The sequence below is a fragment of the Triticum aestivum genome, chromosome 2B, assembly GCF_018294505.1.
Source record: "Triticum aestivum cultivar Chinese Spring chromosome 2B, IWGSC CS RefSeq v2.1, whole genome shotgun sequence".
Classification (NCBI taxonomy): Eukaryota; Viridiplantae; Streptophyta; class Magnoliopsida; order Poales; family Poaceae; genus Triticum; species Triticum aestivum.
This window is the reverse complement of record NC_057798.1, coordinates 691753804-691825892: the sequence shown is the minus strand read 5'-3', so window position 1 is coordinate 691825892 and position 72089 is coordinate 691753804. Positions and strand designations below refer to the sequence as shown.

The 72089-nt window shown below is 42.2% G+C and overlaps 4 protein-coding genes, 1 non-coding gene and 2 pseudogenes across 5 annotated transcripts; 5 read left to right on the top strand and 2 right to left on the bottom strand.

The window, feature by feature from the left end:
• The first annotated feature begins 13898 nt into the window (after positions 1-13898).
• Positions 13899-15660, top strand: LOC123042111 (uncharacterized). The gene is made up of 4 exons (XM_044464633.1): positions 13899-14173; positions 14370-14437; positions 14529-15098; positions 15186-15660. Exons 1-4 carry the CDS (start codon positions 13939-13941, stop codon positions 15465-15467), a joined length of 1155 nt encoding a protein of 384 aa, XP_044320568.1. The 5' UTR covers positions 13899-13938; the 3' UTR covers positions 15468-15660.
• A 1294-nt stretch (positions 15661-16954) lies between these two features.
• Positions 16955-24542, bottom strand: LOC123046760 (putative disease resistance protein RGA4; annotated as a pseudogene).
• A 7371-nt stretch (positions 24543-31913) lies between these two features.
• Positions 31914-31986, top strand: TRNAT-UGU (transfer RNA threonine (anticodon UGU)). The gene has a single exon. It is a non-coding gene; the product is annotated as a tRNA-Thr (tRNA).
• Positions 31987-33665: 1679 nt separating this feature from the next.
• Positions 33666-36038, top strand: LOC123046759 (photosystem I assembly protein Ycf3). The gene is made up of 3 exons (XM_044470189.1): positions 33666-34051; positions 34806-35033; positions 35761-36038. Exons 1-3 carry the CDS (start codon positions 33928-33930, stop codon positions 35919-35921), a joined length of 513 nt encoding a protein of 170 aa, XP_044326124.1. The 5' UTR covers positions 33666-33927; the 3' UTR covers positions 35922-36038.
• A 2508-nt stretch (positions 36039-38546) lies between these two features.
• Positions 38547-40836, top strand: LOC123046756 (photosystem I P700 chlorophyll a apoprotein A2-like). The gene has a single exon (XM_044470187.1). The coding sequence runs from the start codon at positions 38891-38893 to the stop codon at positions 40703-40705; it is 1815 nt and encodes a 604-aa protein (XP_044326122.1). The 5' UTR covers positions 38547-38890; the 3' UTR covers positions 40706-40836.
• A 153-nt stretch (positions 40837-40989) lies between these two features.
• On the top strand, positions 40990-42752 carry LOC123046758 (photosystem I P700 chlorophyll a apoprotein A2-like; annotated as a pseudogene).
• A 231-nt stretch (positions 42753-42983) lies between these two features.
• Positions 42984-44714, bottom strand: LOC123046757 (ATP synthase subunit alpha, chloroplastic-like). Its single transcript, XM_044470188.1, has one exon. The coding sequence runs from the start codon at positions 44612-44614 to the stop codon at positions 43100-43102; it is 1515 nt and encodes a 504-aa protein (XP_044326123.1). The 5' UTR covers positions 44615-44714; the 3' UTR covers positions 42984-43099.
• Between the last annotated feature and the right edge of the window lie 27375 nt (positions 44715-72089).

The following is a 72089-nucleotide window of genomic DNA, read 5'->3' as shown; positions in this document are numbered from 1 at the left end:
AACTTTTTTTTCAACTCAATGAACTTTTATTCAGATTTGTGATTTCTTTCAAATTCGGTGAACTTTTTTCAAAATCAATGAACTATTTTTCAGATTCGTTGAACTTTTTGCAGATTCGATGAACTTTTTTTAAATCATTGAACTTTTTTTGAAATCAATGAACTATTTTTCAGATTTGGTGAACTTTTTTCAGATTTGATGAACCTTTTTTAAAATCAATGAACTTTTTTCAGATTCAATGAACATTTTTCAAGTTTGATGAACTTTTAAAAAAATTCATGGACTTTTGTTCAAAATCCATGAGCAGTTTTGAATTTGCAAACGTTTTCTTTTTTTGTGATTTCTTTATTTTTATAATAATCAACGTGAGGAAAGTTGTGTATATGTTAATGTTTGTACTAAACATGATTATTTCCTGATCATAAGCAACAAATTGAGCTTGGTCTAGTGGTAGGCTCGAAGCTGTCAACTTAGGCGAGCAGAGATCGATTCCCTCTTTTGTCGAATTAACGTCAAAGTTTTCGATCGACTCCAATCAAACCGATCGTGTATGCTCGCCTGACCGATCCATCAATCGATCGCCGCACGTCTCGCCTCCTTCTGCCATTTAAATACATTGAAACTATGCAACTTTCAAGCCCTCCTAGACCATCAGCTCCCATAGCCATCGGATCATCATTTTCATGTGTTTCCGGCCGTCAGATTAGCGATCAATCCCACTTCTGTTCGCACTAATCACTAGGAACGAGCGCTAACAGTGTTGGGCCGCTACTCCGATGACAATTTCGGCCGTCTGGTGTAAATTTGGGCTGAATGGGCTTCCTGTTGTACCACTTTCCATCTGGTTAAACCGCTAAAAAAAAACTGTGTCGCTCCTCCTTTCTTCTAAAGAAACTGCGTCGCTCCTCCTCCTCGTGACTCGTGAGCAAACCCTAGCGTGGCGGCGCCTCTCCCACGACCTTACCTCTAGCAGGAGATCTACCCATGGCTTGCCAGCTCCCCTTGCAGTCTCTAGGCGAGCTGCCATCAGAGGCAGCCGTGCTTTTGCCCTCTCTCTTACGCAGAGTCTCGCGTCCTGATCCGTTCGTCTCAATCAATCACGTTCACTTTTTCTCCCCTTCTTGTAACCCAGGTAGCAGTAGGTGTTGTTGTTCGTTGTGGGTGTGTGGCGATCAGTCACGCTGGTGGATTGTTTGTAAGCATCTTGTCAAATCCGCTTCACAAGTCCAGCCGAACTTTTTCTTATTCAGATCAGTTGTCTTTCATAGTGTTGCATACGTGGGATGATCCAATGATGAATCCATCTCGCTGGCCTCTCACTCGTCCTTTGGGGTCCCGTCACCTCCTTCGGCTTCTCCTCCCTTCCGTCTTTGAGTGCTCACGTTCACATCTGTTTACTAGAGGGCAAATCATAATTCAACTGTTTCACTTATTAGACTTGAACCTTAGTTTATTATTTCTGCAATCATAATTAGTCACTCGGATTGGATTTTGTCCTGGGCGTGATTGGAGTCTGCAGTCAAAATTAGTCACTTGGATTGATATTTTTTTTTATCCTGGCTGCGTGCGATTGGAGTTGTAGATGGTTTGCTTACAGTGCCTCTGTAGTTGAAATTTTTTGTCCGAACATGGGTAGGATAAAAAAATATTAGCAAAATTTTACCCAACTTTGTTGTACATTTACTTGAACAGTAAAACTGGGATGTCCTATTAGTGATCCATCTTTTCACATGGTTTAGATTTTATGTATTTTATTCCTAACCAATGATGCGAGCGGAATGGAGAATATGTACAGATAGTATTTCAATATTAGTTTGTTTAGGGTTCTAATGATATCCGACTTTCTTGGTTTGCAGATGCAAAAATTGCATATGGTTCAAATTAGCAGTCTTGCATCCTTCTGCCATCTCCACGGTGTTGTTCACCAGGTGAAACAAGAGGTTGCTAAGATACCACAGAGTTAGCTGTCATGTTAGTATTTTTTACTATGCTTGGGCTAACTTACAAGGTTGAAGAAACTCATACTCTAGAAAGATTGCTCATGGTAGGCACCAATGTGGAAGTGCCCATTGGGTGTTGCTGGGAGAGTAATGTCACATTTGGTAGACAAATGAAAGCTTCATAGAAAGAGGTCTGCCATGTCTTGTTCAAATTTGGTAAAAAATAATATCTCTGTCTGTGTTCTTATTTTCTTGTGTTTTTATCATGTACTCCCTCTGTCCCATAATGTAAGAAGTTTTGATATTATAGCATAAGTAAATTGAGTAATGTTAGGCCAGGAAGTATTAATGAGCTAAATTGACCATGTTGATTGTTGGCCAGTGCTATAATATAAGTACTGCCAGTCTATCTGATATTATAGAATTATAGGAAAGCATAACACATCACTATTTTCTGTAAGATCTTTCCCATGATTTTTAATCGCCTGCAATATGGCTGCTATCGTGGCTGCAAAACAACCCCGCTATTTGCCTCCCTATATATCACGGGAGATAACCCTCTACCAGAAACATGTGTAAATCCCGTCATCTTGGGAAGTCATTTACACTAGGTTTCTGATACCTTTGTTAAATTTAATTACTAATTACCTTCACGATTGTCCTTCCTACAGACTGCACCACCCCGCGCGCGCGCGCACACACACCCAGACACGCGCGCGCACGCACAGACACGCGCACACACACACACACACATACACACACACACAATGAGACCGTATCTGCTTCTTAACCGCAACTCGCCGATGATACTGTCCCGTATTACGATCGCTTTTATAGATTTATGTCGACGTTCTATTTATCCTTCTTTCAATCAACAATCCACGGCCTCCAAGAACCTAGTTCTGATACCACTTGTTAGAATAAACCCGAGACACTCCGTCGATCATCCGAGGACCAAGCAATCACACGAGAACGACACCGAGATTTGTTAACGAGGTTCACCGATATGGCTACGTACATCCTCGGGGCCTGACTATGGGCGCTCCTCTCCATGACAACGCTACAATACCGCACCCAGTCACCTTGGACGCCGGCACATATGCCGCCGGCTTCCCCTGTGTTCCGGTGCTATTATGTTGGCATATGTTACATCGTGTGTCTATTCCCACTATATATGAGAGGCCTAGGATACAAGTGTCCTACTAGGACATGACTCTATATCCTATCTAAACACAATACAACTCAGAGTCCAACTGTAACCTACCTTGTACACAATATTCGACACAACTCTAACAACGCGAACTCGCATAGCCTCATCTACATCACAAATAAGCTGCAATAACCAATCATCATGTCTGGTTTTCTAATTGGTTGTAGGTGGTAAGAATTGCATCCGCGTGCAGAGTTATTGAAATATTTGCCACCTAATCTAAGTTATATTCACACAGTTCAGTTGGGTTAATTACAAACTGGGAATAAGTTCTTAGTTATATAGCTCAGCTAAAAAATGCAAAGCCCCCATAAGATTGAAGTACTATATGGTCATGTTCGGCATTTTCAGGCATGTCACTACCTCTACGGCTATGGAGCTATTCAAAAGAACATATACATGAGGAAAATATAGCAACGTGTATTTGGCCTGCCATTTGTTTTTGTTGGCCTAATTTACCAATCAAATTATATTTCCTTACTAATCTTCTTTTTGTAGTTCTTTCCGGCATACTATGATGAATTGAGCGAAAGAATTAGGACAGACTGTATGGCGCATCTATTCATCCCATGGACATTCATCGCCTACTACTCATGAGCCTAATCAGAAGGCAAGCAAGTTTGTATCATATAAGTTCCACGCTCGAGATAACTTTTATCTCTACTTCTATAAAAGACTCATTTGATGATGATGGTGTGTCTGTTATCTGTCATTTCTGACCATTAAATCTGCACAGTGGCGTACCTAGGGGTGTGCCGGGTGTGCCATGGCACACCCAAATTTAGTTTTTTTACCATTTAATAATAATTAGGTGATTTTCAAGGCCCATCTAAACCAGTTGTAAGAGACCTCAATTTTTTTAAAGTGTGCACACCCTTCATTTTATTTCTGGTCCGCCACTGGATCTACATCTAACGACTGTGAGGTAAGTTATGGCCCTTTTGCAACAATAGCCCACTTCTCGGCTCCAATTTGCAGAAAACCCCTTAATATCTTGAAACCAACCACATCCCTCCCTTACATCATCAAAACGGCCCCAGGAATATATTTTCAGTGAAACATAATATACTTTTTGTGATATATGTTTATCAAAACTAGAGTGTTTTCTTTCGAGTTTGTTAACAAGTATTATTTTACTTTGGATCCGTTGCAACGCACAGGCACATTGCTACTAATAATCTAAATCTTACCCGTGATATCCTTGACACAATGTTGGTTTTAGATGCACACCTTTATCAAGCTAGATTTGTTGCATGTGCATTGCATGCTGATGTAAATTATGCTTCACTAATTTTGTGTTTGTCCATTATTTTCAAAGTCTGCCCTGATGTACATGGTTAGCAATCAGGGAAACTAGATATAGCTGATGTTTGATTATAGTTACTTAATGGTGTGTTAACCCTTTTGCAAACTTTTACATACTCATCTAAATTTGTGAGATTTGAGCCAGTAGATACAACACATCGTGATCTTTTAACCTTGCATTCCGTGTCATCCCCCATGGTCCAGCAGTCCGTGCCGTTGTCCTCGTGCCTCGATGTGTGGTGCTGAAGAGAAGAACGATGGCCTCTGCCACCGCCATGATAGACGGCGCACGCAGGTGGCTGCAGGGGAGATGCGACAGAGGGGGCTTGTGCAGGGGGGCGGCGATGCGCGGCCGGGCAACAGAAGCTACAAATCGTCTCCTCCTGCGGAGTATGGCCTGCTCGGCGCAGTGTTTGGTCTGCAGCCTCTACCAGACTCTCTCTCCTCCCCGTGACTTCTCCTTTTACCAATACCTGATACTTGCATAACTTAATTCGTTTGTTACACAATTTCATTCGCTTTGTGGCAGCAGAGGAAAGGGGGAGAAACTGCGTCCATTGTACCATGATTGACCTTTGACTAACATTTGTTTCATTGGTGAATTCGATGTGTGTTCTGAAGTAAGAAGATGACCGCTATCCTATTTCTTATGTAGATTCTAGACGATACACTTGTACGGTTGTGCTAATAGACGAGTCTTAGACCATGTATATTCTCTAATTTTCCCCTTAGCTTGACCCATCTATTTAACCAGACAATGTAGCGGCTAACTCTAAGAGGAAAAGTTAATCAAAATTGCTCACAAGCTTGTGGTGGTTCATCTATCTTGCAAGAGGAACTGAGGAAAATCTTATTCAACACAACGGGAGGGGGACCAGCCGTGGTAGTTTTGGGTACTGCCCGCAGATTTGGTACATAGAACATCAACCATCGTCACTAACGGTGGTAGTACTAAATGTGTCCGATCTTCTTTGACAGATCTATGTACTGCTGATTTGGTACATATAGCATCTATCCTGCTAATTTTGATGGTTTGTTGAATTATCTTCTTGTAATATACATGCATCAGCTTACTCAAGATGAACTTCCTGAAGAGGTCCGCCTATTGCTTGATGACGCTGTTGCCGGAAACACGGCCAAGGTAGCTGTGCTCCTCATGATGGAGCAGCGCCTGGACATGTAGGTATTATTTGGTGAATTCCCCTGCAGTACTAGTCATTCATTGACTCCAACTTCACAAATTTAAATGCGCGAGGTGCTGCTCCCCCACAAACAACTCCGACCTCTACCTGAGGCAAAGCTCAGCCGAGAGCCGAGACAGAGCAAAGGGTGTGACATGGAGCGTGAGAACTATAGTATGTTTCAGCATGATGAGATAATCCATTTTGTTGATCAGTAGAATGGGCAGGTGTTTAGCTAGTACAGTATATCCTCACCTACGAATCCATGTACTCCTAGAAAAACAACAAAACACATGACAGCTGAGTGATAAGTTGTAACCCTTCAGGAGTCAATCAATCAATCAGATAACGAAATGTGGACTGTACACGGTCGTTTTCAGGTCAGCGGATGAGATAAAATCATGTCGCACCGACAGTATAACACGGCGTGATTCGGCTTACCATCTTGAGCTCTTCACCTGGTGCTGGGGCGGCGGCCGCCCGCTTGGAGCCCCATGGCGCCGGGGCAGACGGGCCCAGCGGGAGGCTGAACCTCGGCCTCCAGGAGGAGCACAAGCTGAGGAGAAACCCGATGGCCAGGCCCGGGAGGAAGTTGGTCGGGCGGAGGCCCGCCGTGAGCCACGGCTCCTCGTCCTGCGAAGGGGGGCAGAAGAGAGGGTTAGGGTTCAGGAGCGGAGTCGGGGGGCTGGTAACAGTATCAGTGGGGGCGGAAGCCGGAGGCTGGTGGGTGTTGGAACCTCCACTCTCTAGCCCTAGCTCGCCTCTCCCTCTCACTCTGCTCGCTCGCTGCTGCCGTGGCTAGCTCACCGGAGAGAAGAAGAAGAAGTTTAGAGAGACGGTGGACACACAGGTTTTCCGGCGCACGAACGCCCCCTTTTTGTTCCTCGAGCACGAACTCGACCGTGTCGATTTGTTACAGCGCCATCAGGTGGCTTTATCCTCGAGCCGGCGCATCGGGCACGCACCCATGCCTCCACTCGCCCCTGATCTTCCCCGCGCTCTCCGCGCACCGACCGCGCCCATGTTGCGCCCGACGCCCACGTCATGCGGCCAGCGCCAACGGCTCGCGCCTGACCAGGCCACCTACGACTCGCCAGCAGACCCACACACACACACACACTGGTGCACGGACACGCCCGTGCACCCAACGCACGCACACACGCACGCCCTAGTCCTCGGACCCGACACGCCCAGCAAGTCCAGCGCGCGCTCATACCCGCGCTCGACGTGCCCGGCTTCGTCGTCGTGGCTTATTCACCCATCATTCACGCCCTAAGCCGCGGCTCGGAGCAGCCCGGCGTCTTCGACGCCGTTGTCCACCAGCAGCGCACGCCCGGTGACTGGCTCCTTCCGCGGCAGGGGGCATTCCCGCTTGAAGTGCCCTCTGACGCCGCACGTGTAGCACTTGCCGCGACGGTTGTCCCCGCCGCCTGATGCTGTGCTTGTCGCACCGTCGTCGTCGTCCTCTTCGCGTGTGCCGTCCCGACGCCGCTCGCGGGCACGCCACTGTGCCGCGGTGTACAGCAGCTGCCCATCCGCGCCCTGGCCGCCTGCATGCCCTCGCCGCCGCAGCCGCTCGTCAAACGCCTTCAGGCGCCCGAGCGCGTCCTCGAAGAACAGCTCCGACAAGTCGTAGAACTGCTCCATCCCGGCGACCGCCGCGTACAGACGATCCGGGACGCAGTCCAGGAGCTTCTTCACCATCGCCACGTTGTCGAGCGTCGCTCCCAGCCCGACGTAGCGCACGCCATGCCGGTGATCTTCCCGGCGAACGCGTCCAGCGACTCGTCGCTCGCCATGCGCAGGAGCTCCCACTCCCTGCGCAACGTGCCCAGCCGCGCCGCCCGCACGCGATCAGCTCCGACGAACCGGGCCTTCAGGCTGCTCCATATCTCCGCCGCGGTCTTCTTTGCGGCCACCTGCAGCAGCAAATCGTCGGCGAGCGCCCGGAGCAGGTAAGCCCGCGCCGGCTTATCTTTCTTGGCGATCACTGCCGACGCAGCGTCCTCCGGCAGCACCACCGCCTCCCACATCCCGGCGGCATCCAGGTCGGCCTCCACCTTGATGGCCCATGTGATGTAGTTCTCCCCCGTGAGCACCGGCGCTGCATGCGCCACCGTGCTGCCCGATCCGCCGGCATACGGCACGATGGACATCACCGGCGAGCTCCCTCCTTCACGTGGCTCTGATGCCAAATGTTGGAACCTCCACTCGCTAGCCCTAGCTCGCCTCTCCCTCTCACTCTGCTCGCTCACTTCTGCCGTGGCTAGCTCACCGGAGAGAAGAAGAAGAAGTTCAGAGAGACAATGGACACAGAGATTTTTCGGCGCACGAACGCCCCCTTTTTGTTCCTCGAGCACGAACTCGATCGTGTCCATCTGTTACAGCGCCATCAGGTGGCTTTATACCCCAAGCCGGCGCACCGGGAACACACCCATGCCTCCACTCGCCCCTGATCTTCCCCGCGCTCTCCGCGCACTGACAGCGCCCACGCTGCGCCCGACGCCCGCGTCACGCGGCCAGCGCCAACAGCTCACGCCTGACCAGGCCACCTACGGCTCGCCAGCAGGCCCACACACACACACCCTGGTGCACGGACACGCCCGTGCACCCAACGCACGCACACAGGCACGCCCTAGTCCTCGGACCTGACGCGCCCAACAAGTCCAGCGCGCGCCCATACCCGCGCTGGACGTGCCCGGCTTCGTCGCCGTGGCTTATTCACCCATCAGTGGGTGTGTGGTGCTCACCTTCCTCTTGCCGCCGTTGTTGGGGTTTCGCCGCGGCGGAGCAGCCATGGATTGGAAGCAGAAGGGAGAGGCAGTGCTTTTTCTTTTCTTTTTTGAGAATCAGGAGAGGCAGTGCTGTGTTGATAGCGTCGTCGTGTACATGGGCCAGCAGTGCTGCTATTGTGTAATAGGCCGGCCCATCCCACGCGACGTGGGTGAGCGCCCGGTCCGCCATGCAGGAGGCGAGATATAAACGTGCCTAGATATGGAATTTCCTTTTTTTTCGAGACAAGATATGGTATTTCGTAATGGACGCTCGCTGCATCGAGTTGTCGAGGCTTCGCACAGAGGCGCGCGACTAGCGATCAAGATGGGCTGACCAAGTTAGGAGATAGCTCAGGCGCTACAGCATCCGGTTTTGGGAACCTTATGGAGGGTTTCTGAACGGTTTTGGGAACCTTCTAGAAGGTTCTCGAACCGGGTTTTCACTGGTTTTTTCTGTTTGCTTTTCCTTGTTGTTTTTTCTTTTTCTTACTTTGTTTTTCTGTTTCTTTATTTCATCTTTCAATTTCTTTTTCTTCTCTTTTTATTTTCTTTTTGTTAACGTTTCAAATTATGTCTGGGAGTTTCAAAAAATCTTCGCATTTCAAAATTTGTTCACCAAATTCAAAAAATGTTCATGTTTTCAAATTTTGTTGCGAGTTTCCGTAAATGTTTCCATTTAAACAAATGTTCGCAAATTGCAAAATATGGTCATGTTTCAATTTTTGTTCGGCAGTTTCAAAAAATGTACGCAAGTTTTAAAAACTGTTCATGTGTTCAAGTTTTGTTCGGGAGTTTCAAAAAATGTTCCAAGTTTTAAAAAATACTCGATTATCCAAAATTTGTTTTCAAATTTGAAAAATGTTTGGGTTTTCAAAAAACTTTCACGTTTTATATTTTTGGGAGATTTTACAAAAATGTTCCCATTTCCAAAAAAAATGTTTTTTTTCGAATAGTTGAGTTTATACAAATTTTATTCACAATTTCTAAAAGTGTTCGCTGTTTCATATAACCTTCATGTTTTTTTTTTCTCAAAAATAGTGTTTCTCGTACAAAATTTTCAAAACAAGAACATATTTTTTTGTAACATCTGAACAAAATGGAAAAAACAGGAACAATTTTTTAACTTCAGAACATTTTTTGAAATTTCGAACAAATATTGAAATTGAGCGGACAAAATGTTTGCATATTTGAAAAAAAATCATAGATTCAAAAAAAATCCTGTTTCAAAATGTGTTCTTATTTTTTAAAAAATATTCGCTTTCAAAATATGTTCATAGCTTCAAAATATGTTCCACTTTTCAATTTTTGTTCACAAATTCCATTAGTGATCATAATGTTCGCTTTTTCTAAATTTTGTTCAGAGTTTCGGTTTTTTGTTCACAGATGCAAAAAAGTTTTCCTTTTGTCGAAAATGTTTTTGTTTTTGTTCATTTTTCGAACATTTGTTCATAAATTCGAAAAAATCCTCTTTTTAAATTTATTCACAAATTCAAAAAATGTTCATGTTTGTCAAAAAAATGTAATTGAAAATATGTTCCCACTTTTTAAAATTTGTTCACAAATTCACACGTTCTTTCCATTTTGAAATTTGGTTACAGATCCAAAAATTGGGAAACTTTTTCAATACTTGTTCGTGTATTTTGTAAATTGTTCAGAATTTCTTTTATAAGTATTCATATTTTTATTTAAATGTTCGTAAAAATAGAATTTTTTTTATCTGTCGGTATTCTTAGTGCTAAAAGACCTCGCATTGCATATTTAATCGTAGTGCTGATCAGCTCTGGTGGTTAGGTACCGTCTCTGTTAGCGTTGAGTCGTGAGTTCGAGTCCTGGGTGAGGGCTGCTCTTTTTGCGTTGTATTTTTCCACCACAGGCTGCTCCTGCGTGGGCCGGCCCAGACGAAGCCTAACCTATGCGAAGCCCCGCCAATCTGCCGCAATGCGGCAGATAGGAGGTCCCCCTAGATATCCCCCGTCTCTCACCCCTAAAAAAAGATATCCCCCATCGCAGGCTCGCAGCCAGAAAATTCCCCCATCTTTCTTTCATGCTCGTTGGCGGCGAAGGTCATGTCGCCATAAAGCCAGAGACATGGATGAACACGTCGCGCAGAGCTCCCCGCCGGCCGAGGCTATCTCCCCCATCCCGCTCGCTGGTTTGTGCTTCCCTGCCATCAGTGCCGATCCAAAAGACGAGGAGAAGATGGAGGCACACACAAATTAATAACCTGATCTTTCACACTAGCACATGGTATACCGTTGGACAAGAATGTAGGGCTGCTCTTTTTGCGTTGTATTTTTCCACCACAGGCTGCTCCTGCGTGGGCCGGCCCAGACGAAGCCTAACCTATGCGAAGCCCCGCCAATCTGCCGCAATGCGGCAGATAGGAGGTCCCCCTAGATATCCCCCGTCTCTCACCCCTAAAAAAAGATATCCCCCATCGCAGGCTCGCAGCCAGAAAATTCCCCCATCTTTCTTTCATGCTTGTTGGCGGCGAAGGTCATGTCGCCATAAAGCCAGAGACATGGATGAACACGTCGCGCAGAGCTCCCCGCCGGCCGAGGCTATCTCCCCCATCCCGCTCGCTGGTTTGTGCTTCCCTGCCATCAGTGCCGATCCAAAAGACGAGGAGAAGATGGAGGCACACACAAATTAATAACCTGATCTTTCACACTAGCACATGGTATACCGTTGGACAAGAATGTAGTAGCTGTAGTGTAACGGGGCATATGGAACTTCTGAAGTAATCGACGTAACCAAGTCACCGCTGCAGTCACAAGAGCTATAGCTTGCAACTCAATTTATGCACTGGGATGGAAAGGAGTGAGTAAATAAGTCGCACTGGTGTAATATCTTTCGCTGTACTACATATGGAAAATGATGGATTCTTATACTTTTTTAACCCACATCAAATGGTCACCGACTGTTCATGCATATCAAGTAAAACATATAATTTAAATACACAAAATATTTAGAACATATTTATTTACATAATGCGTATGCTATTAAGAAAGCTCGACTGTGAAATATAAAGACGACTTAAATAAATTTGCACATAAACGAGAAGACATATGACAAAATGTAAAAAAAAAAAACCTAGAAGGTCAAAAATAATAAGCTTGGTCGGTTAATACTAAAGAAAATATATTAAAAAACTAAAATTTCATCCCAGTGGGAATCACCAAATCATCCACAAAATGTCCACAACAGCATATCTGGACATTTTGTTGCCATCCAACGGGAGTCATCAAATGCCCATGACTTGTCTGGACGTCTGAAATCCCACAAACCTGAACCAAACTAAGGGGCAATTTAGCGACGTCCGAACACACCACGGACACACCAACTCAGCCACCTTTTTTTCCTCCTTTCTCTCTGTTCTCTTCATTGGACAAGAGACGAACATTTCATGAATATAATTGGATGGCTGCTTTCCGCAAACACGTTTGAGGACGTCCTTCGACGACTCCCATTGAAATCCTCACTAGTAGCAACGAATCTTCTATATCTAAATAGCTAGCCCCCACTAACATATTTCTTTCAACATGCAAGTATGTCACCTCATCATTGAACATGCATAGTAAAAGGCCCACGTCAACATGCAACTATGGATATTAAAAATCCACTTCAACATGCAAACATGCATGTAGAACCCATTCTATTATGATATTTATATTTAATCCTTATATACTTCAAAAAATGGTTATTCCAAATATTGATTTCATGTAACCAAAACCTTAATAAAATATTACTCCCTTCGTCCGAAAATACTTGTCATCAAAATGGATAAAAGGGGATGCATCTAGACGTATTTAGTTTTAGATACATCTTTTTTTATCCATTTTGATGACAAGTATTTTCGGACGGAGGGAGTACAAAATATTCCCACAGCAATGCGCGGGGCATCATCTAGTACTCCCTAATGCAAGCCCCCCAAAATGACAAAGTGTAGGATTTATTGACTCAAAATGAAGTATTAGAAGATACATAACACAATGAGCAGACCCTTCAACCTTTGCATAATTAAGATGCACACACATGAAAGCATGCCATCACTAACAAAGTCATATAAAACCAAAACTATATGTAGGCAAGGAAAAAAAGCTCCAAAGCAATCAGATTCGTGATCGGCAAAACTCTAGCAATGACAATATCCACACCAACCATCTCATGACACCACATGAACAACAAGGTTCTTTAACAACAACATCTTCAGGAAGGGAGCGACACTCAATCGTCGTTTTCATCGGATCCAACCACCAAGGCCAGAATCTAGGTTTTCAGCCTGAAGAATCAATTCGAGCATATTTGACGGATGTCTTCAATAAGGTAACAACATAGAAAAAAAACAACAACGCCATTGCCAGGTGTAAATAGCTCGGGCCAGACCTGAGCTTTCACCTCAGAGCTCGAGACTAGGTGTTCGAGTAGCACCCCATGAAAGTCACTCAAGTGTTGTCTCCAACACTTTCAGGCGATCCTAACAGCTACAGGCGATGTGACCACCGCCGCTGCACAACCATCTCACCACTGAAGGCAACCCCCTAATCTAGAAAGATGAACACTCTCGAAGATCTTTCGGCGACTATCGCCGTTGTGAAGTCGTAGGAGGTCGCTGCAGCACAGTCAACGGTCACCCCCACTGGTCGACCGGATCTTGATCACCACCATCTAAGGCGTGGACTGTATTGCTGTCGACCGCCTTCCGACAGAGAGCCAAACACACGTGGTCAACACTTCCCAGCCACCGCGGTCCACCTCCCAGCAGAGAGCCTGACGCACGCCGGCCCTCCGGCACCAAATCTGACCGGATTTGGTCGGAGACCGGCCCGCACACAAAGGTCCCAGCTCAACACCACCTAGCTCTCCATGGTGCCCCATCGGCGCCGCCGCAACCCCCCATCAGTCCCAAGCCACCGTCGGGAGCAGGCACCGCCTCAACCACCCATCAGCCCCATGCCACCAGCGGGAGCAGGCGTGGCACCGCCTCAACCACCCATCAGCCCCATGCCACCAGCGGGAGCAGGCGCGGCACCGCGCTGCTTTGGCCTAGATAGGGGTCGCGCCCCCGCACGCCTGGGGTCCCTGCGCACTTAGCCGCCATGAGAGAGCGATGTGAGCCCCCGCCACCGCTATCGGCCGCTTGGGCTTAACAGGTGGCATCCTCCGGCTGCGAGGGAGGGGAGGAAGAGAGGAGCGGTGAGTCCGGCGGCTAGAGTTGGTTGCTCCTCCTGAGTCGGCCGCGCGGGGAGGGACGCGGGGGTTGTTCTCGCGTGACGACAAAAAGACGGTCTAAGTGGTGAGATGAGCGCTGGGTTGCCAACCTAAAAAAATAAAACAACAAAATAGGAATTGGAAAGAGAGATGTGGTGTTCTGCTGCTATGGCCAGGGAAATCACAGATGTTGCTTCGTAGCTCAGTACAAGTGTCATCGTACTCTCAATAAATTAAATGGTTTGTGTACTTGGTGCATCTGAATACAACCAACCACCCAAGTGTGAGCGTACAAGTGAGGAGCTTCAGCGGGTCACATGACATCCCCTTCCCTTCCTTCCTTCCCCTCCTCCCTTCTCACTCCCCTGTCTCTCACTCACCCACTCGCGCCCGCGCACACAGAACGAGCCAAGGAAGCAAGGAGGAATTGCCATTTCGGGAAAGGAGAGGAGAATCAGATCGGGCAGATGGCCGCCGGCGACGTCGCCAGCCTCGGCACTCGCCTAGCCGTCTCCTTCCCCGCCGCATCCACCACCGTCGCCGACCTCAAGCGTGCGTATTTTCTTGCTTCTCTACCTTCTTGCTTGTCTACCGCCGGCTGGCTGGCTTTGCGATGGTTCAATCCTCCTGCCTCTAGAACAAATCTTGGCTATTCCTCTCGGTTGCAAATCAAATCAGATCAATTCTTTTCGGCCTGAGCTGACAAAACCCCAATCTTGGGTTAATTTCCTTTTTTGGTTTGTACCAGGCAGAGTGAGTCATGAGCACGCCGCATGTTTCCCCAACTTTGGCCAGATCGCCGTCCAATCCGTCAAGGTACTGTCCAATCCATCACGGAAATTGGCTGATCCATCGATTTTAATTAACATGGCCGCTGTCCCATGTTGAATGCTGCTGCCTTGAGCAGGTTGACCAGGGAGGCGCGTGGTTCCACCTCGCCGACTCCATGGCCGTCCGGGATGCATTCCAGTTCCACGGGGCCAACGAAACCTGGCACCTCCAAGTAGACGCTCTGCCTCACCCTCAGCATCTCGACCAAGGAATGGCCACCGAGGGACACTCCAAGGATTCCTCTGCTACTCACTCTGAACCAAGCTGTGAGATGCTGGGTGACCAGGTTAAAGTTGAAGTTGGAGCGGACTCTGAACCAAGCTGTGAGATGCTGCCTGATCAGGTTAAAGTTGAAGTTAGAGCGGAGGAGACATTGGCAGCCAAGGGCAAAAGAAGCAGCAACGGGGCTGATCCAAAGGGATCGAAGGAAGCAGAGGCCACATCAACAGAACAGAGGGCATGTGACAGAAGGCTGCGGCCAAGGACTAGAGTTGGCAAAACACCCATCACTAAGGCGGTGAACAGCAGCGGCAGCTCGGAGTCGGAGGGAATGGACATCAACACCGTCGGCGTCGACGCGCCGCCGTCGCAGTTCGTCGTCATGCTCAAGGAATGCCACTTTGTCACCAAGAATGGGCAGTACCTGGTGAGAGCGTCCCTACTCTACTCGATCACACGCGCACTTTCGTCCCTGTAACTAACTCCGTGTCTCCGTCGCCGCCGATCGACGCAGAACGTGCCGCGGGGGTTCAGCGTGGCGCATCGGTACGCGGAGAGGAAGAAGGTGCTGCTGCGGATGGGAGGCGAGTCGTGGATGGTGAACCTGAAGCACGTCCACATTGTGCGTGGCAAGACCCGCACGTCCTTCCGGTACGGGTGGCACCAGTTCTGCGTTGACAACCACCTCCGCGTCGGCGAGACATGCTTCTTCCGAGCGCTCGGCCAAGGCGGCGGCGGCGACCGCCATGTGCTCAAGGTGGAGGTGCGCAGGCTAGACGGCAGTTACGCCAGCTGATGTGTGTCCGTCTATTGCATTGGCATAGCCGTCTCAAGCAGGGCTCTTATCTTAGACTGCAATGCATTGCATTGTGGTAGCCCAATATTAATATGCAGTTTGCTCCTGCTTATATATATGTTTCGCTTAGATACGCTAGGTCTATCAGGGTCCTCATTATCTAACTAGCTTTGGCTGACAATCTGTTGTTCTAGGTTCGCGTGACAATGTATTGTTCATTTGTGCTAGCTCTATAGAATCTGAAAATGTGATTTCAATCTCTAGCATATGTCTTTCTTTTACTATGATTCTGAATTGCTGTAGTTCACCCACAAAGGTCTTTCGTGAAGGCGAATAGTTCACCACCATGGGAAACGTAAATGTTGTTTATACACCTTTTCATTTGTGAATGCTAGCAACAGGGTAAATTAAAAGTTTGACATCAACAAACAATGTCTTGCATAGGATTTGTTGTTGTGTGCAAAATTAGGAAGAACTAGAAGGGTTGGGTGCACTTTGCTGTTGTTGTTGGGTTTCCTAAAAAAAACTATGTTAAATATAAGGTTTATTACTTTTTTGAGAAGTCAAATCTTTTAAATTTGATCAAATTTGTAGAGAAATATATCAAAATCCATAATATCAAATCGGTATTTTTAGATTCCATGTAATGAATTTCCATACTATTTTTGTTTAATATTGTGGATGTCGATATTTTTTCCTTGAACTTGGTCAAAGTTAAAGAAATTTGACTTTCTAAAAATCTAATACCCCTTATATTTTGGAACTGATGAAATATTTAGTTTGGTAGGTGGGGGAGATGATAGAGTGTGTTTTGGTTTTAGAGAAACAGGGAGGTTTTCCACGGTTCCATTTGCTCAGATGAAACCATCAAGTCATAAGTGTGTTTTATTTTTGTTTATAATGCGGTGATTTGGTGGGCCTTTTGTGGTGTGATTCCGTGTTATCCGCTAACCAACCTATATTTATATGAAAAAAATTCATTGTCGGTGGTTGCATGTACTATATTAGTGCTACAATATTATATGGTTGCGCTCTTTTTTTCTAGGTGGTGGGAAGATGCGTGTGATTGATATGTTTTTATAGGCCAGTTGTTGCTCATTGATTTAAAAAATCGTTAATCCGATCAAAATCGTAAATCAAATTCAAAATTGAATACCTCAATTAAATGAAAGAGCTTCAAAATTAGGTAACCTAGTGAATTAAAAGAATTGAATAGAAGAGTTTGAGAAATTGTTGACCCGGTCAAAATCGGATGACCCCATTCTAAATTCAACACCTCAATTAATTGTGAGGCATAAAAATTAGAAAACATATAATGTGTAGTATAAAAGAATCGAAGAATCGGATGACCCAATTCTAAATTGAACACCTCAATTAATTCTGAGGCCTTAAAAGTTAGAAAGCATATAATGTGTAGTATAAAAGAATTGAAGGAGAGAGCTTTGAGAAATTGTTGACCTAGTCAAAATTAAGTGACCCAATTTTAATTGAAGACTTCAATTGAATATGGGCTCTTTAAAACTACTAGGGAGCTTAGTGTTATAGAGGATTCAACATATTACAATGATAAAAGGTGAGATAGCAAGTGAAAACAAGATTTCCATGATCCCGGCAGCTACATGCGAGAGGAACGCTGCACAACCATCCCTCCACTCCTCGAATGTCCAACCTTCACAAAAGTTTGCGTTCACGCACAGGAGCATCTTGCACGACAAAGAAAAAAGGAATTTTTTGATATTTTTTTAATAATTTTTTACTGTTCAACGGGTGAATCTGTGCTCGGGTTCCGGATTGCATTATCGCCGAGTGAATTGGTATGATGCAGCAAGGAAGGTCTTGAAGAGCTCCATGATTCCAACTTGTGAATCAACATCAGAATTGATATAATGCAGATCCGCCTGTAGTCCAGATGCAAATTAATCATCCTTTTGAGCTCATTAGATGAGGCGAATAACAGCAGAACCGACTGGAAGGACGCCTGTTGACTGCTTTCAGTTGATATGAGAGGAAGTCCATTTCTTAAGTCCTGCCAACTGCTTTCCATTTCTTACATTCCAGGAAAAAAAGTAGTACCGGCTCAAGGAAGAAAAATGCACTTAAGCCTGGCCTTCCAAACATAAGCTTGTGATGCAGGAAAAACAGATTTGCACTGAACACTGTCACAGAGCATACAATTGCATTATCCAGAAGACACAGCGCCTGCAAGCTGCAGCAATAAATGAGTGGCATGCCTGCTACGAGATTGCTTACTTTGTGATGTGCAACTCTGACATAGCATGATCATGGTAGAAGTATATACCTTTGAAACAACTCAGCGATATGCGTTGCATGGATAAAAGTATGTGCTTAACCCAGTCATCAGTTCACATATTTTCCATCAATTTTGACCTTTAGCTTTCTTGTTGCTAGCCACCTGCATTGAGTAGCCAGAACCTTGCTGCAACCGCCATGGCAGGTTATATTCAGTTCTTCCAGCGAAGGTGGCAGGCCCTTTACTGGCAGCCACAACATGCGGTGACAATTATCGATCTCCAACTTCTTGAGGGAGGGAAGGCGGTGCAGCTCCGCAGGAAGATCTACGAGATACCTGCATTTCCAAAACTGGAGCTCTTCCAAGGACGTGATGAGCAGAAGCGCTCCTGCTTGCTCATCCGTTAGCCGTGTTTCTTCACTCTCGCAACTTCGAAGTTCTAAGCGTTGTAGGGATGTGAGCTGATTGCAGATGGCGTGGTAAGGACACAGGGGTCACTGGTCACAAGCTTTTCCAATCGAGGGCATAGCTCATAACCTTGCCCTGACACATGCTCTAGAAATGGTGGCAAATTGGGGGTGCTGAATAAGCTCAAATGCCTAAGGAACTGGAAGCCCTCTAGTGCGACGAGCGATGGACATCCCCAAATATGCAACTCCTCCAGTGCCGTGCATGACTGTAGCTGTAGAGACTCCAAACTTTTATTGTACCATATTTGGAACTTTTTTTAGGCAGGTGAGATTCCTTGGAAAGCATGGTTGCAGCATTGCTCGAGAATAACCGGCTATCATGAGATGTCCAAGTGATTGAGGGAGGAGACAACTTCCATTCACTTGGCCATCATTTCCATCAATATGCACTGAAGATGAGAGCAGCTCAGGGCAAGACCAAATTGTTAGCTTCTCGAGGGAGGTAAATCCAGATAAGCCTTCCTTGCTATGGCAAAATGTTAGATAAGGGGATTCCCTAATTTCCATCTCCTTGAGAGAGGAGAGGACATTTAACGGAATGTGCAAGAGTCCGTCTGGAGCTGAGCTTGTCAATGAGTCATTTGAATAGCCTGATGAAGAAGCTTGCAGGGTTGAGATAAGATTTGACTGACTGTTTTCTCCCTCTTCTATTGATAACTGTGTTATTTGTGGGCAGTCCCATAAATTTAACACCATTAGAGCCGTCACATGTCGCAGCATCAAAGATAGCCACTTCCCTGTTATACCACAACAATAAATTCTGAGATTTTCAAGAGATGGGAGGGCAGTACAATTTGCAACTACCACATCTTCATGGGCACACTCTGGTATATCTACAGAGAAAAGTTTTCCACAATTGCTTATTTCCAAACTCTTTAAGGAGACTAGCTGACGAAAACCTTCAAATGGAATAGACATCAGATTCCGGCAATATCTGATACACAAGTACTTAAGGCCCCTGTGTCCACATCTCATAAAACCACCCATCATGTAAAAAAATTGGACCGTCGATTTTTAATGTTTCTCCGGATGATCCCTCCATCCTTGGCAGTGTTGAAACTCTGTTGATAAACAATTCAGAACATATGGTTGAAGGTGGAAGAGGGTGCATTACTTTCAAGTGAGGACAATCGTAGATAATTAGCTTTCTAAGACCGGGCAACCATAATTTCTGCTTGCTTTCGAATTTAATGCCCCCATCAAGCAAATCAAACACCTTCAGTGCACTACATATCTTGATATTCAGTACTCTTAAACTAGAGTTCATATCCCACATTGAACTGCAGGAACATTTCTCCAACTTTGGCATTTCAACTAAAACCAGCTCCTCCAATGAAGGAAACGTTGCTTCCATTATTTTCTGCATGTTGCACAACGTCAACTTCGTAAGAAACGGAAGCATTTCCAAAGATGGAAGTATTTGCCATTCTCCACAATCCTCTAGATGAAGTGTTTGCAAAGAGGTAACTGAAAAATTGCTGGCAAGCCAAGTTGGGGAAGTAGTACCATTGTACCCAAATATCCGCAGATGCTTCAAGCCTGGATGTGGTTCAAGACCCTCGAGCACCTCTCTTGCTTTGCCACTGTGATCATTATACTTCCACGACAAGCGCAGCTTTTCTAAGTGTATTTTGTCCCTCAATTTTGCTCCATCAGCCTCATCTTTAGTGGTAACATTTTCAAGTCGTGAGACACCTAGTTGCAGAAGCTCATTCATGGACTGAAGTTGTGTTATCTCAAAGCTGCTAGTATTTTGAACCCTAAAATCATGTAGCTCCAGAAGGGATGTCATTTTACCAATGCAAGGAATGGAAGAGGATAGTCCTTCTACAACAATATGACGCAGGCTCACAAGATTATGGATACCATTAGGTATCATTGGATGAATGTATGAGCCAGTGTCTAATACTTGAAGATGGTAGAACTTGCTCAAAACTTGAGGTAAAGCCACTCCTGGCGTAGGAGCCTTCAGATAGCGAAGATGGGTAGGATTTACTAAAGTGCACACGAAGGAACTAAAATCAGAAGTTGTTGCAGACATTTGCAGCAGACGTAAATTATGTGCCTTTTTGAATATATCTTGAAAGGATTGGAAGAAAAAAGAGTCATACTGCCCAATTAACACCAGTGTCCTCAATCTTCTTACTGATGTAACTGTATTTCTCAATTTTTCTTCAAACTTGTAGCTACGTGGTATCCTTCCATCCTGATTCTTGCAGTATGCAGAGTCGGTTACTATTGACAAATGTTGTACAGTTGGCAAAATTTCGTTGCACCATAGATTATCTATAATTGCACACTCATTTCTTGAAACCACCCGTCCAAAATCATGCATAAGGCCACACATAGCATAGCAAGTTTGTCCGCGTTGAAATGGCTCTTCTCTTACAACTCGATTATGGAATCTCATGACAAAAATTTCATCTCGAAAACGGATGCTCTCGTATTTGCATTCAACTTGCTGCAAGAAGCCTAGATTTACCAAATCAGTCAGATAATCATGTCCTGTCTCCTCCAATTTCTTACCTGAGTGATTACACTTCACAAAACCCTGTGAAATCCAAATGCGGACCAACTCATCACCAAGAAACTGATGGTTGTAGGGAAATATAGAAACGTATGAGCAACATTGTTGTAGATGGTAGGGTAGTTGATCATAGCTAAGCTTTAAAGCAGACATGATGCCCCTGCTTAGTTGCAAGGATTTCCAACATTCATTCTTCAAAATGGTACTCCAATGATCAACAGTAAGCTGCTTTCTTAATAGTTCTCCTGCAGATCCAGCTGCTAACGGGTTGCCCATTAACTTCTCTGCTATTTGATGCCCGATGATGCCTAGAGTTTGATGCTCTTCGTAGTTCTCATCACCAAATGCACATGATTTGAACAATAACCAAAAATCATCATTTGCCAAAGCACCTAAGTTGACCAGTTCAAGGGTACCTATCCTTTGTGCAACAGAGAAATTTCTAGTTGTGATAATAATCACATTGCCCTTCACACGAGTTGATAGCATTGGAGACAACAGTTTGTTCCATAGGTAATCATCCAGAGTGTCCCAGACATCATCTAAAATGAGCAGAAACCTTTCCGAGTGGAACTCCATATGTACCTTCAAGATCTCCTGAAGCTTCGCAAGATCATTTATTCCTTCATGACTTTCTTGAGAAATGAAGTCTAACATCTCTCTTGTAAGCCTTACTTCATCAAAGCTGTTTGACACCCATAGCCATTTCCGTTCAAACTGCTCTTTTACTGTTGGATCATTATATACGAGTTGTGTGAGAGTTGTCTTGCCAACTCCTCCAATGCCTACAATAGGCAGTACAGACACACCTTCATGTTTATCAGATGTAATCATCTTTATGATGGTGCTCATCTCTGAATCTCTCCCATACACTTTTTGCTGATTAAGACTTGATGTTGTTGGGCACACATCATTTGAGCTTGTAATAGAGGCCGATCCATGCATCTTGAGAACACCACTCACATCCTCTAGGATGTCTTGTAACTGGTGAGTTATTTCCTGTATCCTATTGAAACAATCTGCCTTGTGCCAAAGGTTTATGTTAGCTGCGGTGGTTTGTGCCAACTCCTCGTCTCTTCTCCTTTTTTCTGCTGAACAAATCACCAATTACAACAGGTGCAGCGTTTGCAGTAGCATCACAGGTGCTGCAATAAAAAGAGACATTGTAGATTGGCTATTAGAAATGCAACTTTTTCTCCAAGTGCTATCCGAAATGCAATATTTTTTCAATTCAAAATGCTGTGGAAAAAAGTGAAATACTGTCCAGACAAACATCATGCTATAACATGTATTGTATAATTTGGTATACAAATATGCCCGTATGCATTCTGTACAAAGAGAAATTTTGTGCACTCTGAACACACACACTCTCCAATCTTCATGGTTGAAGCAGAACATCTTTTTTATGAAGGACGTATATGGCCACATTTAGCATAAAATTGTCCAAGGTTACCTATTACCTCTCAGAGCACAATGTATACATGCAAATGTTTTCTTATTTTTATTTTTACAACTCTTTTATAGAGAAAATACATTTTGATTATCGGGTGGACATCCACCCCAATGATAAAATACTTTACAACTACTAGAATCACAGTAATGGGTTGATTATATAAGTTAAAAAAACGTTGAAAATGAAAACAGGTGCGCGGATGTAAATTTTTAGGATCCAGAGGAAAACATATGTTACTCTTTAAAATATGTACCATGAAGAGTTTGGCGGCTGGTCAGTTGCTCTGGAGTTCTTACAACCCTGACTCTTGACATGGTTGTTCCAGATTGACGTCCCTCTGTCACTTCCGCATTTAACTGCTTTTTGACAGTGTTTAAACTTTGCTTTCACAGGCTTTCCGTTGTTTTCCTCTGTGATATCAAAATCACACCATGCTTTGGACCATTTCTTGCCACCACTGGTACCAAGTATATTAGCATCACCTCCCCTCGATCTCTCATCTACTCGCTCTGCTTCATGCATTCTGCCAGGATCACCGCATGCAACTGCAGAAAAAAAAGAGGTGAATTAGCATGCATGCTTGACAAAAACTCTCCCCCCCCCCCCCCCCCCCCCACACACACACACAAATGCACACACGTGCACAGACACAGGGCCCTTGAGCTGTGTTTAAGTACTGGGATCAGTTGTGTTAGTATAAACCTTGTTCTGGTCTTTGATATACTACCTCAGTCCGGAAATACTTGTCGGAAAAATGGATGCATCTAGACGTATTTTAGTTCTAGATGCATCAATTTCTATCCATTTATGCGACAAGTATTTCCGGACTGAGGGAGTACTATGTGTTGCGCAACTGAACAAGTTGGTTTGTGACAGGTTTCATTTGTTGGAACTGTCATGAGTGTATTACATGGTTGTTGTGCTGAACTTGGTCCAGAACGATGTATGCCAGCTCAACAAGATTGTAGAGAGTTCTGTTAAGAGTCGGTTGTGTCCATGTATAAATAAACTAGCATTTGTTGCTGGAGAAGTAGAACGGAAATTTGGCATTCATTGCCTGAAAAACTACTGTGTACAGGTTACTCTGTTTTCTCTCCTCTGTTCTCTCTTGTTCAGTTAACTCGGTGTGGAGGACAATCACAAATTCACTTCGTGTGTGTTTGTGAGTCCGCTGGACTGAAAGTGGGAGCAGGCCGGTGGCTAACAAGTTGACCCCAATTAAATTACGAAATCCTTCACTATATTAGTACTCCTACTAATCACTATTCATCTGTACAAGATGACCCCATCAAACTTTGGAAGAAAAATAAATCTTTGGTGAGGGTGTCGTGCCACATTTCGGTAGGGAGAGCGACTAGGGATTTGATCACATGCTTCTCAAAAGTTTTGACTTCGATCATATCATATGCCCACTTTTCCAATGAAATTTGACCAGGTAGAACAATAATTTGACCAGGCTTTTCTGTGGTAATAATTAATAATATTGCCCATTTTTTCTTTGCCCATTTGTTATGTGCCTATTTGATGAGCAAGGCAGTTCGCCTGATCCAAACCCAAAGAAAAGAAAGAACACGGATGTGAACACTTAACGACAGTGTCCAGTGCTCTATCAGTTCCTCTTTTTTTCCCCACATGGTATTGACTATTCAGTGCTATTTGGACCTACTTGTTTCACTGCTATTGAGTGCATTAGTGAAAAAGAATCAAAGATGATCATGTGACCTGCCATTTTCTTTAGGGATAGAGTTATATATGGGGCCTATTTAGGGAAGTCTGAAGGGTAGAAATAAGAGCAGAACAGCTGCTGTTTTGCCCGGTGGCATTTTGGTCTCCTCCGATACACTATCGGGATGCTGCTCTTATCAAATTGACATGGTAAATGCGCATATGATCCAAGTGCAAACTAGTGTGAGGCATGTGATGAAATCTCTCTTTGTACCGCATATGATGGATCTACAGGGGCTACGCGTACCTCCTTGGACCTGCTGCTGGAGCCTGCAGTAGTCGAGGTCGTCGACCACATCGTCGGCTTCGTAGAGCAGGTCCTTGAGGCGAGCGAGAGACCGGTCCAGCGGCTCGTTCACGGCCGCCCGCCCCCTCACTGCGCTGACCGCCACCTCGGCCCTCTCGATCTCGCACCGGAGCCTCTCGATGTCGTCGGCAAGCCCGGCTTGGCGGATCCACGCATCCAGCTTGTCGATTCGGAGTGTTCCGAGGATGGCCTGCACCAGCCACACAATCCCGGTCTCCATCAGATCCGGCAGAAGCGGTTGTTCGCCGGAGGATGGTCGGTGGAGGAAAGTGCGGGGATGGGGAAGAAGAACAGAGCAGTCGAGCCGAGGAGAGCAATATACAATGCAGCGGCGACTTCTCTTTTTTTTCAGTGAGATGAACTTCAGCGCGAAGTTTTTTTTTTTCCTTCGATTGAATTCGGACGAAACAAGGCACGCACTTTATGGGCCGTTGATCTGCGCCAAGATTCGCACATATGTTTATGTATATGGTCTTTTTGTGTTGTATAAGACTCTGTATATGTCTGTAACGTTATGTATATCTAATCATATATCGGTTTATTTGTGGGGCCAGATAACTGTATATATGCAAGTCCGAAGAAAAACAATTCATTCGGAGGACAGGTCGTGAGATCAAGGTGCCCTTAGCTCCACCTCCACGTCCAGAGACCAAGGAGCTTCTCCGATGTGAGGCAGCGGCGAGCACGAAAGACCCTGATGGGAAGAGGAGAGGCGCCGCCGCTTGAGAGATGTGGAGCACCTGGAGGGAAGGCAAGGAGGGCGCCGCCTCAATCGGGGAGAGGAGGGGTGGGCAGAAGGAGAGACCGCCAGAGGTACGGGCATAATTTTTTTCAGGTAACACAAGATGCGCGCAGAAGGAATGAAAATATCTATATCTATATTCCTATATCTTACCATGATATTGTGTATGATTAACTTCGAATATCGGTTATTGGATGGAGCCGATCTAACGGTTCAGAGGTGGCAAATCCGAGTAGTCTTGACCGTTGGATACTCTCTCCACCATATTGGATTCTGCCACATGTTACTAATCCGAAAGATTCCACACTTGTGCTTAGCAAAGCTGAAAACGAAGACACTTCTTCTTTGTTCTAAATTCTTCCATACTTCAATTTTGCATGACATTCATGATTATTCTATCATTTGCATTGTACATTATGCAGATAACACATACACTTCTCATTTGTTCTACTCTTCCATACTTCAGTTCTCCCAAGTTTTTTTTCTTCCAAAAGAATTGACATTTATTTTTTACTTTAATTTTTTTGGTTCAAAGCTAATGCAACATCTTCCCAAATTCCAATTTTCTTTGCAAATGGAGTACCCAACTGTTCTTATATGTTTCACATGAGTTTTGTGTATTACCACATTCATCAAATATTATGTAGTTATAATTTGATTTCGAATCGGATGGGCGATCAGGCTTAAACCTACAACTTAAATTTATTTTGTGCCGGGCTCCAAATGTATATGTTTGTCTATTATAATGTGGTGTGTCGATATTGGGTCACACTTCACTCTCTCGTGCAAGGCACGTGTAACTTACTAGTCTAGCACTAAAGTGGTGAACCAACCCCCACAGGCTTGAAAACTGGCAGAAAAACCAAAGAGATAAAAATTGAGGCAGACCAAAACTGTAGCAAAACAACTATCACGCCCAGATTAATCAAGGACACCCCAAAAGCCGGTGGTAATTCAAAACCTTCGCGGTTTAGTTTTGTGATGTATGCCATCTTCCTTAGCATTGTCACCCTGTTGTTTTGTGCATTTTTCTCAGACTTCATATGTGTATGTGAATGGAACTGGTCTTATTTTACTTTTACCTCCTCTGCCTGGGCCAAAGTTGTGTGTTGAGTGTTGACATGACCGCCGTGTTCACGACAGCGGATTCAGGGTGCTCATTAACAAGATCGTCCTCTCCCACGCCGACCAACTCCTATTTGTTTCAGGGTCTTGCTTAATGGCTTCAATCTATACTACTTCATGTTTGTATTTTGCCACCGTGGTGGAGCTACATGCTCGGGGTGGTGCAGTCTCTGATGTACTTCCTCCGTTCCATAATATAAGAGCGTTTTTTACACTAGAAATCTTGTACACAAGTTGGCACAACACTTTCAATCAATCTCGCTCATCTGGTCTACCCGGTCAAATCAGCGATCATGCCCCCCTTATTCTAGTGGAGGAATAGCTTCATCAGATTCATTCGCTTGCTAATCCACCTTCAAGCCTTGTTCCTTCTTCCACTTCATCTATCATAAAATTATATATGCCTCAAATAGAAGTAGATCGTAATTTAATTACCGTGACAGCGAATTGAGAGTAATTTCTATCTCCTAGCATGGTTTATGGCCTTCACATGTGGTACTGACTCCTTTGGGTTGGCTAGCTTGAAGATTAGATTTTTAAGTACTCGACATATGTACTCCAAGTGATGTGTGTTAAGTACTTACGCCAATGGCTTACATTGAAGAGAAGTGGCACAAGGCTTCTCTTGGTGGTCCTAATCATGTTTGTGCTTCTTTTCTCAAGCATAGCGTGATGTAGCACTAGCGATTGCATCCATGCCTCCAAGGAGCCGACACGATGCACACCTCCTTCTGCAATATTTATCTTAACCCGCATATATGTTCAACGTGCACCCTTTTCAAATACATTTGCTTCTCCTAGTATTCGTAGGGCAGAAGCTACTTTTACAGCTCCTATGATCAGGCAGTTATTTTAATTATCCAGCGTAGGAGGATTCTTTTTCTTTGTGCGCCCCATGTTGAAAAAAAATCAAAAAATTTATTGAGCTCTCAAAAAAATTACTCGGTTTCGGATATGCCAAAGAGTACAAAAATCATTACACGCAACTATTCGGTCATGAGATTGATAAGCTCCTGTTTAGCTACCTTGGGATACGAATACACCATCGAAAACTTACTAATCTCTACTCATGATGTCTCACTTGAAAGCCTCCCATCCATGGTTATTTTTTGTCTTGTTTCATTTCTTCTGGGTTTTTTGTCTCACCTCCCACCACCACCCCTTCACACTGGTTTTTTCATCCTACAATAAAAACTTTCCTATCCAACCACGTTACAAACGGGTAGGAACCGATAACACTTTACCAAACAATGAAGTCCAATTTTGTGACAATCAATGCCAAACCCATACTTTCCTAATACATCGATCTCTGCCTTTCCTAACAACCAAATCTCTACTATTAAATGGAAATTGGTGAAATCTCTACTGTTACTAGCAATGTGCCTATGTGTTGCAACAGATCCAAAGTACAATAATACGGTCAAAAATTTGAAAGAAAACAGTCTAGTTTTGATATATATATATATATATATATATATATATATATATATATATATATATATATATATCACTAAAAATATCTTATGTTTCACTCAAAATATATTTCTTGGGCTGTTTTGATGAGATAAGGGAGAAATGTGGTTGGTTTCAAGATACTAAGGGGTTTTCTGTAAATTTGAGTAGAGAAGTGGGATATTATTGCAAAAAGGCCACAACTTACATCACAGTCGTTAGATGCAGACCAAGTGGTCAAACATGACGGATAGCAGACACACCATCATCACCAACTAAGTCTTTTATAGGAGTAGAGAAATTAGAGCAGAGAAGTGGGATATTGTTGCAAAAAGGCCACAACTTACATCACAGTCGTTAGATGCAGATCTAATGGTCATAAATGACAGGTGGCAGATACACCATCATCACCAACTGAGTCTTCTATAGGAGTAGAGAAATTGAAATTGATGAATGATGGTTCATCATTCAAATCCTCCATAATGGTACGTCGTGGTCTGCCCGCACTTAGCAAAACAATTAATAACACTTACCAAATCTCTACTAGAAGTTGTTTGTTTGTTCGACCCCCTCCCACCAATAACAAACACCATCAGTGTCCACAATGCAGTAGATATGCGCCCTCATTCCTCTTGCCACCCACCAGTTCCCTTAACGTCAATTTTGGGTATACACTGATGGTGGTGTTAGATCCAATAACTGCCATTGTGTGATGCCCTTTGGCCAAGCATATCTCCAACAGCATCCTCTGCCCCCTGCAAGGTTTTACTACTACGAACACAAATCATGGTTTCAGTATAAGGTTCTCTGAGACCATCATTTCTTTGTTATTTTATTGTAGCAAAAATATTGTATTACTGTGTTCGCTAATAGTTTCTACGCCAGGAAGGACAAATATTTCGAAGTTAAGGTGAAAGTTCATGATAGGAACTTTAGTGAGATATGGTGTTGTTCAGAATGTTGTCTATAGTAGTTACATTTGAAATTGTTAGCCATGTCCATTTTCAAGTACCGCGGCTCCTTCCAAAGTCAAATTATTTATATATGACCTTCATGTTGTAACAATTCATGCAATGCAATTTGGAAGCCTTGGAATCATTGTAGACGCGATAACATCCAAAGGTAAAGCACTTGCCCTTTCAGAAGTATAGCTAAACTACATTGCACCTTTAAGGCTACATTTCGCTAAACCACAACACAACACAGAAAACATAGGACCACTCATGCTGAAACTGAAATGAAATTCCTCAAGGATTTAATATATAGAAGATACAAAAATCAAGTTTATCAATTCAGATAAACATGATGGTCATGCGATAGAGATACCATAATATAGTTGAGTTTAATATGTTTTGTTTCATCAATTAAAACATCCATTTAAGTTTATTTTCTATGCGTAGTTGCACATTCTTCATGGATATATATATATATATATATATAGTTAGAAAAGAGATTTGTATCTACATGTTTATTTTATTAAATTGCACCCCTTTGATACTTTGATAGCTCTGTATCTGTGAGTTTAGTTAAGTCATTGTTTTAGTTTACTTTAGATTGTCAAAATTATATTTCTAGGGACATGGTATTGTCTATGTATCCACACATGTATCTGAGTTTCCTATCAATACAATTCTAGCATGGATAATAAACGATTATCATGAACAAGGAAATATAATAATAATCAATTTATTATTGCCTCTAGGGCATATTTCCAATAGTCTCCCACTTGCACTAGAGTCAATAATCTAGTTCACATCGCCATGTGATTAACACTCACAGGTCACATCGCCATGTGACCAACATCCAAAGAGTTTACTAGAGTCAATAATCTAGTTCACATCACTATGTGATTAACACTCAATGAGTTCTGGGTTTGACCATGTTGCTTGTGAGAGAGGTTTTAGTCAACGGGTCTGAACCTTTCAGATCCGTGTGTGCTTTACAAATCTCTATGTCATCTCCTAGATGAAGCTACCACGTTCTATTTGGAGCTATTCCAAATAACTGTTCTACTTGGAGCTATTCTAAATTGTTGCTCCATTATATGTATCCGGTATCTCTACTCAGAGCTATCCGGATAGGTGTTAAGCTTGCATCGACGTAACCCTTTACGACGAACTCTTTTACCACCTCCATAATCGAGAAAATTCCTTAGTCCACTAGTTACTAAGGATAACTTTGACCGCTGTCCTGTGATCCATTCTTGGATCACTCTTGTACCCCTTGACTGACTCATGGCAAGGCACACTTTAGGTGCGGTACACAACATAACATACTGTAGAGCCTACGTCTTAAGCATAGGGGACGACCTTCGTCCTTTCTCTCTATTCTACCGTGGTCGAGCTTTAAATCTTAACTTCATACCTTACAACTCAGGCAAGAACTCCTTCTTTGACTGATCCATCTTGAACACCTTAAAGATCATGTCAAGGTATGTGCTCATTTGAAAGTTCCATTAAGTGTTTTGATCTATCCTTATAGATCAAGATGCTCAATGCTCAAGTAGCTTCATCCAGGCTTTCCATTGAAAAACACTTTCCAAATAACCCTATATGCTTTCCAGAAATTCTATGTCATTTCTGATCAACAATATGTCAACAACATATATTCATCAGAAATTCTATAGTGCTCCCACTCACTTCTTTGGAAATACAAGTTTCTCATAAACTTTGTATACACCCAAAACTTTGATCATCTCATCAAAGCGTACATTCCAACTCCGAGATGCTTACTCCAGTCCTTAGAAGGATTGCTGGAGCTTTGCATACTTATTAGCATCTTTCAGGATTGACAAAACCTTCCGGTTGTATCACATACAACCTTTCCTCAAGAAAATCGTCGAGGAAACAATGTTTCGACATCCTATCTGCAAGATTTCATAAATAATGCAGTAATCGCTAATATAATTCCAACAGACTCTTAGCATCGCTACGAGTGAGAAAGTCTCATCATAGTCAACTCCTTGAACTTGTTAGGAAACATCTTAACGACAAGTCGAGCTTTCTTAATGGTGGCATTTACCATCATTGTCTGTCTTCCTTTTAAAATCCATCTGTACTCAACAGCCTTACGACCATCAAGTAGTTCTTCCAAAGTCTACACTTTGTTTTCATACATGGATCCTCTCTCGGATTTTATGGCCTCGAGCCATTTATCGGAATCCGGGCCCACCATCGCTTCTCCATAGCTCGTAGGTTCATTGTTGTCTAGCAACATGACTTCCAAGACAGGATTACGCACCACTCTGAAGTAGTACACATCCTTGTCATCCCACGAGGTTTGTTAGTGACTTGATCTGAAGTTTCATGATCACTATCATAAGCTTCCACTTCAATTGATGTAGGTGCCACAGGAACAACTTCCTGTGCCCTACCACACACTAGTTGAAGAGACGGTTCAATAACCTCATCAAGTCTCCACCATCCTCCCACTCAATTCTTTCGAGAGAAACTTTTCCTCGAGAAAGGACTCGATTCTAGAAACAATCCCTTATTGCTTTCGAATCTGAGACAGGAGGTGTACCCAACTGTTTTGGGTGTCCTATGAAGATGCATTTATCCGCTTTGGGTTCGAGCTTATCAGCCTGAAACTTTTTCACATAAGCGTCGCAGCCCCAAACTTTCTAAGAAATGACAGCTTAGGTTTCTCTAAACCATAGTTCATACGGTGTCATCTCATCGGAATTACGTGGTGCCCTATTTAAAGTGAATGTGGTTGTCTCTAATGCCTAACCCATAAAACTATTGTGGTAATTCAATGAGAGACATCATGGTATGCATCATATCCAATAGGGTGCAGTTATGATGTTCAGACACACCATCACACTATGGTGTTCCAGGCTGTATTAGTTGTGAAACAATTTCCACAATATCTTAATTCTGTGCCAAACTCGTAATTCAGAAATTCATCTCTATGATCATATCATAGATCTTTTATCCTCTTGTCACGACGATCTTGAAACATTGTAGAACCTACTTTTTTAAGTATCCATTGTTTAATTCCCACCTCCCGTCTTACTTTTTTATAGTATTCAAAATTATACTATAACGCTTGATATTTATTCTTTTTTTCTAATCAAAATTAGCAATTTTATTTACTCTGACTCTATGTTCCCCTTAGTGAAATTTTAATCCTCAAATTATTAACAAATAATAAAGTCTATAATGATCGAATGAAAATACCAATAAATTCTATATTTTTATTTTTTAATATCCTATAGTTAAGCATATCAAGCTAACTTTATCTTTAAGAAGTTTTAGTATTTTTTTATTTTTATAAGTATAACTTCAAATTTAGAACTAGTTAATAGCTAAGATTAATAACTAATATCTGAGATTTTACGGATTTCCTATACTATACCTATTTCTATTTGTTACACTATTTCCGTTATGTAAGCCCACTTAGCTCAGAGGTTAGAGCATCGCATTTGTAATGCGAGGGTCATCGGTTCAAATCCGATAGTCGGCTTTTTTTTCTCTATCGATGTTCTACGAACAAGAATCTCTTTTATTCCGAATTAAATGGAGAATCCAGGATCTTTTATGTTTTTTACCTTACAATTTTGCTAGATACAAAACAATAAAATAAATAATATATATATATATATATATAAAATAAAGATTTTCATGAAATTCCATTTTTTGGGGTACTTTAGTTGATTTTACTCTGTTTATCCCGTAGTTTAATTCAGTTTTAATTTTGATGTATTCTGTAATGTAAATACAATGAAATTAATTGTGTAAAATGAAATTTCAATAAAATAAAAAAGGAGTCTTCATGTCCCGTTATCGAGGACCTTGTTTAAAAAAATACGCCGTCTGGGAGCTTTACTAGGACTCACTAGAAAAACACCTAAATCCGGAAGTAATCTTAAAAAAATTCAATTCTGGGAAAAAGGAGCAATATCGTATTCGTCTTCAAGAAAAACAGAAATTGCGTTTTCATTATGGTCTGACAGAACGACAATTACTTAGATATGTACATATCGCTGGAAAAGCAAAAAGGTCAACAGGCCAGGTTTTACTAAAATTACTTGAAATGCGTTTGGATAATATCCTTTCTCGATTGGGTATGGCTTCAACCATTCCTGGGGCCCGCCAATTAGTCAACCATAGACATATTTTAGTTAATGGTCGTATAGTCAATATACCAAGTTTTCGTTGCAAACCCAGAGATATTATTACTACGAAAGATAACCAAAGATCAAAAGGTCTGGTTCAAAATTATATTGCTTCATCGGACCCGGGGAAATTGCCAAAGCATTTGGCGATTGACACGTTGGAATATAAAGGACTAGTAAATAAAGTCCTAGATAGGAAGTGGGTCGGTCTCAAAATAAATGAGTTGTTAGTTGTAGAATATTACTCTCGTCAGACTTGAACTTAACGAAAAAAGGAAAGGTTCATAGAATTTTCTTCCCCTTCCCCTTTCCCCGAACTAAATTGCCCTAAGACCATTACCATTAATTCGTATTTTCCCATCAACTAGCTAAAATTGATTAACCCTAGGATTAGGATCCTTTTTTCTTTTTTCCTCTATGTGTATTTTACATACCACAGTAATTTGCTATAGAGAATTTCTAATTTCTATTAAATCAAAATAAGATAATATAAGATATTATATTATTGCTGGAAAAAATTGTTATTTGATTTGATACATTGTGATCCTTAACGTTGATGAATTAATAAAAACGGAAAGAGAGGAATTCGAACCCTCGGTAAACAAAAGTCTACATAGCAGTTCCAATGCTACGCCTTGAACCGCTCGGCCATCTCTCCTACATAACTTATTATGGAAAATAAACTGAGTGAATAGCGAGTTTTCTTATTCCTGCAGTACAGGTACAAACGCAACCACTCGGGGGTTCCATAGTTCTATTGGAAAAATTCCTTTTGATATAAGTGGAAGGATACAGGATTTTTTTACTAGAAATTGCGCTCGCTATAAAATAAAAGTTTTAATTTGGGTTTTCCTGCAACTAAAGAAAAAGAAAATGGAAGAATTCTTCTTATTGCATAATAAAATAAAATAAAGAAACCTTAGAATTCCGTTTGCATAAGATACACTACACCATACTATCAAAATCAAAAATAGGGTATGAGACAATTAATAAAATAACTTTGAAAACACGAAATAGTTGATAACATAAGTTGTTTTTCAGAAATAGGAAAGTGGAATGAAATCCAGTCTTAGTCAAATATTTCATATCTCTTCGTGTCCAAGCAGAAGGAAAAGGATACAATTTGAGCTGAGCGGAAAATCCATATCTCTCTTATCCATTTAAAGCATATGGATTTAGAGTAGAGCATATGGATCAATTTATTTATAATTAAAAGAATCGAATGTGTTTGTTTTTATGTTATTTTGTGAAGGAATGAAAACAATTCTATATAGAATGGGTTGGGAATTATGCCTAGATCCCGTGTAAATGGAAATTTCATTGATAAGACCTCCTCAATTGTAGCCAATATTTTATTGCGAATAATTCCGACAACCTCAGGAGAAAAAAAGGCATTTACTTATTATAGAGATGGTGCGATTTGACTCTTTTTTTGCTTTTTTTAGCCCTACCTATACCTCAGTCTTACAAAAAAGAGAAGGGGTTGGCATAGAGAGAACCAAATTTGTAAAGCAAACAAACCCACGCTTCGGGAAGGTGAGGCGAACTAACAATTCCTTCCGTCGTGTATCCTCGATTGATGCGGCTTCAGATACTTTAATTGTAGATTTGAGTATTGAGCGAAAGGTTACACCTACAGGATATGGTATGGTATGGATTACAGGCCAATCCTACTCTATTAGTATCCGTAGGCAGCATAGGGGAGAAAAGCACTACACCTAGAAATAAGAATCAACAAGAGAAAAACTTTGTTAGAAATTACCCCTTTCCTGATCGGTATCAGGGCTGGGAAGAATGGTTGGGATAACAAACAACCATCAGGTTTGTACTTTGGATACCCCTATAACCATCAAAGATCGTTGAAGTAGCTAATTCCTCTAAATAGGAGGCGTTGAGAACAAAGAAATTATTGGAGCTATCGTTTTCCTCTAGCATTAATAGAATTCATTGGTGTTAAGAAAAACCTCTTGTGGGAAGGTTGGCTAGAGATTTCTTGGAAAAATACCAGCCCCTTTCGGTTCATAATGGGACGGGACTAATTTTATTTTGATCCTATAGATTATTTCGCTTAGTACTATTATGTACAGAAGGGAGGAGCCGTATGAGATGAAAACCTCATGTACGGTTTTGGAACGGAGATTTTTTGAATAGAATGAACAACCGTAACGGATGTTGGCTCAATCCGAAGGAAATTATGCGGAAGCTTTGCAAAATTATTATGAAGCTACGCGACTAGAAATCGATCCCTATGATCGAAGTTATATACTCTATAACATAGGCCTTATACACACAAGCAATGGAGAGCATACAAAGGCTTTGGAATATTATTTCCGGGCACTAGAACGAAACCCCTTCTTACCGCAAGCTTTTAATAATATGGCCGTGATCTGTCATTACGTGCAACTATCTCCACTATAGAAAGAAAAAAAAAGAGGATCAAATTTGCTAGTAAATACTAGAAAAAAGGGCTTTCTACATAGGGATAGTAAAAACAACGATTTTTCCCTATCAGCTGTAGGAAGGAAGGACACTTCACGAGAATCAAAAAACAAAGAAAGTATGGCCTATACTACTACTCTATGGATAAAGTTTCTCAAATGGATAGAGAAAGCACCGTAAAGATCAATTAGTGAGCGACTGGGTCGATACAACTAAAAAAAACTGCTTACTTATCCCATGATATGGGGCAAAATTTAGGAATCCGCTTATGTAATAGAGCCGATCCACTAAGGGATTAAGCAGCGGTGTAGTATCAGATCCCAAAGATAGTAAGTTCTTTTTTCTTTCTTATGGTATGGAAAAAAGTCTTTTTCAAGGATTCTATAGAGATTTCATATATGAAACCGGGATAGTTACCTTTCAGAAAATTTGAACGAAGGCTCTATATCTATCTATGCTTCATTCTTCTGAAGGTGGGAAAAAAGATCAAACTAATTATTGATAAAAATTAGGGTTTGAAACTTAGGTAATTAATTTCTTTTGCTTAGACCCAAGAACAAATTGGATCGATTTTTGATAAATTGAATTCAGTTAAGATAGGGGAAATTCAGATAGCAATTTCTGAGCCGTATGAGGTAGGAAACTCTCAAGTACGGTTCTAAGGGAAGGAACTTCCTATTCCGACCGAGGAGAACAGGCCATTCTACAGGGTGATTCGGAAATTGCGGAAGCTTGGTTTGATCAAGCTGCTGAATATTGGAAACAAGCTATAGCGCTTACTCCGGGAAATTATATTGAAGCACAGAACTGGTTGAAGATTACGAAGCGCTTTGAATTTGAATAAGACCATGCTCCTTCTTTTTCATAAAATGGGTGGTTTGGTTGTTGATCCATTAATCAAATAAATTAGGTCGTAAGATCGAATCAAGAATTTCATTGTATCCATTTCTTATACCTTCTATTTTATATGATATTTCATAAGAATAAACCATAGGGATAGGGTCTAGAATAGAAGTAATAAAGTGAATAAAAAGAGGGGGAAATCTAAATATTGCTAATATATTAGGACCATCTTATTAATAATTCTAATGAGTTATCTTGGAATTTAGAATCAAATAAAAAACCCTATATTATGCTCATGGAAAGTAGATATAGATAGGAGCTTATGCCTTCAAAAAAAATACACTAGAAAAATACACTAGTTTCTTAAATTAAAAATAAAAAATATTTTTTTCTTACGTCGAGAAATATTTGTTTTTCAAGATAAACAATGTCCGTTAGGCACCTAATCTTTATGTCATAATAGACCCGAACACTTGCCTCGGATTGACTTCAATATATAATTGCTCCAGTGAATAACTAAAAAAAATGGAAGGATGTTAGATAGTAAAGAAAAGAACTAATCACAATATCTATCTTTCAAAATCTATCTTTCAAAATCTATCTTTCAAAATATATATATATCTTTCAAAGATTCACTAAAAAGACAGTTGGCGGGTCTCTTTGTATGTCTTGTCCGGAAAGAGGAGGACTTAATGATTATTCGTTCGCCAGAACCAGAAGTAAAAATTGTTGTGGATAGGGATCCTGTAAAAACATCTTTTGAGGAATGGGCCAGACCCGGCCATTTCTCAAGAACACTAGCTAAGGGCCCTGATACTACCACTTGGATCTGGAACCTACATGCTGATGCTCACGATTTCGATAGTCATACTGGTGATTTGGAGGAGATTTCTCGAAAAGTCTTTAGTGCTCATTTCGGGCAACTTTCCATTATCTTTCTTTGGTTGAGTGGCATGTACTTTAATGGCGCCCGTTTTTCCAATTATGAAGCATGGCTAAGTGATCCTACTCACATTGGACCCAGTGCTTAGGTAGTTTGGCCTATAGTAGGGCAAGAAATATTGAATGGTGATGTAGGCGGGGGTTTCCGAGGAATCCAAATAACCTCTGGTTTTTTCAGCTTTGGCGAGCATCTGGAATAACTAGTGAATTACAACTCTATTGTACTGCAATTGGTGCATTGATTTTTGTAGCGTTAATGCTTTTTGCTGGTTGGTTCCATTATCACAAAGCCGCTCCCAAATTGGCCTGGTTCCAAGATGTAGAATCCATGTTGAATCACCACTTAGCGGGATTATTAGGACTTGGGTCTCTTTCTTGGGCGGGGCACCAAATTCATGTATCTTTACCAATTAACCAATTTCTTGACGTTGGGGTGGATCCTAAAGAGATACCACTTCCTCATGAATTTATCTTGAATCGGGACCTTTTGGCTCAACTTTATCCTAGTTTTGCCGAAGGAGCAACCCCTTTTTTCACTTTAAATTGGTCCAAATACGCAGAATTTCTGACTTTTCGCGGAGGACTAGATCCAGTAACCGGTGGTCTCTGGCTGACCGATATTGCGCACCATCATTTAGCTATTGCTATTCTTTTCCTAATCGCAGGTCATATGTATAGGACCAATTGGGGTATTGGCCATGGACTTAAAGATATTTTGGAGGCTCACAAGGGCCCCATTTACAGGACAAGGCCATAAGGGTCTTTATGAAATCTTAACAACGTCATGGCATGCTCAATTATCTCTTAACCTAGCTATGCTAGGCTCTACAACCATTGTTGTAGCTCATCATATGTATTCTATGCCTCCCTATCCATACCTAGCTACTGACTATGGTACACAACTTTCCTTGTTCACACACCACATGTGGATTGGCGGATTTCTAATAGTCGGTGCTGCTGCACATGCAGCAATTTTTATGGTAAGAGACTATGATCCAACTACTCGATACAACGATCTATTAGATCGCGTCCTTAGACACCGCGATGCAATCATATCCCACCTTAACTGGGTATGTATATTTCTAGGTTTTCACAGTTTTGGCTTGTACATTCATAATGATACCATGAGTTCTTTAGGCCGTCCACAAGATATGTTTTCGGATACTGCCATACAATTACAACCTATCTTTGCTCAATGGGTACAAAATATCCATGCTACTGCGCCTGGCGTAACAGCTCCTGGTGCAACAACAAGTACTAGCTTAACGTGGGGAGGCGGCGAGTTAGTAGCAGTAGGTGGCAAAGTGGCTTTGTTACCTATTCCATTAGGAACCGCAGATTTTTTAGTCCATCACATTCATGCATTTACCATACATGTGACTGTATTAATACTTTTGAAAGGTGTTTTATTTGCTCGGAGTTCCCGTTTGATACCCGATAAAGCAAATCCAGGTTTTCGCTTTCCTTGCGATGGGCCTGGCCGAGGGGGAACATGTCAAGTATCCGCCTGGGATCATGTTTTCTTAGGTTTATTCTGGATGTACAATGCAATTTCGGTAGTCATTTTCCATTTCAGTTGGAAAATGCAGTCGGATATTTGGGGTACTATAAGTGATCAAGGGGTGGTAACTCATATTATAGGGGGAAACTTTGCACAGAGTTCCATTATGATTAATGGGTGGCTTCGAGATTTCTTGTGGGCACAGGCATCGCAAGTCATTCAGTCTTATGGTTCTTCATTATCTGCATATGGTCTTTTTTTCTTAGGTGCTCATTTTATCTGGGCCTTCAGTTTAATGTTTTTATTCAGCGGCCGTGGTTATTGGCAAGAACTCATTGAATCTATCGTTTGGGCTCATAACAAATTAAAAGTTGCTCCTGCTACTCAGCCTAGAGCCTTGAGCATTATACAAGGACGCGCTGTAGGAGTAACCCATTACCTTCTGGGTGGAATTGCCACGACATGGGCATTCTTCTTAGCGAGAATTATTGCAGTAGGATAGTGGCTAGGAGGATTTGAAAGGCATTATGGAATCAAGATTTCCCAGGTTTAGCCAAGGCTTAGCTCAGGACCCCACTACTCGTCGTATTTGGTTTGGTATTGCTACCGCACATGATTTCGAAAGTCATGATGATATTACTGAAGAACGTCTTTATCAGAACATTTTTGCTTCTCACTTTGGGCAATTAGCAATAATCTTTCTATGGACGTCCGGAAATCTGTTTCATGTAGCTTGGCAAGGAAATTTTGAATCATGGATACAGGATCCTTTACACGTAAGACCTATTGCTCATACGATTTGGGATCCTCATTTTGGTCAACCCGCTGTGGAAGCCTTTACTCGAGGAGGTGCTGCTGGTCCAGTGAATATTGCTTATTCTGGAGTTTATCAGTGGTGGTATACAATAGGATTACGCACCAATGAGGATCTTTATACTGGAGCTCTTTTTCTATTATTTCTTTCTATGCTGTCCTTAATAACGGGTTGGTTACATCTACAACCCAAATGGAAACCAAGCCTTTCGTGGTTCAAAAACGCGGAATCTCGTCTCAATCATCATTTGTCAGGACTTTTCGGGGTAAGTTCTTTGGCTTGGACAGGACATTTAGTTCATGTTGCTATTCCCGCATCCAGGGGGGAGTACGTTCGATGGAATAATTTCTTAGATGTATTACCCTATCCCCAGGGGTTGGGACCCCTTTTGACGGGTCAATGGAATCTTTATGCCCAAAACCCTGATTCGAGTAATCATTTATTTGGTACCGCTCAAGGAGCCGGAACTGCCATTCTAACTCTTCTTTGCGGATTCCATCCACAAACACAAAGTTTGTGGCTGACCGATATGGCTCACCATCATTTAGCTATTGCATTTATTTTTCTCATTGCCGGTCACATGTATCGAACTAACTTCGGAATTGGGCACAGTATTAAAGATTTTTTAGAAGCGCATACTCCTCCGGGGGGTCGATTAGGGCGTGGGCATAAGGGCCTTTATGACACAATCAACAATTCGATTCATTTTCAGTTAGGTCTTGCTCTAGCTTCTTTAGGGGTTATTACTTCCTTAGTAGCTCAACATATGTACTCTTTACCTCCTTATGCATTCATAGCACAAGACTTTACTACTCAAGCTGCTTTATATACTCATCACCAATATATTGCAGGGTTCATCATGACAGGGGCTTTTGCTCATGGAGCTATTTTTTTCATTAGGGATTACAATCCGGAACAGAATGAGGATAATGTATTGGCAAGAATGTTAGACCATAAAGAAGCTATCATATCTCATTTAAGTTGGGCTAGCCTCTTTCTAGGATTCCATACCTTGGGCCTTTATGTTCATAACGACGTCATGCTTGCTTTTGGTACTCCAGAAAAGCATATCTTGATCGAACCTATATTTGCCCAATGGATACAATCTGCTCATGGCAAGACGACATATGGGTTCGATATACTCTTATCTTCAACGAATGGCCCCGCTTTCAATGCGGGTCGAAGCCTATGGTTGCCCGGATGGTTGAATGCTGTTAATGAGAATAGTAATTCGCTTTTCTTAACAATAGGACCTGGGGATTTCTTGGTTCATCATGCTATTGCTCTAGGTTTGCATACAACTACATTGATTTTAGTAAAGGGCGCTTTAGATGCACGCGGTTCCAAATTAATGCCGGATAAAAAGGATTTTGGATATAGTTTTCCTTGTGACGGCCCAGGGCGCGGCGGTACTTGTGATATTTCTGCTTGGGACGCATTTTATTTGGCAGTTTTCTGGATGTTAAATACCATTGGGTGGGTTACTTTTTATTGGCATTGGAAACATATCTCATTTAAGTTGGGCTAGCCTCTTTCTAGGATTCCATACCTTGGGCCTTTATGTTCATAACGACGTCATGCTTGCTTTTGGTACTCCAGAAAAGCAAATCTTGATCGAACCTATATTTGCCCAATGGATACAATCTGCTCATGGCAAGACGACATATGGGTTCGATATACTCTTATCTTCAACGAATGGCCCCGCTTTCAATGCGGGTCGAAGCCTATGGTTGCCCGGATGGTTGAATGCTGTTAATGAGAATAGTAATTCGCTTTTCTTAACAATAGGACCTGGGGATTTCTTGGTTCATCATGACAGGGGCTTTTGCTCATGGAGCTATTTTTTTCATTAGGGATTACAATCCGGAACAGAATGAGGATAATGTATTGGCAAGAATGTTAGACCATAAAGAAGCTATCATATCTCATTTAAGTTGGGCTAGCCTCTTTCTAGGATTCCATACCTTGGGCCTTTATGTTCATAACGACGTCATGCTTGCTTTTGGTACTCCAGAAAAGCAAATCTTGATCGAACCTATATTTGCCCAATGGATACAATCTGCTCATGGCAAGACGACATATGGGTTCGATATACTCTTATCTTCAACGAATGGCCCCGCTTTCAATGCGGGTCGAAGCCTATGGTTGCCCGGATGGTTGAATGCTGTTAATGAGAATAGTAATTCGCTTTTCTTAACAATAGGACCTGGGGATTTCTTGGTTCATCATGCTATTGCTCTAGGTTTGCATACAACTACATTGATTTTAGTAAAGGGCGCTTTTAGATGCACGCGGTTCCAAATTAATGTCGGATAAAAAGGATTTTGGATATAGTTTTCCTTGTGACGGCCCAGGGCGCGGCGGTACTTGTGATATTTTTGCTTGGGACGCATTTTATTTGGCAGTTTTCTGGATGTTAAATACCATTGGGTGGGTTACTTTTTATTGGCATTGGAAACATATCACATTATGGCAGGGCAACGTTTCACAATTTAATGAATCCTCCACTTATTTGATGGGATGGTTAAGAGATTACCTATGGTTAAACTCTTCACAACTTATCAATGGATATAATCCTTTTGGGATGAATAGTTTATCGGTATGGGCGTGGATGTTCTTATTTGGACATCTTGTTTGGGCTACTGGATTTATGTTCTTAATTTCCTGGCGGGGGTATTGGCAGGAATTAATTGAGACTTTAGCATGGGCTCATGAACGCACACCTTTAGCTAATTTAATTCGCTGGAGAGATAAGCCTGTGGCTCTTTCCATTGTGCAAGCAAGATTGGTTGGATTAGCTCACTTTTCCGTGGGTTATATATTCACTTATGCAGCTTTCTTGATTGCCTCAACATCAGGCAAGTTTGGTTAATTTAGTTTTTTTTTTGTACTGTATCAGCACCTAGTTCATTACTCTTGATAGAGAGGGAGGATCTGCCTTTTTAGATTTCTTTTTCTATTTATTTTTCCATCTAGGATTAGAACCGTATACTTGGTAATAATAGCAACGACACATTATGGCAAAAAAAAGTTTGATTCAGAGGGAGAAGAAGCGGCAGAAATTAGAACAGAAATATCATTTGATTCGTCAATCTTTAAAAAAAAAGATAAGAAGCAAAGTTTCTCCCTTGAGTTTGAGTGAAAAAACTAAAATGCGAGAAAAATTGCAATCCCTACCGCGTAATAGTGCACCTACACGCCTTCATCGACGTTGTTTTTTGACCGGAAGACCTAGAGCTAACTATCGACATTTTGGGCTATCCGGACACGTACTTCGAGAAATGGTTTATGAATGTTTGTTACCGGGTGCAACAAGATCCAGTTGGTAAGGATAAAACACCCTTTCGTATTTGTATGGATTTCTGGAATTGATAATCATAGAGGAGCCCTCTTTACCATTCTGTATAAATGGACTATTCTATTTGTATAGATATTGGTAGAGGGGCGTATCCAACCCTCTTTTATCCACTAGTTACCCCTCTTTAGTTTAAGAGTATAGAGCAGTTTGGTAGCTCATAAGGCTCATAACCTTGGGGTTGCGGGTTCGATTCCCACTACCGGCTCCATACTCCTTCTTTATGATATATGCATGATATAATATATACATCATGCATTTGTATCTGGATTTTTTGATTTCCTAAAAGAGTTTTGGTCTAACAGTTTTTTCTCGGAAGAAGAAAAAAAAATAAAAGAAAGAATAAAATATGAAAGAAAAGCGTCCATTGTCTAATGGATAGGACAGAGGTCTTCTAAACCTTTGGTATAGATTCAAATCCTATTGGACGCAATCTTATTTCTATCTATTCTTTAAATAACTATACTAAACTAAAAACAAAGAAAACTTTTTTGCATGATTCAAATGAAAAATCTTTCTCAACGATTCCTATTCTACTAACAAGAGTAGACATGCAAAATTTATTTGTTACTGAAGAGAAAACCGTTCCAGCTGTTCCTGAATAGCTTCCTTCAAAAGGATTTCCGCTTGCTCGGTGAATGTCTTGCTAGAAGATATAATTTCTTGGAATTGAGGTTTAGTATCTTTTAGATGTTTACGTAACTCATCCAGAAATTTATTTACCTGTTCAATTTCTAACGAATCAAGATATCCTCTTGTTCCGGTATAAATAGTAGCTATCTGCTCTTCCACTGGGAGAGGATTTGCCTGGGATTGTTTAAGCAATTCCCTTAATCGTTGACCCCTTGCCAATTGATTCTGACTTGTTTTATCGAGAGCAGAGGCGAATTGTGCAAAGGCTTGTAACTCTGCGAATTGAGCTAGTTCCAATTTTGATTTGCCAGCTACTTGTTTCATGGCTTTAATTTGAGCCGCGGATCCTACTCTGGAAACAGAAATACCCACATTAATAGCGGGTCGAATTCCGGCATTGAATAGATCCGCAGATAAGAATATTTGTCCATCTGTAATGGAGATTACATTAGTAGGAATATAGGCGGAAACGTCTCCAGATTGAGTCTCAACTATTGGTAAAGCGGTCATACTTCCTTCGCCTAAAAGAGAATTTAATTTAGCGGCTCTTTCTAAAAGGCGTGAATGCAAATAAAAAACATCCCCTGGATAAGCCTCACGGCCGGGAGGTCTTCTTAATAGAAGGGACATTTGGCGATAAGCTTGTGCCTGTTTGGAGAGATCATCATAAATTGTTAAAGTATGCCGTTCGCGGTACATAAAATACTCAGCCAGGGCTGCTCCCGTATAAGGAGCGAGGTATTGTAATGTAGCAGGTGAATCCGCCATTTCAGCTACTACAATAGTGTATTCCATGGCCCCCTCCTCATGGAAAGTAGTTACTACTTGAGCTACGGAGGATGCTCTTTGACCGATAGCTACATAAACACATATTACACCTTGCCCTTTTTGATTGAGAATTGTATCTGTGGCTACTGCTGTTTTGCCAGTCTGTCTGTCCCCAATAATTAACTCTCGCTGACCGCGCCCTATAGGGATCATCGAATCGATAGCAATAAGCCCTGTTTGAAGAGGTTCGTATACGGAACGCCTGGAAATTATACTTGGAGCAGGAGATTCAATTAAGCGAGATTCGGAAGCTATAATTTCGCCTTTCCCATTAATAGGATTAGCCAGAGCATTTACAACACGACCCAAGTAAGCCTCACTCACGGGTACCTGAGCAATTCTTCCTGTTGCTTTTACAAAATTTCCCTCTTGTATCATCAACCCATCGCCCATTAATACAATCCCAACATTTTTGGATTCCAAATTCAGAGCAATACCCCTAGTACCTTCTGCAAATTCGACTAATTCACCTGACATTATTTCACCAAGACCTATAATACGAGCAATCCCATCCCCCACTTGAACTACGCGACCTACATTCTCAATCCCTACTTTCCTATTATATTGTTCAATACGTTCGCGGAGAATTTTATGAATTTCGTCGACTCGAAGGGTTGCCATTAGTGTTTCTTGACTCTTTTTTCGGAAGCAAGGGGAAAAATAATGCCTAAATTCTAAACGAAAGTAGAAGTTCAAGGACTAATTAATTTAATTATCTCTTCCATTCCAGGGACCCGAGAGTGCCAATATTAGCACGAATCGTATGGAAATGTAACTCGGTATTCAAACAACTATTCAGAGTTCCTAGAGCTCCTTGTACGGCCTGTTGGAAAACCCGCTGTCGGACCTGATTCATTGCCCTTTGTTTTTCAAAATAAAGGGTTTCGTTTTTAGACTTTTCCAATTGTTCCAAACTAATAGAAGTAGCATTAATCAAATTTGCTTTTTCTCGTTCTATCTCAGAGTATCCATTCATTCGATACTCATCCGCTTCTAGTTCGACTTTCTGTAATCGAATCCGAGCTTTTTCGAGTTGCTCAATGGTCCCTCTACGCAATTCTTCTGAATTTCGAATAGTACTCAAGATCCTCTGTTTTCGATTATCTAATAAATCTTTTAATGAAAGTAGATTATTTTGTAAGTTTACAACTTTTATGATCTCTTCCCGAACCAAACATAAATAAAGTAAAAAGACCCGTGCGTTGCAACGGGAGAAAAATGTTCAATTTGTATGTAAAATTGTAAAATTTATGTAAAAAAATGTTCAATGTATATTCTTCTAAAAATACAACGTATATCAAAAATAAATAAACGTTTGGAATTGCAAAATTTGTTCAGGTTTAAAAATTTTGTTTGAATTTTCGATATTTATCCACGATTTTAAAAACGTATTCATATTCAAATATTTTAAGGAAAATTGTCCACACTTGTTTCCAAGAATTGTTGAAAATATTTAAGAAAAATAAATAGACCTGTCGCTAAACTACTTTAACTTGGGCGCTACAATTTGAGCATTATCAACAGCTAGCTCATGTGGTTGGCGTCCCTGCTACCTAGCGTGAGGTCGCGAGATCGAACCCATCAAGTGTGGTTTTGTTTTTCGTGCTATTTTCATGTTCTCGTTTCCTGGTTATGGGCCGGCCCGGTTACGTACGTGAGGATTCAGCCAAAGCTCGACTGGGCCGGCCCGATTACGTATCTGAGGTTTCAGCCGAAGCTCGACCGGGCCGGCCTGATTAGGTTTCAGCCAAAGCTCGACTGTTAGAGCTCTCGGGAGTAGTACCACCTCGTTTATATTACAATTTTATCTATACAAATCGTAAAAGCGTATTATGACAATGTGAAGAAAGCGTATTGTGACGGTGAACCCGGAGACCCAATCCGTGCTTTATTATTAGTGAGAGATATAGTTAGAAAAGAGATTTGTATCTACATGTTTATTTTATTAAATTGCACCCCTTTGATACTTTGATAGCTCTGTATCAGTGAGTTTAGTTAAGTCATTGTTTTAGTTTACTTTATACTGTTCATATTTGCATACATACTATTCATGGATTATTCCCGGGTATATTACAATTTGGCAAGTAGATTTTGTGTGACCATTTTAAGCACAGGAGGGTCATTCATGCGAATAAGCTAGATTTGTTTCGAGATATATTTCAGGTCCCGGAATGCGAAGGTGGTGTGGAACTAGTAAGACCTCTTGGTAAACTCAAAAAAGAAAACGGAGCTCTTGTCATTTTGGAGCTAATAAGTTGCATGCTTTCTTCTAAAACAATAGGGTATTTGAACATTTTTTCCAAGAGAAATAAACATATCATTTTTGCTTCAAAGAAGCAATAATGATTTTTTTTCAACTATCATTTTGTATCCTCGAGTTGCCGCAAGAGAGGGCAAATCTATTCAACTATCATGCAGAACCACCTCTAGCCATCAAGTTAATTAAGGACCTCCAGATCGATCAATTGCTTCTTTGTCCTTATTTTTACGAATATATACTTACTATTGCACAAAATAAAAAAGTGGATCAAAGGGTCTTAGGATTCTTTTTTGTGGCTTGGTGAATAATACAAATGCATGGTGATGAAGATGACTTAGATTTTATTTTCCTATCACACATTTGTTTTTATCTAATACAATACTATTTCAGAAAGCACCACAACTTCTGCCTTGCACGAAAAACAAGGTTTTGGGTGAACAGTAAACAATTAAACACCCAAAACTTTTTTGCCAACTTCATTTTTGAGGTTTTTGTTATCCTATATTTCCTTGCTTATGTCATCTCTTTAATGTTTGCCTCTTTCCAAATGAGAAACAAGGGCCTTGTGCATTTTTCCTTTGCCATTAGTGGATTTCACACAACAATAATCTCTACTATTAAAGGGCAGTTCGTATGATGTTTCGTTTGTTTTCCACCCATCCCACGACCTCCTTATTCCTCCACTATTTTTTTCTCAAGCCACCACCTTCTTTTTCTGGTTTTTATTATTACCGGGGTTTTTTGCCACAACAATTTCCTTCATCCCCATTACCCTGCCTGCCTCGTTCATCCTCACTTATCGTATGCGATCTATTAGGGCAAAACACACACACACACACATGCCGTCCTCATCGCCCAGACACTTCCTCCTCTACCCACTACACCCCTCCCCTGTCAATACAAGCGGCTGACCATCCTCCATGGTGAGCACTTTTGAGGGACCACCATCAGGAGACCCAAGTCATTGTCGGACGACACCACGCCTGTCACTAGTAGGAACTGAGCCACCATCACCACCTTAGGTATTGTGGCCTGAATAATGAGTTGCGCAGGTCCGCGCCCTCTTGGGAAGCCATTTGTTCCCTCGCTTCCCTTCCGGACTGATACCCAACACCCAGGTTCAATTAAACTCCCTGTTGTTGGCACTTCTAATTGGAATATATTAATTACATGCTCAAGTCAATGTTTTTTATTGATCAATTATTCTCAGCGTTCTTTTATTGATCAATTCTTCCCCTACCCCCTTCTGAAATCCTTTCACGAGCTTCTTATATATGTTGCATCCATTTACACCCAGTTGTTTTAGTTTTATTAGTTTGTGCTCTTATTAGTTTCTTAACTACGGTTGTGGTGTGGTGATGTAGAGCTATTCGGAAGAGCTCACGGGCAAATATGTTAGAGAGAGATCTGATGCAGCAAGAGACTCCTTTTTGGCTAACTTGCTTTCAATGCTGAGAACACTGCAAATAAAGGGGCTGACAAAGACAAATCCCATGAGAAATCAAAGCACGACAAGAGAATGTTGGATTCTCGGTGATCTAAGGATAGTTGTGAGTATGATGATATTGTTATGGTGACCTGGTGTGCACTGATGAACCACAAGTATAGGGGGTCAATCGTAGTGCTTTCAATAAGAATGTCGAACCCAACGATAAGCAGAAGGAAATGACAAGTGGTTTTCAGCAAGGTAATTTCTGCAAGCACTAAAATTGTCGGTAACAGGTAGTTTGATAGCAAGATAATTTGTTACAAGTAAAAAGTAACAATAGTAACAATAGGTGCAACAAGGTAGCCCAGTCCTTTTGTAGCAAAGGACAGGCCGGAACGGTCTCTGATAATAAGTAAAATGTTCTCGAGGACACACGAGAATTTCATCTAATCACTTTTGTCATGTTGGTTCGATTTGCATTCGCTACTTTGATAATTTGATATGTGGGTGGACCAGTGCTTGGGTGATGTTCTTACTTGAACAAGCCTCCCACTTATGATTAACCCCTCTCGCAAGCATCCGCAACTACGAAAGAAGAATTAAGATAAAATCTAACAATAGCATTAAACATATGGATCCAAATCAGCCCCTTACGAAATAGCGCATAAACTAGGGTTTAAGCTTCTGTCACTCTAGCAACTCATCATCTAATAACTACTTCACAATGCATTAGCTTAGACCCAAAGATGATGAAGTATCATGTAGTCGACGTTCACATAACACCACTAAGAGGATCACAACATACATATCATCAAAATATCGAACGAATATCAAATTCACATGATTACTTGTAACATGACTTCACCCGTGTCCTCAAGAGAAAAAAGCAACTACTCACAAATCATATTCATGCTCAAGATCAAGGCAGTAATAAATATCATAATGGATCTGAACATATAATCTTCTACCAAATAAACCAACCAGCATCAACTACAATATGTAATGAACATACTAGTCACCCACAGGTACCAATCTGAGGTTTTGATACAAAGATTGAACATGAGAGATGAACTAGGGCTTGAAGATGAGATGGTGCTGGTGAAGATGTTGATGAAGATTGATCCTCCCAAGGTGAGAGGGTTGTTGGTGATGACGATAGCTTCGATTTTCCCCCAGCGGGAGGGAAGTATCCCCGGCGGAATCTCTCTGCCAGAGAGAAAAAGTGCTCATGTCCAAGTTCCGCCTCAAGACGGCGGCACTCTGTCCCGAAAGTCCCCTCTTTATTTTTTTCTAGGTCAAAAGACCTTATATACTAGAAGATGGGACCGGAGGTGGGCTAGGGCCCCCACTACCCACGAGGGTGCGCCAGGGGGGAGGCGCACCGTGGTGCCTAGTGGGCACATGGGTGACCCCCTCCGGTATTTCTTTTCTCCAGTATTTTTTATACATTCCAAAATAATTCTCCATAAAATTCTAGCTTATTTGGAGATGTGCAGAATAGGTATCTCTGACGTAGCTTTTTCAGGTCCAGAATTCCAGCTGCCAGTATTCTTCCTCTTTGTGTAAACCTTGCATATTATAAGAGAAAAGACATTATAATTACTCCAAAAGCTGTTATAAAGAATAAAAATACTATAAATAACAATAGGAAAACATGATGCAAAATGGACGTATCAACTCCCCCAAGCTTAGACCTCGCTTGTCCTCAAGCGAAAGCCGATATCAAGAATCATGTCCACATGTTTAGAGAGAGAGGTGTCGATAAAACAAAATACGGACATAGTAGCATCATGATCATTATTATAACAACAATAAACTTTATCATAAAACTTCTTATGAGCAAGTAAAAATTAATCACATCAATGAAGTATAAAGCATAAACTTTCTTGAAAGCAAACAAACTATGTTCTCAGTCAACTTTGCAATTGCAATTCATCATATTTTCAGGAAGGGTCTCGCGTCGGAGCCTTTTGGCAAGTCCACATACTCAACCATCATTTAGTCTTCTATGATTGCTAACACTCACAACATATATATAGAGCAAAAAGTTTCAGCCAAACACATAGAAAGATAGGGGCTTATAGTTTCGACTCCCAACTTGTTCATCTCCTGGGTGATGTCAACAATAATAACTCATTATCACTCATATCCAACTTGGTATATGTGCCTAGATCTTTCCACACCACATGATGCTTGCAAAAGTGAAAAATAAAAAAGGAATATAGGATAACACTATTGACTCTTGCATGAAAAGTAAATTGATAAAAATAAAAGATAGACTCTTCACAGAGGGAAGCAAAGGTTGTCATGCGCTTTTATTTTTGGATGCACAATCTCTTAATGCAAAAGAACGTCACATTATATTGCCCTTTATGATAGCAACCTTTATTATGCATTCCGTCGCTTTTATTACTTTGCCATCACAAGTTCATACAACGCTTATTTTCCTTTACAATAAAAGATCAAACATATTGAGAAGCAATTTTTATTGCTTTAAGCGCCGATGACAACTTAATTGAAGGAGAGAAGTGATGAGCAGAGAGTAAATGTGATAGTTGATGTCTACTAGGCAACCTTCTCACTACTAGGGAAAACCTTATACACAGAATGTTACCAGTAGCGCTGTATAAAATCAAACGCTACTGCTACTTAGTAGCAGCGTGTTAAAATAACCGCGCTACTGCTATGACTTTAGCAGTAGCGCGTACTAGCAAAAAGCGCTACTGCTATGTTTGAACAGGGCGCACATGGCTAGCCCAACCTAGCATTAGCGCGCATACTGGCCCGGCGCTATTGCTACTCTCCTTAGCTGTAGCGCGCTTACGTGTAAGGCGCTACTACTAACGGAAATAAAATAAAGTGAAAAACAAGTAGAAAAGTAAATGAAAATGAAAGAAATAGAAAAAGGAGAAAGGAAAAAAATAAAATGTAAAGAAAAATAAAAGAAAAAGGAGAAAGGAATATCAGTAGCGCGTTTCCAAAAACGCGCTGTAGCTAACTTAGCTATAGCGCGTTTTCGGAAACGCGCTACCGTTACGTTTCACTTAAACAGCGGTTTCCCCCCGCCCCCTAGCCGCCACACTTCTTTCCCAAATCCCTCGCCCTCGCCGCCGTCTCCCCAATTCGCCGTCGCCCCACTTCGCCGCCGTCTCCTGCCGGTGTGGACGCCCGCAACCTCACCGTCTCCCCCCGAGGCCGTCGTCATCCTCACCGCCGCCGCCCGAGGCTGCCCTCAGCCTCACCGCTGCCACCCAATCGAGGCCGCCCTCGACGTCACCGTCCGCGCCCTCCACCTCACCACCGCCCGAGCCCGCCCAGGACCGCCGTTGCCTGTGCTCGAGCCCGCCCTCTCCGCCCCTGCCTCCGTCACCGAGCACCTCCCCGCCACCGTCTCTCCCCTCTCTGTAAGTCCCCCACCCCTCCCCCCACTCCTCTCTCTCTGAATTTTAGAGAAAAAATTAGTAGAGCAAAAGTTTGTTTATAGCAAAAAATTTAGTTTAGAGCAAAGGATGTTAAGTAGTAGATGTTAGAGCAAAAATTAGTTTAGAGCAAAAAAATTGGTTTACAACAAAAGTTAGTTAGGGCAGTAGGGTTTAATTAGGGTAGATGCTGCTTGTATAGTATATAGTGATACTAGTAGATGTTAATTAGGTTAGGGCAATAGTGGTACTAGTAGATGTTAATTAGATGTTTTTCAGTTAGGGCACTAGAGTTTTGCTAGGTTAATTAGGTTAGTAGTGCTGCTAGTAGTAGTAGTACAGTAGGTTAATTATGTGATGTTAAATGAATAACCTAAATGAATGAAATTAGTAGTTAACTGATTTTTTTTCTTTTCGTCATTATAGAGCACTAAAGTTAACTGAATTTTGTTCTATTAGTAGTTAAATGAATTTTCTTCTACATTTTGTTTTTGAATTAGCTTGTGAAATTTGGACATGTGGTTGCTCGTGTATATTTGGACATGTGTTGCAGTGTCGAAGAGGGATATTTGAACACTGTTTCCAGGGAATGATGCTGAGTGGCCTATGTTTTGTCGGAATGTTGATTCATTTCTGTTCCGGCAAATTTCAGGTTCTCGATTTGTCCACTTTTTAGCAAAGGTCATGCCAAAATTTTCCGTGAATTTCGGCATGACTTGTGCTACAAACTAGGACATATCGAGTGCCTGGGATTTGCCGCACCAGGAAGGAGTCAACATTCCTGCAAAACAATAGTCCTTTTTTATGTCATTATTCATTTTATTAGGTCTAGAATTAATTGACTAGATTTAATCATAGGAAACATGGCTAGCAACGATGAAGGACAGGGTTCTGGTGATTGTGACGATGTCTACCGGGCGGCAGACGAATTTTTTAGCCTTACCAACGATCAACAGATGTTGTTGCTGGGCCCACCAGTGGCATCGGGGACTGAGACCGACATGCAGACTAGTGCTGAGACCGACACGCAGACCGGTGCCGAGACTAAGACCGGCGCTGAGATTCAGACCGGCATCGAGACCGGCGCTGAGACCAGTGCTGCCTCGGGGAGCGGAGCCGGTGTAGAACCGAAAGCAAAGAGGCAACGGCTTCCTAACAAACTCAGGACTACTAGACTGGTGGTCACGGAGGTGGACGACGGCAATTTTGAGCCAAAGGCGCCCGAGGAAGCGCGCGCGTGCTGCGGCAATCAAATAGGCTGCATCATACGGACAACCGCCACCATCAACGATGAGAAACTAAAGAAGGTAGAAAATATGAGGAGCTCCCTCCTAAAGAAGTTTCACCAGATATTCTTGTTCCCGGGCCGGAATGAGAAGGATTATGAAGATCCAGACAAGGACCCGGCAATGAAGAAGATAAACAAACACGCCATGACCAAGTTTAGCGACGCGTTGGCCGCCTGGATTCTCCCACGCTCTTTACATGGACTCGTCGAAGAACATTCACAAAAAGGATTACACCCACATCAAAGATGTTCTCGACAGTGCTATTTTCTACTACCAAGCAAGGGGTGGAGAGGTTAGGGACAAGAAGAGAAGGGGCGGCAGGGCCGCCTCAGCCATAAGACCGACTTCTGCTGCATCCAGCAACCGAACGATTCTCTTAATGATGGATTCTATGTCCTACACCACATGCTGGAGTACAGATGGGATCACCAGAACCTTCACATGGCACCTAGATCTGGCGATGCCCATATTCTGCAATGGGCAAAGGACATAGGAGATATCGAGGATTATCGACTTCGAGCTGAGTTCTATAACATCCAGCGCGAACTTGCCCAAATCATCATGAATGAGGTCGTCGAAAAAACAGGGATGTTCCATGCAGAAGGACAAATGTCGCGGGAAGACGTCCGAACATGGATAGCCTCTCAGCGTCTCGACATGAAGCCTTTCACTAAGCTCGATGACTATCTCCCTGACATGGATGGATGGCACGACATGATGGAGTGATTATCGATATATAACAATGTGTCCGTTTAGTCCATACTTTCTTTTATGACAAAACTTTGAGTTATGCATGGTGAAACTTTATTTGTGATGTAATTAAACCGTCCTCCTCCTCGACTAGCGAAAATCACTCTAGTTAGGTCATTTTGGGTACGATGAACTTTGTTATTTATGCTTATGATATGTTGTTTCTATTTTTGCCAAGTCTGTCTCTTTCTGTTGCTCAACTATATATGTTGCATATCATCGACTCATGTGACGATGCAGGTGTATAGATCATAGATGGCAAAGAAGTGCTACGCCAGGAGTATATATACGACAAGTGGCCGGAGTGTCAGGCCTAGGTGTATCGGTTTTCAGTTTCCGAGCGACACGCAGTACTTAGTTTAGGTTCACGCTAATGCGAGAGAGGAATACAAACTCATGTACTCAAAGTGATAGCTATTCTCGCGTATATCATTGTTTAGATGGATGACGATGTATTTGCAAGTAATCGAGACTTGTATCGCTATTTTCGAGATTGATGACGAGAGACCACTTTGTGTTGGATGATGATTATGATGATGACATGATTTGATGAGACTAATTGTATGTACTCCCTCCGTTCCTAAATACTTGTCTTTCTAGGCATTTCAACAAGTGACTACATACGGAGCAAAATGAGTGAATCTACACTCTAAAATATGTCTACATACATCCGTATGTAGTAGTCATTTGAAATGTCTAGAAAGATAAATATTTAGGAACGGAGGGAAGTATATGCTATGATTACATTTGTATGTGGATGATATGCTAAAGATTATTGTATAAAGCCTATTCAAATACAAAACAAATAAAAAACAAATATGCATGAAAAAAAAACTAATAAAACTAGTAGTGGCGAGGGGGGGGGGAATTTAGCAGTAGCGCCGACTTACCAGTAGCGCTTCCTGCTAAACAGCGCTGCAGATAATATCAGTAGCGCCATTTTCCAAAGAGCGCTACATCTATTCATCAGTAGCAGTAGCGTGGGTCAACAGGCGCTACTGCTATACGTTAGCTGTAGCGCCTTATTAGTAGCGCCGGTACCCGCGCTACTGAGAGGGCCAAAACCCGCGCTGCTGCTAGGCTTTTCCCTAGTAGTGTCTCCTTGTAGACATTGTTGGGCCTCCAAGTGCAGAGGTTTGTAGGACAGTAGCAAATTTCGCTCAAGTGGATGACCTAAGGTTTATCAATCCATGGGAGGTGTAGGATGAAGATGGTCTCTCTCAAACAACCCTGCAACCAAATAACAAAGAGTCTCTTGTGTCCCCAACACACCCAATACAATGGCAAATTGTATAGGTGCACTAGTTCGGTGAAGAGATGGTGATACATGTGCAATATGGATGGTAGATATAGGTTTTTGTAATCTGAAAAAATAAAAACAGCAAGGTAACTAGCGATAAAAGTGAGCGTAAACGGTATTGCAATGCTAGGAAACAAGGCCTAGGGTTCATACTTTCACTAGTGCAAGTTCTCTCAACAATAATAACATAATTGGATCATATAACTATCCCTCAACATGCAACAAAGAGTCACTCCAAAGACACTAATAGCGGAGAACAAATGAAGAGATTATGGTAGGGTACAAAACCACCTCAAAGTTATCCTTTCTGATCGATCTATTCAAGAGTCCGTAGTAAAATAACACGAAGCTATTCTTTCCGTTCGATCTATCATAGAGTTCGTAATAGAATAACACCTTAAGACACAAATCAACCAAAACCCTAATATCACCTAGATACTCCAATGTCACCTCAAGTATCCGTGGGTATGATTATACGATATGCATCACACAATCTTAGATTCATTTATTCAACCAACACAAAGTACTTCAAAGAGTGCCCCAAAGTTTCTACCGGAGAGTCAGGACGAAAACGTGTGCCACCCCCTATGCATAAGTTCACAAGGTCACTGAACCCGCAAGTTGATCACCAAAACATACATCAAGTAGATCACATGAATATCCCATTGTCACCATAGATAAGCACATGCAAGACATGCATCAAGTGTTCTCAAATCCTTAGAGACTCAATTTGATAAGATAACTTCAAAGGGAAAACTCAATCCATTACAAGAGAGTAGAGGGGGAGAAACATCATAAGATCCAACTATAATAACAAAGCTCGCGATACATCAAGATCGTGCCATATCAAGAACACGAGAGAGAGAGAGAGAGAGAGAGAGAGATCAAACACATAGCTACTGGTACATACCCTCAGCCCCGAGGGTGAACTACTCCCTCCTCTTCATGGAGAGCACCGGGATGATGAAGATGGCCACTGATGAGGGATCCCCCCTCCGGCAGGGTGCCGGAACAGGGTCCTAATTGGTTTTTGGTGGCTACAGAGGCTTGCGGTGGCGGAATTCCTGATCTATGGTGCTCCTGGATGTTTTCGGGGTATAAGGATATATATAGGCGAAAAAAGTCAGTCAGGGGAGCCACGAGGAGCCCACGGGGGTGGGGGGCGCGCCCTGGACCCTCGTGGCCACCTCGTTGCTGTTGGGGATCGTTGCAGAAATTAAAAAAAAATCTACGCATCACCACGATCAATCTATGGAGTAACTAGCAACGAGAGAGAGGGGAGTGCATCTTCATACCCTTGAAGATCGCGAGACGGAAGCGTTGCAAGAACGCGGATGAAGGAGTCGTACTTGAAGCGATTCGGATCGCGGTGGATTCTGATCTAAGCGCCAAACAACGGCACCTCCGCGTTCAACACACGTGCAACCCGGTGACGTCTCCCGCGCCTTGATCCATCAAGGAGGAGGGAGAGGTTGAGGAAGAAGGCTCCAGCAGCAGCACGACGGTGTGGTGGTGATGGAGTGGCAGTTCTCCGGCAGGGCTTCGCCAAGCTCACGCGGAGGAGGAGAGGTGTTGGGGAGAGGAGGGGCTGCGCCTTGGATGTCGTGCTGCACCCCTCCCTCCACCCCTCTATTTATAGGGAGAAGGGGGAAGGGAGCCGGCCCCTCTAGATGGGATCTAGAGGGGGGCGGCGGCCAAGGGGGGAGGGGGCTTGCCCCCCAAGCCAAGGGGGGCGCCCGCTTTAGGGTTCCCCCCAACCCTAGGCACATGGGCCCTAGGGGGGTGGCGCCCAGCCCACCTGGGGCTGGTTCCCTTCCACCTACAACCCATAAGGCCCTCCGGGGCAGGTGGACCCTCCCGGTGGACCCCCGGAACCCCTCCGGTGGTCCCGGTACAATACCGATATACCCCGAATATTTCCGGTGACCGTATGATGACTTCCCATATATAAATATTCACCTCCGGACCATTCCGGAACTCCTCGTGATGTTCGGGATCTCATCCGGGACTCCGAACAACATTCGATAATCACATACAAATCTTCCTTACAACCCCAGCGTCATCGAACCTTAAGTGTGTAGACCCTACGGGTTCGAGAATCATGCAGACATGACCGAGACAGCTCTCTGGCCAATAATCAACAGCGGGATCTGGATACCCATGTTGACTCCCACATGTTTCACGATGATCTCATCGAATGAACCACGATGTCGAGGATTCAAGTAATCCCGTATACAATTCCCTTTGTCAAACGATACGTTACTTGCCCGAGATTCGATCGTCGGTAACCCAATACCTCGTTCAATCTTGTTACCGGCAAGTCACTTTACTCGTTCCGTAATGCATGATCCCGTGACCAACTACTTAGTCACATTGAGCACATTTTAGTCAACCTTGAACTTGTCGATAACCCTTAGCGACAAGTCGAGCTTTATAGATGGTAACATTACCATCCACGTCCGTCTTCTTCTTAAAGATCCATTTATTTTCTATCGCTCGCCGATCATCGGGCAAGTCTGTCAAAGTCCATACTTTGTTTTCATACATGGATCCTAAGCATGGATTCAAGCCATTTGTTGGAATTTGGGCCCTCCATCGCTTCTTCATAGTTCGAAGGTTCACCGTTGTCTAACAACATGATTTCCAGGACAGGGTTGCCATACCATTATGGTGTGGAACGTGTCCTTGTGGACCGACGAAGTTCAGTAGCAACTTGATACGAAGTACCTTGATTATCATCATTAACTTCCTCTCTAGTCGGTGCAGGCACCACAGAAACATTTTCCTGAGCTGCGCTACTTTCCGGTTCAAGAGGCAGTACTTCATCAAGTTCTACTTTCCTCCTACTTACTTCTCTCGAGAGAAACTCTTTCTCCAGAAAGGACCCATTCTTGGCAACAAAGATCTTGCCTTCGGATCTGAGGTAGAAGGTATACCCAATGGTTTCCTTAGGGTATCCTATGAAGACGCATTTTTCCGACTTGGGTTCGAGCTTTTCAGGTTGAAGTTTCTTGACATAAGCATCGCATCCCCAAACTTTTAGAAACCACAGCTTAGGTTTCTTCCCAAACCATAATTTATATGGTGTCGTCTCAACGGATTTAGACGGTGCCCTATTTAAAGTGAATGTAGTTGTCTCTAGAGCGTATCCCCAAAATGATAGTGGTAAATCAGTAAGAGACATCATAGATCGCACCATATCCAATAGAGTGTGATTACGACGTTCGGACACACTGTTACACTGAGGTGTTCCAGGCGGCGTGAGTTGTGAAACAATTCCACATTTCCTTAAGTGCGTACCAAATTCATGACTCAAATACTCTCCCCCACGATCTGATCGTAAGAACTTTATTTTTCTATCACGTTGATTCTCTACCTCATTCTGAAATTCCTTGAACTTTTCAAAGGTCTCAGACTTGTGTTTCATCAAGTAGACATACCCATATCTACTTAAGTCATCAGTGAGGGTGAGAACATAACGATAGCCTCCGCGAGCCTCAATGCTCATTGGACCGCACACATCAGTATGTATGATTTCCAATAAGTTGGTTGCTTGCTCCATTGTTCCGGAGAACGGAGTCTTGGTCATTTTGCCCATGAGGCATGGTTCGCATGTGTCAAATGATTCGTAATCAAGAGACTCCAAGAGTCCATCTGCATGGAGCTTCTTCATGCGTTTGACACCAATGTGACTAAGGCGGCAGTGCCACAAGTATGTGGGACTATCGTTATCAACCTTACATCTTTTGGTATTCACACTATGAATATGTGTAACATCACGTTCGATATTCATTAAGAATAAACCATTGACCAGCGGGGCATGACCATAAAACATATCTCTCATTAAATAGAACAACCATTATTCTCGGATTTAAATGAGTACCATCTCGTATCAAATGAGATCCAGATACAATGTTCATGCTCAAAGCTGGCACTAAATAACAATTATTGAGGTTTAAAACTAATCCCGTAGGTAAATGTAGAGGGAGCGTGCTGACGACCATCACATCGACCTTGGAACCATTCCCGACATGCATCGTCACCTCGTCCTTCGCCAGTCTCCGCTTATTATGCAACTCCTATTTTGAGTTACAAATATGAGCAATCGCACCGGTATCAAATACCCAGGAGCTACTACGAGTACTAGTAAGGTACACATCAATTACATGTATATCACATATACCTTTGGTGTTGCTGGCCTTCTTGTCCGCTAACTACTTGGGGCAGTTCCGCTTCCAGTGTCTGTTTCCCTTGCAATAAAAGCACTCAGTCTCAGGTTTGGGTCCATGCTTTGGCTTCTTCCCGGCAACTGGCTTACCAGGCGCGGCAACTCCCTTGCCGTCCTTCTTGAAGTTCTTCTTACCCTTGCCTTTCTTGAAACTAGTGGTTTTATTGACCATCAACACTTGATGTTCCTTTTTGATCTCCACCTCCGCCGATTTCAGCATTGAAAATACCTCAGGAATGGTTTTCACAATCCCCTGCATATTGTAGTTCATCACAAAGCTCTTGTAGCTAGGTGGGAGCGACTGAAGGATTCTGTCAATGACTGCGTCATCCGGGAGATTAACTCCTAGCTAAGACAAGCGGTTGTGCAACCCAGACATTTTGAGTATGTGCTCGCTGACAGAACCATTCTCCTCCATTTTACAATTGTAGAACTTGTCGAAGACTTCATATCTCTCGACCCGGGCATGAGCTTGGAAAACCATTTTCAGCTCTTGGAACATCTCATATGCTCTGTGCTTCTCAAAATGCTTTTGGAGCCCCGGTTCTAAGCTGTAAAGCATGCCGCACTGAACCAGGGAGTAATCATCACTATGCGACTGCCAGGCGTTCATAACGTCTTGAGTTGCTGGGAAAATGGGTGCTTCACCTAGCGGTGCATCTAGGACATGCTTTCTTGGCAGCTATGAGGATGATTCTCAAGTTCCAGACCCAGTCTGTATAGTTGCTACCATTGTCTTTCAGCTTGGTTTTCTCTAGGAACGCGTTGAAGTTGAGGGCAACATTAGCGTGGGCCATTTGATCTACAAGACATATTGCAAAGATTTTAGACTAAGTTCATGACAATTAAGTTCATCTAATCAAATTATTTAATGAACTCCCACTCAGATAGACATCCCTCTAGTCATCTAAGTGATACATGATCCGAGTCAAGTAGGCTGTGTCCGATCATCATGTGAGACGGACTAGTCATCATCGGTGAACATCTTCATGTTGATCGTATCTTCTATACGATTCATGTTCAACCTTTCGGTCTCTTGTGTTCCGAGGCCATGTCTGTACATGCTAGGCTTGTCAAGTCAAAATAAGTCTTTTGCATGTGTAAATCTGGCTTACACCGGTTGTATTCGAACGTTAGAATCTATCACACACGATCATCACATGGTGCTTCAAAACAACGAACCTTCGCAACGGTGCACAGTTAGGGGAACACTTTCTTGAAATTTTATGAGGGGTCATCTTATTTATGCTACCGTTGTTCTAAGCAAATAAGATGTAAAACATGATAAACATCACATGCAATCAAATAGTGACATGATATGGCCAATATCATTTTGCTCCTTTTGATCTCCATCTTCGGGGGGCCATGATCATCATCATCACCGGCATGACACCATGATCTCCATCATCGTGTCTTCACGAAGTTGTCTCGCCAACTATTACTTCTACTACTATGGCTAACGGTTTAGCAATAAAGTAATTACATGACGTTATTTGCTATGTCTTGAGCTTGCGTTGGTTTTCCTCGAAGAGGAGAGGGTGATGCAGCAAAGTGTAGCGTAAGTATTTCCCTCAGTTTTGAGAACCAAGGTATCAATCCAGTAGGTGGCTCCTCAAAAGTCCCATGCACCTACACAAACAAACTGAGAACTCGCAACCAACGCAATAAAGGGGTTGTCAATCCCTTCACGGCCTCTTGCGAAAGTGAGATCTGATAGAGAGATAATAATATATTTTTGGTATTTTATAATATAGATGCAAAAAGTAAAGATGCAAATAAAGATAGATTGAAAGCAAATATGATAAGAGATAGACCTGGGGGCCATAGGTTTCACTAGAGGCTTCTCTTGAGATAGCATAAGTATTACGGTGGGTGAACAAATTACTGTCGAGCAATTGATAGAAAAGCGCATAGTTATGAGATTATCTAGGCATGATCATGTATATAGGCATCACGTCCATAACAAGTAGACCGACTCCTGCCTGTATCTACTACTATTACTCCACACATCAACCAACTCCTGCCTGTATCTACTACTATTACTCCACACATCAACCAACTCCTGCCTGCATCTAGAGTATTAAGTTCATAAGAACAGAGTAACGCCTTAAGCAAGATGACATGATGTAGAGGGATAAACACATGCAATATGATATAAACCCCATCTTGTTATCCTCGATGGCAACAATACAATATGTGTCTTGCAACCCTTTCTATCACTGGGTAAGAACACCACAAGATTGAACCCAAAGCTAAGCACTTCTCCCATGGCAAGAAAGATCAATCTAGTAGGCCAAACCAAACTGATAATTCAAAGAGACTTGCAAAGATAACTCAATCATACATAAAAGAATTCAGAGAAGATTCCAATATTATTCATAGATAAACTTAATCATAAAACCCACAATTCATCAGATCTCGACAAACACACCGCAAAAAGAGATTACATCGAATAGATCTCCACAAGAGAGGGGGAGAACATTGTACTGAGATCCAAAAAGAGAGAAGAAGCCATCTAGCTAATAACTATGGACCCGTAGGTCTGTGGTAAACTACTCACAACTCATCGGAGGGGCTATGGTGTTGATATACAAGCCCTCCATGGTCGATTCCCCCTCCGGCAAAGTGCCGGCAAAGGCTCCAAGATGGGATCTCGTGGATACAGAAGGTTACGGCAGTGGAAATTGTGTTTAGTGGTGCTCCTGGATGTTTTCGGGGTCCGTAGGTATATATAGGAGGAAGAAGTACGTCGGTGGCTGCCCGAGGGGCCCACGAGACAGGGGGCGCGCCCTCAGGGGGGGCGCCCTCCTATCTCGTGGGAGCCTCGGGAGCTTCTTGACTTGCACTCCAAGCTCTCCGGATCAGATTTGTTCCAAAAATAACGCTCCCGAAGGTTTCATTCCGTTTGGACTCCGTTTGATATTCCTTTTCTTCAAAATATTGAAATAGGCAAAAAACAGCAATATGGGTTGGGCCTCCGGTTAGTAGGTTAGTCCCAAAAATGATATAAAAGTGTAAAATAAAGCCCATAAACATCCAAAAGGGGTAATATAATAGCATGGAACAATCAAAAATTATAGATACGTTGGAGACGTATCAAGCATCCCCAAGCTTAATTCCTGCTCGTCCTCGAGTAGGTAAATGATAAAAGAGAATTTTTGATGTGGAATGCTACCTAGCATAATTCATAATGTAATTTTCTTCATTGTGGCATGAATGTTCAGATCCAAATGAATACAAAATAAAAGTTCATATTGACATAAGTAATAGTAATACTTCAAGCATACTAATAAAAGTAATCATGTCTTCTCAAAATAACATGGCTAAAGAAAGTTATCCCTACAAAATCATATAGTCTGGCTGTTGCTCTATCTTCATCACACAAAGTATTTAATCATGCACAATCCCGATGACAAGCAATCAATTGTTTCATACTTTAATAATCTCAAACTCTTTCAACTTTCAGGCAATACATGAGCGTGAGCCATGGACATAGCACTATATGTGGAATAGAATGGTGGTTGTGGAGAAGACAAAAAGGAGAAGATAGTCTCACATCAACTAGGCGTATCAACGGGCTATGGAGATGCCCATTAATAGATATCAATGCAAGTGAGTAGGGATTGCCATGCAACGGATGCACTATAGCTATAAATATATGAAAGCTCAACAAAAGAAACTAAGTGGGTGTGCATCCAACTCGCTTGCTCATGAAGACCTAGGGCACTTTTGAGGAAGCCCATCATTGGAATATACAAGCCAAGTTCTATAATGAAAAATTCCCACTAATATATGAAAGTGACAACATATGAGACTTTCTATCATGAAAATCATGGTGCTATTTTGAAGCACAAGTGTGGAAAAGAGATAGTAGCATTGTCCTTTCTCTCTTTTTCTCTCATTTTATTTTTTTCTTTTTCTTTTTCTCCTTTTTTTCTTTGGCCTTCTTTTTTTTCTTTTTGGCCTTTCTCATTTTTTTCTTTTCTCATTTTTTGTCTTTTCTTTTGTAAAGTCGGAAGTCTCATCCCGACTTGTGGGGGAATCATAGCCTTCATCATCCTTTCCTCATGAGGACAATGCTCTAATAATGAAGATCATCACACTTTTATGGATTTACAACTCAAAGCTAGAACAAAATATGACTCTATATGAATGCCTCCGGCAGTGTACCGGGATATGCAATGAATCAAGAGCGACATGTATGCAAATTATGAAGGTGGCCTTGCCACAAATATGATGTCAACTACATGATCATGCAAAGAGCAATATGACAAAAGTAATGTGTGTCATATGAACGGAACAGTGGAAAGTTGCATGGCAATATATCTCGGAATGGCTATGGAAATGCCACAACAGGTAGGTATGGTGGCTGTTTTGAGGAAGGAGTATGGTGGGTGTATGGTACGGGCGAAAGTTGCGCAGCACAAGAGAGACTAGCAATGGTGGAAGGGTGAAAGGGTGCGTATAATCCATGGACTCAACATTAATCAAAAGAACTCATATACTTATTGCAAAAATTTAGAAGTTATCAAAAACCAAAGCACTACGCGCATGCTCCTAGGGGGATAGATTGGTAGGAAAAGACCATCGCTCGTCCCCAACTGCCACTCATAAGGAAGACAATCAATAAATAAAATTGTGCTCCAACTTCATCACAAAGCGGTTCACCATACATGCATGCTACGGGAATCACAAACTTCAACACAAGCATTCTTTAAATTCATAATCACCCAACTAGCATAACTTTAATATCACTACCTCCATATCTCAAAACAATTATCAAGTATCAAGTTGATCATAGCATCCAATTCACTTCCTATGATAGTTTTTATTATATCCAACTTGGGTGCTCATCATTCTAGGACCAACTTTATAATAATAGCAAATACCATGCTGTTCTAAAAGACTCTCAAAATAATATAAGTGAAGCATGAGAGACTAGCAATTTCTTCAAAATTAAGACACCACCGTGCTCTAAAAGATATAAGTGAAACACTAGAGCCAAAACTATCAAGCTCAAAAGATATAAGTGAAGCACATAGAGTATTCTAGCAAATTCTAATCAAATAGGCTTCTCCCAAAAGGTGTGTACACCAAGGATGATTGTGGTAGACTAAAAAGCAAAGACTAATATAATACACGATGCTCCAAGCAAAACACATATCATGTGGCGAATAAAAATATAGCTCCAAGTAAAGTTATCAATGAACGAAGACGAAAGAGGGGATGCCTTCCCGGGGCATCCCCAAGCTTAGGCTTTTGGCTATCCTTGAATATATTGGGGTGCCATGGGCATCCCCAAGCTTAGGATCTTGCCACCCTTTATTCCATAGTCCATAAAAGCTTTACCCAAAACTTGAAAACTTCACAACACAAAACTCAACAGGAAATCTTATAAGCTCCGTTAGTGAAAGAAAACAAAACCACCACATAAGGTACTGCAATGAACTCATAATTAATTTATTTTGGTGTAGCCATAGATGCATTGAAATAAGCAAACAACACACGAAAAACAGAATCTGTCAAAAACAGAACAGTCTGTAGCAATCTGTAACTAACACAAACTTCTGGAACTCTAAAAATCCTACCAAAATAGGAAGTCCTGGAAAATTTGTCTATTGAACGGCAGCAAAAAGAATAAACTCAAAAGAACGTTCCTGTGATTTAACAAAATTATATTCATGCGCGCAAAGTTTCTGTTTTTCAGCAGAATCAAATCAACTATCATCGTAGGTTATCCTATAGGTTCTACTTGTCACAAACACTAACTAAAAGATAAAAACACATCTAAACAGAGAGTAGATGCAATATTTTATTGAATAACAGCAAGGAAAAAATATTGGGTTGTCTCCCAACAAGAGCTTTTCTTTAAAGCCTTTTTAGCTAGGCATTGAGATTTCAATGATGCTCACAAGAAAGACAAGAATTGAAGCACAAAGAGAGCATCATAAAACATGTGACAAACACACTTAAGTCTAGCATACTTCCTATGCATAGGCATCTTGTAAACAAACAAATTATCAAGGCAAGCAAAAACTAGCATATGCAAGGAAGAACAAAGAGATGATAGCAATCTCAACATGAAGAGAGGTAATTTAGTAACATGAAAATTTCCACGACCATATTTTCCTCTCTCATAATAATTACATGTAGGATAATAAGCAAATTCAACAAAATAGCTATCACATAACATATTCTCAACATGATCCACATGCATGCAAAGTTGACACTCTTCCAAAATAGTGGAATTAACATTAACTAAAGTCATGACCTTTCCGAACCCACTTTTATCAAAATTATCATAAGATTGAACATACTCCAAATATGTGGGATCTAAAGTTGACACTCTTCCAAACCCACTTTCAATACTATTGCAAACACTATTATAAAATTCATCATGGGGCTTAAATAAATTTTCAAGGTTATAAGAAGAATCACCCCAATCATGATCATTGAAACAAGTAGTAGACATAGCCAAACTAACATCCCCAAGCTTAGGGTTTTGCATATTATTAGCACAATTGACATCAAGAGAATTTATAGGAAAATCATTGCAATAATGCTTTTTATTAAAGGAGTTATCCAAAATCTCTTCATAAATTTCTTCATCATAATTTTCAGATTCACGAATTTCAAGCAAAACTTCATAAAGATAACCTAGTGCACAAAACTCACTAGCAATTGGTTCAACATAATTGGATCTCTTAAAGAGATTAGCAAGCGGATGAGGATCCATAGATCTTAGGTTCTCTGTTTAGCAATAAACAAGCATCTACTCCAACCAAACGAGCACACGAAAGGGAAAGCAAAAGAGAGGAGAAGAAGATTGGGAAAGAGAGGGCGAATAAAGCGGCAAGGGTGAAGTGGGGGAGAGGAAAACGAGAGGCAAATAATGTAAATGCGAGGGAGATGGGTTTGTGATGGGTACTTGGTATGTCTTGACTTGAGCGAAGACCTCCCCAGCAACGGCGCCAGAAATCCTTCTTGCTACATCTTGAACTTGTGTTGGTTTTCCTCGAAGAGGAGAGGGTGATGCAACAAAGTGTAGCGTAAGTATTTCCCTTAGTTTTGAGAACCAAGGTATCAATCTAGTAGGAGGCTCCTCAAAAGTCCCACGCACCTACACAAACAAACTGAGAACTCACAACCAACGCAATAAAGGGGTTGTCAATCCCTTCACGGCCTCTTGCGAAAGTGAGATCTGATAGAGAGATAATAATATATTTTTGGTATTTTATAATATAGATGCAAAAAGTAAAGATGCAAATAAAGATAGATTGAAAGAAAATATGATAAGAGATAGACCCGGGGGCCATAGGTTTCACTAGAGGCTTCTCTCGAGATAGCATAAGTATTACGGTGGGTGAACAAATTACTGTCGAGCAATTGATAGAAATGCGCATAGTTATGAGATTATCTAGGCATGATCATGTATATAGGCATCACGTCCATAACAAGTAGACCGACTCCTGCCTGCATCTACTACTATTACTCCACACATCAACCGACTCCTGCCTGCATCTAGAGTATTAAGTTCATAAGAACAGAGTAACACCTTAAGCAAGATGACATGATGTAGAGGGATAAACACATGCAATATGATATAAACCCCATCTTGTTATCCTTGATGGCAACAATACAATACATGTCTTGCAACCATTTCTTTCACTGGGTAAGAACACCACAAGATTGAACCCAAAGCTAAGCACTTCTCCCATGGCAAGAAAGATCAATCTAGTAGGCCAAACCAAACTGATAATTCGAAGAGACTTGCAAAGATAACTCAATCATACATAAAAGAATTCAGAGAAGATTCAAATATTATTCATAGATAAACTTAATCATAAAACCCACAATTCATCGGATCTCGACAAACACACCGCAAAAAGAGATTACATCGAATAGATCTCCACAAGAGAGGGGGAGAACACTGTATTGAGATCCAAAAAGAGAGAAGAAGCCATCTAGCTAATAACTATGGACCCGTAGGTCTGTGGTAAACTACTCACAACTCATCAGCGGGGCTATGGTGTTGATATAGAAGCCCTCCATTGTCGATTCCCCCTCCGGCAGAGTGCCGGCGAGGGCTCCAAGATGGGATCTCGCGGATACAGAAGGTTACGGCGGTGGAAATTGTGTTTCGTGGTGCTCCTGGATGATTTTGGGGTCCGTAGGTATATATAGGAGGAAGAAGTACGTCGGTGGCCGCTGGAGGGGCCCACGAGACAGGGGGCGCGGCCTACGGGGGGGGGGGGGGCTCCTATCTCATGGGAGCCTCGGGAGCTCTTGACTTGCACTCCAAGCTCTCTGGATCAGATTTTTTCCAAAAATAAGCTCCCAAAGGTTTCATTCCGTTTGGACTCCGTTTGATATTCCTTTTCTTCGAAATACTAAAATAGGCAAAAAAACAACAATATGGGCTGGGCCTCCGGTTAGTAGGTTAGTCCCAAAAATGATATAAAATTGTAAAATAAAGCCCATAAACATCCAAAAGGGGTAATATAATAGCATGGAACAATCAAAAATTGTAGATACGTTGGAGACGTATCATTATTCAATGACACGCAGGTCATACAATAAATTAAGACAACTCCTATGGCTCCTGCCGGTTGTCATACTCATCGACATGCAAGTCGTGATTCCTATTACAAGAACATGATCAATCTCATACATCACATATATTTCATTCATCATATCCTTTTTGGCCATATCATATCACACGGCATATGCTGCAAAAACAAGTTAGACATCCTCTAATTGTTGTTGCATGTTTTTACGTGGCTGCTATAGGTTTCTAGCAAGAACGTTTCTTACCTATGCCAAAACCACAACGTGATATGCCAATTGCTATTTACCCTTCATGAGGACCCTTTTCATCGAATCCGATCCGACTAAAGTGGGAGAAACAGACACCCGCTAGCCATCTTATGCAACTAGTGCATGTCAGTCGGTGGAACCTATCTCACGTAAGCGTACGTGTAAGGTCGGTCCGGGCCGCTTCATCCCACGATGCCGCCGAAACAAGATAAGACTAGTAGTGGCAAGTAAATTGACAAAATCGACGCCCACAACAAACTTGTGTTCTACTCGTGCATAGAAACTACGCATAGACCTAGCTCATGATGCCACTGTTGGGGATCGTTGCAGAAATTAAAAAAAATTCTACGCATCGCCTTGATCAATCTATGGAGTAACTAGCAACGATAGAGAGGGGAGTGCATCTTCATACCCTTGAAGATCGCGAGACGGAAGCGTTGCAAGAACGCGGATGAAGGAGTTGTACTCGAAGCGATTCAGATCGTGGTGGATTCCAAACTAAGCGTCGAACAACGGCACCTCCGTGTTCAACACACGTGCAACCCAGTGACGTCTCCCGCGCCTTGATCCAGCAAGGAGGAGGGAGAGGTTGAGGAAGAAGGCTCCAGCAGCAGCACGAAGGCGTGGTGGTGATGGAGTGGCAGTTCTCCGGCAGGGCTTCGCTAAGTTCACGCGGAGGAGGAGAGGTGTTGGGGAGAGGAGGGGCTGTGCCTTGGATGTGGTGTTGCACCCCTCCCTCCACCCCTCTATTTATAGGGAGAAGGGGGCCGACCCCTCTAGATGGGATCTAGAGGGGGGGTGGCGGCCAAGGGGGGAGGGGGCTTGCCCCCCAAGCCAAGGGGGGTGCCCCCTTTAGGGTTCCCCCCAACCCTAGGCACATGGGCCCTAGGGGGTGGCGCCCAGCCCTCTTGGGGCTGGTTCCCTTCCACCTACAGCCCATAAGGCCCTCCAGGGAAGGTGGACCCTCCCGGTGGACCCCTGGAACCCCTCCAGTGGTCCCGGTATAATACCGATATACCCCAAATATTTCCGGTGACCGTATGATGACTTCCCATATATAAATCTTCACCTCCGGACCATTCCGGAACTCCTCGTGATGTCCGGGATCTCATCCGGGACTCCAAACAACATTCGGTAATCACATACAAATCTTCCTTACAACCCTAGTGTCATCGAACCTTAAGTGTGTAGACCCTACGGGTTTGAGAATCATGCAAACATGACCGAGACAGCTCTCTGGCCAATAACCAACAGCGGGATCTGGATACCCATGTTGACTCCCACATGTTCCACAATGATCTCATCGGATGAACCATGATGTCGAGGATTCAAGTAATCCCGTATACAATTCCCTTTGTCAAACGGTACGTTACTTGCCCGAGATTCGATCGTCGGTATCCCAATACCTCGTTCAATCTCGTTACCGGCAAGTCACCTTACTCGTTCCGTAATGCATGATCCCGTGACCAACTACTTAGTCACATTGAGATCATTATGATAATGCATTACCGAGTGGGCCCAGAGATACCTCTCCGTCATACAGAGTGACAAATCCCAGTCTTGATTCATGCCAACCCAACAGACACTTTCGGAGATACCTGTAGTGCACCTTTATAGCCACCCAGTTACGTTGTGACGTTTGGTACACGCAAAGCATTCCTACGGTATCTGGGAGTTGCACGATCTCATGGTCTAAGGAAATGATACTTGACATTAGAAAATCTTTAGCAAACAAACTACACGATCTTGTGCTATGCTTAGGATTGGGTCTTGTCCATCACATCATTCTCCTAATGATGTGATCCCGTTATCAATGACATCCAATGTCCATAGTCAGGAAACCATGACCATCTATTGATCAACGAGCTAGTCAACTAGAGGCTCACCAGGGACTTGTTGTGGTCTATGTATTCACACATGTATTACGGTTTCCAGTTAATACAATTATAGCATGAACAATAGACAATTATCGTGAACAAGGAAATATAATAATAACCATTTTATTATTGCCTCTAGGGCATATTTCCAACAGTTGCTTCCCTGACATCTACTCCAAGTCTCCTGGTTTGCGTTTGTTCCAAAAATAACTCTCCCAGATGTTTCATTCCATTTGGACTCCGTTTGATATTCCTTTTCCGCGAAACACTGAAATAGGCAAGAAAACAACAATTTGGGCTGGGCCTCCAGTTAATAGGTTAGTCCCAAAAATAATATAAAAGTGTATAGGAAAGCCCATTAAACATCCAAAACAGATAATATAATAGCATGGAACAATCGAAAATTATAGATACGTTGGAGACGTATCAATAGTTCATGGGTGGGTCGATGGCTAAAAGTAGAGAAGTTAGGAAAATAAGGTAGTGGGATATAAAAAAAGGTTATGAATGGCTGAAAGGATACAAAAAATTAAAAGGAAAAAAACTTGATGATGTGGCATATTTGTTGAGGTGGATGGCTGCATGATGATTGCTGATGTGGATAGCTTGGATGTCAAGAGAAATAAGGTAGTGGGGGCTCCTATTTAGACATAGTAGGGGCAGATGAATGGCTTCGCCCGTTTCATGTGTACTCAGTGGCTGCACTTCTAGCCGGGAGAGAAGTGATGAGCAGAGAGTAAACGTGACAGTTCATGGGCGGGCCGGTGGCTAAAAGTAGAGAAGGTAGGAAAATAAGATAGTGGGATATAAAAAAAGATGTGAATGGCTGAAAGGATACAAAAAACTAAAAGGAAAAAACTTGATGACGTGACAGATTTGTTGAGGTGGATGGCTGCATGATGATTGCTGATATGGATAGGTTGCATGTCAAGAGAAATAAGGTAATAGGGGACTCCTATTTAGATATAGTAGGGACACGTGAATGCCTTCATCGGTTTCATGTGTACTCAATGGCTCTACTTCTGGCCAGGAGAGAAGTGATGAGTAGAGAGTAAATGTGAAAGTTCATGGGCGGGCCGGTGGCTAAAAGTCGAGAAGGTGGGAAAATAAGGTAGTCAGATATAAAAAAAAGATGTGGAATGCCTAAAAGGATACAGAAAAATAAAAGGAAAATACTTGATGACGTGGCAGATTTGTTGAGGTCGATGGCTGCATGATGATTGCTGATGTGGATTGGTTGCATGTCAAGAGAAATAATGTAGTGGGGGACTCCTATTTAGATATAGTATGAATACCTTCATCAGTTTCATGTGTACTCAGTGGCTGCACTTCTGGCCGGAAGACAAGTGAGGAGCAGAGAGTAAATGTGACAATTCATGGGTGGGTGTCGCTAAAAGTAGAGAATGTAGGAAAATAAGGTAGTGGGATATAAAAAAGACGTGGAATGGCTGAAAGGATACAGAAAAATAAAAGGAAAAAAACTTGATGACGTGGCCAATTTGTTGAGATGGATGGCTGCAAGATGATTGCTGATGTAGATAGCTTGCGTGTTAAGAGAAATAAGGTAGTGGGGGCTCCTATTTAATATAGTAGATCAGAGTTAATGTGGCAAAATTCAGTCTATAAATGTCCAGTTCTCCTTTATGAAAGTCTCCAAACATCCTAAATATGTCATGCATGCTTGATTCGCTCCCAAAAAATGTTGGTAGAAAAAGAAAGGGATCGATCAAGACTCTATCAACATAGGATTCAAAAATATCTTTCTTAATTTCTTCCTCCAAAACGGGGCTAGGAGCACAGTTTTGGATTTTGTCTGGAATCTTCGAATTTCATCCGGAATTTGCCCTTTTCGCGAGGGCCCGGTACGAGTATAGCCCCGTCAAATATTTCGGCATTTGTAGAACTTCTAGCCCAGCTTAAAGTAGCCCACACACCTCTCTTTGGTATAAAAACTCAAACTGAACCATCCTCAACCCTAGTTTCACGTTTCCTTTCTTCGTTCCCTTCTGCGGCGGCTGTAGTCAACACAACCTCCACCTCCGCCCAGCCTCCTCCTCCTCCAACACGGTAACACCCCACCTGGTCAAGGCTCAAGAACTTATTCTCCTTCCCATGGAGGTTGTAGAGCACGGCCGTGACGGCGCCCGTGCGTGAGGCGACCCTGTCAACGGCGGCTGTGGATCGAGGCCACATGAGGTCAAGGCTACACTTGGGCGTCGACTAAACCGGCGGCGGCGCCAATGATGTCTACTACACAACCTTCTTCTTGTAGACGTTGTTGGGCCTGCAAGTGCACAAGTTTGTAGGACAGTAGCAAATTTCCCTCAAGTGGATGACCTAAGGTTTATCAATCTGTAGGAGGCGTAGGATGAAGATGGTCTCTCTCAAACAACCCTGCAACCAAATAACAAAGAGTCTATTGTGTCCCCAACACACTCAATACAATGGTAAATTGTATAGGTGCACTAGTTCGGCGAAGAGATGAAGATACAAGTGCAAAATAGATAGTAGATATAGGTTTTTGTAATCTGAAATAATAAAAACAGCAAGGTAACGAGCGATAAAAGTGAGCGTAAACGGTATTGCAATGGTAGGAAACAAGGCCTAGGGTTCATACTTTCACTAGTGCAAGTTCTCTCAACAATAATAACATAGATAGATCATATAACAAGCCCTCAACATGCAACAAAGAGTCACTCCAAAGCCACTAATAGCGGAGAACAAACG

Excerpts from the sequence above, each read along its gene's own strand:
- LOC123042111 (XM_044464633.1), top strand. The coding sequence starts at position 13,939 with ATGACATCCCCTTCCCTTCCTTCCTTCCCCTCCTCCCTTCTCACTCCC. Across the intron at positions 14,438-14,528 it reads TCGCCGTCCAATCCGTCAAG|GTTGACCAGGGAGGCGCGTG; the intron begins GTACTGTCCAAT and ends TGCCTTGAGCAG. Across the intron at positions 15,099-15,185 it reads CCAAGAATGGGCAGTACCTG|AACGTGCCGCGGGGGTTCAG; the intron begins GTGAGAGCGTCC and ends CGATCGACGCAG.
- LOC123046757 (XM_044470188.1), bottom strand. The coding sequence starts at position 44,614 with ATGGCAACCCTTCGAGTCGACGAAATTCATAAAATTCTCCGCGAACGT.
- LOC123046759 (XM_044470189.1), top strand. The coding sequence starts at position 33,928 with ATGCCTAGATCCCGTGTAAATGGAAATTTCATTGATAAGACCTCCTCA. Across the intron at positions 34,052-34,805 it reads ATTTACTTATTATAGAGATG|GGATGTTGGCTCAATCCGAA; the intron begins GTGCGATTTGAC and ends AACAACCGTAAC. Across the intron at positions 35,034-35,760 it reads TATGGCCGTGATCTGTCATT|ACCGAGGAGAACAGGCCATT; the intron begins ACGTGCAACTAT and ends CTTCCTATTCCG.
- LOC123046756 (XM_044470187.1), top strand. The coding sequence starts at position 38,891 with ATGGAATCAAGATTTCCCAGGTTTAGCCAAGGCTTAGCTCAGGACCCC.